The sequence below is a fragment of the Scyliorhinus canicula genome, chromosome 4, assembly GCF_902713615.1.
Source record: "Scyliorhinus canicula chromosome 4, sScyCan1.1, whole genome shotgun sequence".
Taxonomy (NCBI): domain Eukaryota; kingdom Metazoa; phylum Chordata; class Chondrichthyes; order Carcharhiniformes; family Scyliorhinidae; genus Scyliorhinus; species Scyliorhinus canicula.
Genome location: NC_052149.1, coordinates 148,143,449 through 148,215,537, shown reverse-complemented (window position 1 = coordinate 148,215,537; position 72,089 = coordinate 148,143,449). Strand labels below are relative to the sequence as shown.

At 46.8% G+C, this 72,089-nt stretch overlaps 1 long non-coding RNA gene across 1 annotated transcript; it reads left to right on the top strand.

Annotated features, from left to right (window-relative positions):
- The first annotated feature begins 16,625 nt into the window (after positions 1 to 16,625).
- LOC119964163 lies at positions 16,626 to 66,993 on the top strand. Its single transcript, XR_005460265.1, has 3 exons — positions 16,626 to 16,770; positions 17,655 to 17,719; positions 66,883 to 66,993. It is a non-coding gene; the product is annotated as an uncharacterized LOC119964163 (long non-coding RNA).
- The last annotated feature ends 5,096 nt before the right edge of the window (positions 66,994 to 72,089 follow it).

Sequence of the window (72,089 nt, the reverse complement as noted above, 5' to 3'; positions counted from 1 at the left end):
TGAAAAGCCCCTAGTGGTCGGAGATCGTGCATAACATTAAGTACAAACTTTCTTTATGCATATCATCACAGTCCCCAGTATCAGAAATGCCAGTCTTCAGTCAATTTGATTCGCTCCACATGATGAGAAGGACTGACTGAATGCATGGATGCTACAAAGGCTATAGGGCCCTGACAAGATTCTGGAAATAGTACTGAAGGCATCTGGCACCGGCACCCATCCCTGCTGGCAGGCACCCGTTCCTGCCGGCAGGGGTACCGGTGGCTGGTCTTACCCATGCCAGCGGTACACTCTATGTCCTTTGTCTGTCCCCCTCCTGCAGGGGCTACCTTGGGTGACCGCGTGATGCCTCGCTGGGGGGCGGCGCCTGGTTGTGGGATGCAAGGGCAGTTGGCTGTTGGTGTAGAGCGGGGTGGAGTGAGGAAATGGTGGAGCCGCGGTGACCATACGGTTGCTGGTACTCTGCGCAACCACGGGCCACAGTGGTTAGTCAGTGGGGTGGGAGCATGTTGGCTGCCTTGCAGGCAGCGGCAGGGTCTAGCAGAGATGAGGGCTTTGTAAGATGAACCTGAAAGTTGAAGTGGTGGCTAGAAAGTAGCTTCCATAGTCGGGGAAGGATGAAATATACCATCACAAATATTCTATCTGCCAAATGGTAGAAAGCTGGACAGCAATGGGGTAAGATCAGAGACATACATTGACTTGCTGGCTGAGGACTGGATCAAGGATGAACACTCTGGTCATGGAATCAAGGGGCATCAAAAAGAGGGAGCAGGTCACATTTAGATATACATAATATTATCAAGAAAAGTAATCTTGAACGGGAAATTATGTTTGACAAGTTCATTAGAATTCTTTGAGGTGTAATGAGCAGGATAGATAAAGGGGAAACAGTCGATTAAATATACTTGGGTATCCATAAAGCATTCAATAAGTGTTCAATAATGGGGTGACGCTGTGGCATAATGATTAGCACTGCTACCTCATAGTGCTAGGAACCTAGGTTTCATTCCCATATTGGGTGACTGTGTGGAGTTTGCACATTCTCCTTGTGTCTGCATGGCTTTCCTCCGGGTGCTCCAATTCACTCCACAGTCCGACTGCGCAAGTTAGGCGGATTGGCCATGCTAAGTTGCCCCCTAGTTTCCGTAGGTAGAATATTTGTGATGGTATATTCCATCCTTCTCCTGCTATGGAAGCTGCTTTCTAGCCACCACTTCAACTCTCAGGTTCATCTTGCGAAGCCCTCATCTCTGTGAGAGCTGCAGCTGCTTCAGCCTCAATGCTGAAAGGGCCAAATCCAGTTCTTTCACTGTCCACTCAATTTTGACCAGGCACCGTTCCATTTCATCTGCCATAACCTGATGCCTGTACTGTAGAATCCTGCTTACTGCGCCATGATATAACATGCGTCTTGATCACATGGACTGCACGACTGTCTTAAAGCAAAGTTTATTGATTCCACTGGCATCAGAATCGTATCAACCCTCAAGGGAAAGCACAACTCCGAGAAACAAAAATATTTACTGTTGATGCTCCAGATCTGTCTTATTCAGGGCCTCGGCTCCAAAACACAGCCACTCACCAGGCATATTCAGATGTACTACCAGCCAGTAGTCTTAAAAATAAATATATTCGAAAATGATGGTACATTTCACAAACTGCAACTGGAAGTGACAGTGCTGAGCCACCTAATCATGAATACATCAGGCCATTGGAGCTGAGTGGCAAAACGGCGGGCAGGGTCAACAAGGCCAAGGTGGTGCTGTACCGGCGACGGATTAAGTTTGGGGTACTCTACCCAGCAAAATTATGGGTGACGTTTGAATGCCACGACTATTACTTTGAGACTCCAGAAGCGGCCGAGGGCTTCATCAAGGAGCATAAACTGAGGGAAAACCGAGTGGACAATGCTGGGGAAGTGGGGTGCTGCCATTTTGTGATGGTTGGGAATACGATTGAAGTGGGGGTAGGGATTGGACTTTTTTTGTTTCCTTCGGTTTGGAGGGGATCCTTTTTTGGGTTTGCTGTTACTGTTGGGTTGGTAAGGGATGGCAGGGGTGAAAGGTTTATGCGGGGATGGATCTTCCCAGCCCCCCCCCCCCCCACTCCTGTTTTATGGGGTTGTTTGTGTTTAGCGTTTGGTGTTTTCTTTCGGGGGAGGTGACATGGAGTTCAGGATGAGTCTTTGTTTGGGTGGGGGAGGGGAAGGTCAGCAGGGAGCCTTCTTCCCTGAGCCAAGGAGTGGGGCTAAGGGGAGGGGAGGTCATTGGGAGAAGCCTTTGGGCAGGGACTGCCATGCTTGCAATGCTGGTGAATGGAAATGAAGTGGGGGTGAAGGCCAGGAGAGTTGGCCTTGGGGGAGTGGGGGATGGGGGAGGGGGTGGGGGGTAGTGGCGGGAGGTTGACGCGACATGGCCGGGGGTGAGGGATGACATGGTCAGAGGCGGAGTAGGGGGCCATCTGGGATGGGCTAGGTGCAGGGTGGAATTAGCAGGGCTGGAGTTAAGTGAGGAAGGTGACGGACGGAGAAGAGGTTGGAGGCGTAAGCTTTTGGTCAGGTTGGGGACGTGGAACGTCCGGGGACTTAATGGACCAATTAAAAGATCTCTGGTGTTGGCGCACCTCAGGAGCTTGAAAGCGGTGGTGGCCTTTCTGAGGAGACAAACCTCTACGTGAAGGACCAGGTTAGACTAAGGAAAGGGTGTGTCGGGCAGCTTTTCCACTCGGATTCAAAATCGAGGGGATGGCAATTTTAATGAGGGCGAAAATAGGATTTGTTAGTGCGAAGGAAGTGAGGGATCCGGGTGGGAGATATGTAATTATGACTGGGGTATTGGAAGGGATGCCGGAGGTGTTGGCAAAGGTTTATGCACCAAATTGGGACAATGTGGGTTTTATGAGGGCAGTAGTCCTGGACTTGGCCCCGCATTAGTTGATTATGGGAGGAGATTTTAATTGTGTCCAGGAGCCGAAGGTGGACAGGCCGAGCACCAGGTCGATGGGTAGAGTACGAATGGCAAAGGAGCTAGGTGGAAAGGATGGGTATGGTGGATCCATAGAGCTTTCAGAACCCATAGGGAAGGGATTATTCCTTTTTTTCACAAGTTTATAAGCTGTATTTAAGGATCGATTATTTTGTTGTGAGCCGGGAAATTTTGGTTGGGGCGGAGGGGGCAGATTACATGGGGATAGTAATTTTTGCCCATGCGCCCCACGGGCTCGAGATTTGGTTTAGACCGGGATGAGAGCAGAGGCCAGGGTGGAGGTATGATTGGGGGTTACTGGCAGATAGAGGCTTTTGTGACATGGTGAGTAAGCGGCGAATAAAGATTATGTAGAGTTGAACCAAAGTGGGGAGATGTCGGCGGCCATTTTTTGGGAACGGCTGAAGGCAGTAGTCTGAGGAAAATGATCTAGTTTAAGGCTCACGAGGATAGAGAAAGGAGGGAGGAATATGACCGCCTATTGAGCGAGATAATGGAGATGGACTGGGTGTATTCAAGAGTGTGGACTATGGAGGGATTGGCGAGGAGGAAAAATTTGCAGCGGCAGTTTGACAGGCTGGCAACGGAAAGGGTGGTAGGACAGCTACGTGGGGCAAGAGGGGTGCAGTATGAGTATGGGGAGAAGGCAAGTTGCATGCTAGCCACCAGCTGCGGAGGCAGGCCACGTCCAGGAAAATATTGAGGATATGGACTGGGGCCGGGGATATGGTGTCGGAACCGTGGAAGATGAATGAGACGTTCAGGGAGTATTACCATGGATTGTACAAGCCGGACCCAAAGGAAGAGGAGGGGGACATGAGACTGTTTTTGGATGAGCTGGAGTTTCCCAGTTGGAAGAAGTAAAGAGGCAGGCATTGGAGGAGCCCCTGGGGCTGAAGGAGGTGCTGGATAATATCAGGGGTATGAAGCCGGGGAAGGCTCCAAGGCCGGATGGGTATCTGTCGGAGTTTTATAAGGAATTCGCGATGTACCCGGCACCACATTTTTTGGGGGCATTTAATGAGGTGTTAGGAAAGGAGGAGCTGTCGCAGGCAGTGATTATGCTAATCCAAAAAATGGGAGGGACCCGGTGGAATGTGGGTCGTATAGGCCCACATCATTGTTCAACACGGACATGAAATTATTGGCTAAGTTGTTGGTGGGGAGGATGGAGGATTGTATCCCGGGAGTGGTTGCAGAGGATCAAACAGGATTTGTGAAAGGCAGGCAGCTTGTGAGCAATATAAGACAGCTGTTGAATGTAGTCAGGGATCTGGTACCGGAAGTCGTGGTGTCCATGGACGTGGAGAAGGCGTTCGATTGGGTGGAGTGGCGGTACTTGTTCAAGATTCTGCGAAGATTTGGGTTTGGGCCGAGATTTGTGGCATGGGTGGGCTTGCTATATGTGGCACCAAGAGTGAGTGCGAGGATGAATGATATGGGCTCACAAAGCTTTGAACTATGCAGGGTCACAGGGCAGGGGTGCCCGCTGTCACCATTGTTGTTTACGCTAGCCATAGAGCCTTTGGCGATGGCTCTTAGGGGGTCAGCGGAGTGGCGGGGGATTATGAGGGGACAGAGGGAGCATCGGGTGTCTCTCTATGCCAATGACCTATTCTAGGTTTCGGACCCGCTGGAGAATATGGGAAGGATCATGGGCCTGATGCGGAGGTTTGGGGAGGTCTCGGGATATACGTTGAATGTAGGGAAAAGCAAGGTTTTCCCGGTGAATGAGCTAGGACAGGGAACAAATTTAGGGGGACTGCCATTTAAGGTGGCTAAGGATTGGTTCAGGTATTTGGGGATTTAGATAGTGAGGGAATGGACGGGGCTTCATAAGTGGAATGTAACAGAGCTGGTGTTGGAGGCCAGGGCGGAACTAAGGAAGTCGGATACAATGCAGTTGACTTTGGCATGGAGGGTCCAAGTAGTAAAAATGAATATTCTGCCGAGGTTGTTGTTTATTTTTCAGACACTACCGATCTTTATATCAAAGGCCTTTTTTCAGAGATTGGACACGATTATTTCGGACTTATATGGGCGGGGAAAGTGCCAAGGTTAGGAGAACCCTGCTACGGAGGCAGAGGCAGCAGTGGGGGGTTGTCTTTGCCAAACCTGCTTCATTATTATTGAGTGGTGAATGTGGAACAGGTGCAGCGATGGTGGGAAGTGGAAGGGGTAGAGTGGGTGAGGATGGAGGACGACTCTTGTAAGGGTCTAGTTTGAGGGCTATGGTGATGGCAGAGTTTAAACGGTGCCAAGTAGGTATACAGGGAGCCCGATGGTGCAGTCCATGATGAAGATTTGGAACCAGTTGAGGAGACATTTTAGGGTGGAAGGGCTGTTGGTGTTAATGTCACTGTGTGAGAATCGTGGATTTGAGCCGGGGGTGGATGGATAGTGTATATAGGAGACAGAGGGGAGTGGGGCTGGCTAAGGTGAGGGATCTGTATTTGGAGAAAGGGTTCACCAGTCTGGAGGAGCTAAGGGAGAGGGTAGAGCTCCTAAGAGGGAGTGAGTTCAGGTATCTGCAGGTGAGGCACTTTGCGCGAAAGGTCTGGAGGAGGTTCCCAAGGTTGCCGGGATACATCCTGCTGGAACGACTCCTGCTTTCGATATGGAAGGGAGGGAAGAATTGGGGATACATAGAGGTGGCTGGGAGAGCAGGGAGGCGAGCGGGTGGTGAAGATTAAGGAAAAATGGGAAAGGGAGTTGGGAGGGGAGATTAACTGGGGGGTATGGAGTGAGGCACTGCATAGGGTAAACGGAACCACCTCGTGCGCAAGGATGAGACTGATACAGTTTAAGGTTGTACACAGTGTGCATATAACTCAGGCAAGAATAAGTGGGTTCTTCCAGGAGGTGGCAGATGAGTGTGAGAGGAGTGGGCAGGGGCCAGCAAATCACACACATGTTCTGGGGTTATGAAAAAATGGAGAGATTCTGGGTGGGCGTGTTCGCGATCTTAGCCAGTATAGTGAGGAAGGAGGTGGACCCTGACCCTTTGGTGATGATATTTGGGGTTTCAGAAAAACTGGGGCTCATGGAGAGGAGGAATATCGTGGCCTTCGCCTCTCTTATTGCCCCATGATTAATTTTACTGGAGTGGCGGTCGACATCGCTACCGGGGGTAGCGGCCTGGTTGGGTGACCTGTACGACTTTATGCGGTTGGGAAAGATAAAGTATGAGCTAATGGGCTCAGTAGATGGGCTTGAGAAAATGTGGGGGATGTTCGTGACCATGTTTGAGGAGTTGTTCATTGCTGGGGGGGGGGGGGGGGGGGGGGGGGTGGAGAAGAGGTAGGTGGAGCAGGGGGGAGGGTGACAAAAGGGAAAAAGTTGGACTAACCATACAGTTGCTTGGTGGGAAGTATGTTTTCCAGGGTGTGCATGTGCTGTACCCTTTTTTGATAAACGTTTGCAATAATATACATTTAAAAAAAAGAAAACGCATTATAAACTAAAGTTTTTAATGAACCAAGCTATTCAAGGTCTGAATCACAAAATTTCTGAGGTGTCACAAAGATACAAAGAGGCTTGAAAGAAAGGGTGAATGTTGAGGAGAATGTAAGAAGCAAAACTCTAAATATATGCAGACTCAGTGCACAGCCTTAGAAAAGTGCAAGGAGAAAATAACAACTCTGAAATCTATTGTTCGCAAATTGATGAGGGAGCTGGAAAACCTCAACCAGAAGTACAGTTATGCATAGCAGCAGGCAGAAAGGTTCCTTAAAGAAGTCGCTGCCCTGAAGGTCTCTTTGAGGAATCAATTTGCGGCCTTGGAAAAACATGACGAGTTAAAATGGATATTAAGTACTGCTTCAGAAAATAATTACACTTCAACTTCATCTTCACTCTTTGATTTCTCCTCTTGTCTTAAACTGTGACTTTGCAATCGGGTTACTACACAATCTGGAAAAATCCCAGGATATTCGTCCTTCAACCCTTCAGTTGTCTGATTTTCCACTGGCTTATCAACCACAGTAGGCATCATTCCCACCTGTGATCCAGCTATATCATTACCCAAGATAAACTGTATTCCTGGACAAGATAGTTGATCTATTACTCCTACTACCACTTCACTCTTCACTGGACTTTCCAACCTTACCTTATATAATGGAACGCTACTCCTCTCACCCTGAATTCCACATATCACCACCTTTTCTGGTAACATTCTTCCCAGACTACATAATTCCTCATCCATTACCATTGAAGATTGACTAGCCCCTGTATCTCTTAAAATTGTGACTTCTTTACCTGCTCCTCTTGATACACATGAGTAAACTTTACCCACACAAGTAAATTCTTTAAAGACATCTGGCACCTTCTTAATAATTACTTCTTGAACAGGCTGTACACTCGTTTGCACCTCCTTTGCTTCCCTTGGTCTTTCCTTTACCACTCTAACAAATCCCACTGTCTTATCCTGTTTTACCACATCAGCCTTCCCAGTGCTTTTCTTCAACCACCAACACTTTAACTTTATATGGCCTAGTTTATTACAGTGAAAACATTTGAAACTTTTCATTTCTTTTCCACCCTCCTGGATTTCTTTTTTAATCTGAGGTACACTCTCTTTATTGTCTTCCATCAAATCACCTTTACCTTTCCCACTTGAGTATTTCTCATGTCCCCAGTTTCTATCCCTCACAGGCTGAAACTGATGTCGGAAACCAATCTTTGATTTATGAACTAATTCATAATCATCTGCCATTTCTGCTGCTAATCTCGCAGTTTTAACCATCTGTTCTTCCACATGAGTTCTCACTACATCAGGAAATGAATTTTTAAACTCCTCCAAAAGTATAATTTCTCTGAGAGCCTCATACGTTTGGTCTATTTTCAAAGCCCTTATTCACCTATCAAAATTACTGTTTGAGCCTTTCAAACTCCATGTATGTTTGACCAAATTCTTTCCTTAAATTTCTAAACCTTTGTCTGTAAGCTTCAGGCACTAGCTCATATGGACTTAAGATGGATTTCTTCACCTCCTCATACGTTCCAGATACCTCCTCCGGTAGTGATGCAAACACTTCACTAGCTCTACCTCCCAGCTGTGTTTGAATCAGTAATACCCACATGTCCTGTGGCCATTTCATTTGTTTAGCTACCTTCTCAAATTAAATGAAAAAGGCTTCCACTTCCTTCTTGTCAAACCTTGGCAATGCTTGGACACATTTAAATAGATTCCCACCAAGCCTTCGACTACGACGCTCTTTCTCACTATCCTCATCACTATCATCCAACTGTACGTTTCCCTTTACGTCTGCCAATTTTAATTGACTGTCATGTTTCATGGCCATTTTCCGAAGGTCAAACTCCCTCTCTTTCTCTTTTTCCCTGATCTGTATATCCCTTTCTTTTTCTTTTCCTTCTCTCTTTCTTTTTCCTTGCTCTCTCTTTTGTATTCAAGCCGCTTTAATTCTTCTTCATGTTCCATTTGTTTAATTTGCAACTGAATTTTTGCCATTTCCAATGAGTCAGACTCTATCTCAGGCTACTTTAACTGCTTAACCACCATCATAATTACCTCATCTTTTCCCATTTTGTCAGGTAATGTTAACTGCAATGTTTTTGCCAAACCTAACAGTCTTCTTTTAGTCTCTGTCCGTAAGGTACTGCCTGTGACATTCTCCACCCCCAAAAACGTCTGAGCCTCTGAAAGAGCCATTGTCCACAGCACACTTAAACTCAAATACCACACCGGAAAAGCAACAATCCTTCACTGTCTTTAAGTTCGCAAAAGCCAATCCAATAGATAGACTTTTATCCCGGACGAGCCCCAATTGTTATGGGAGCGGCGTTTTCAGAACCTCAAAATGTATCATGCAGTTCAACCAACCTCCCCCTTTAATTTATTGTTAGCTTTTTAAGCACATGGCTTGTTCTCCAGGTGTGGTATTACAATTATGGACACGTGGGTTTTTAAACACAAAACAATGTTTATTCCATGAATTCAACTTAACCTTTTGAATAAACATTGGATCACTTAACACCCCTTACTTCAAAGATAACCCCGAAAATAATACAACACTAAATAATCCCTCAAAATGTTCCTTCAAACCTCCAAAAGACTTCACCTTTAACAACAGAAACACATCAAGTTAAAGACATTACTATTATGAGTTTAAATCACCCAAATGATTTAGAGATAGTCTTTCATGGCAGAGATCACAGGAGATCCAGCTCACTGCAAACACAGACACACCCAAGCTCTTTTTCTCAAAAACCGGCTTTCTCCTTTCAAATAGCTCACAGCAAACCAGCCAGGCACTTTTCAGCTGCTCTCTTGAACAGGCTCCCCCCACCCTCTGACATCACTTCAGTAATATGAGCTTCTCTATTTTTTAAAGGTACTCTCACATGACACCCATGACAACCAGAAATCAGCAGCTGGCAATCGAAACTTCCTCTCAACTTTAACTCCAGTTAATTGTCAACTGATGAGCAACAATGAAATGGCTTCTCTTGTAGTGTACGTTTCTATAGGCAGAGCAGACTCAGAATCCTTTGGTCCTTCCATTAGAAAGGTAAAAACAATCCAAACCTTCTATTCATTGATGAGAATGAGGCAGCACCATTGTTAGAATAGTAAGATTCAAACCTGTTACTAATTCATTGCATGTAAATGGATACACACAGCTGTCAGATCAGCTACAAAATAAACCTTTGAAACATAGCTGCTTAATAATCAGATTTGTTTGGACAAACCAACTGGAAAATAAATACTGTCAATCATTCAGATTGAGACAAAATCCATGCTAATTTTTCTCCTAATTATATCCACATCAGCCTAATTCAGAATTAATCCCATACCACAAGTATTAAGTGAAATAATACCTCCCCCATGTGAATTAGAAATGTTTCTGTAAACAACTCCTGTTCACACAGTTTTCATTAAGTGTTACTTTTATTGAACACGGGCAGAAACAAAGGATCAGGTGAACGTTGACAAACACTGGAGTATTTTGGCCTACCCTGGCCACCATAACGTAGGAAGACATTGGAGGGGCTGCGGAAAATAATGATGATAATAATTTCAAAGAAAGAGGGGCTTCAAATACGTGAATAGAGTAGACAAGCTGGGGTTCTCCTTGGAGAAGAGAAGCTGAGAGAAGGTTTGATAGAAATGTTCAAAATCATGAGGGGTCTGGACAAAGTCAATAGGGAGAAAGTATTCCAATCGACAGACTGCTTCAAAACCAGACGTCACTGGTTTCAGGTGTTAGGCAAAGGAATCAAAGGCAGCATGTGGAAAACCTTTTTTTCACGCAGCAAGTGGTTAGGATCTGGAATACAGTGCCTGGGAATTTGCTAGTGGCAGGGTCAGCTGAGGCTTTGAAAAGGGGATTCAATGGTTATCTGAAGGGGAAGGGCGAGGGGAGGGGAATTACTGAGATGTGCTTGCAGACAGCCAGAACGTGCATGATGGGCCAAATGGCTTCCTTCTGATGTTATGAAAGTTCTATGCTTCTGTGAAAAAAAAATCACTCTTATAAAATGAGGATAAAGTGCACACTGTTTGCTTGTAATTTATGGAAATGAGCCATTCATAACATGACTTGCATAAATGAAACCTCGTAACAGAGTTTGCTTTCACTACACCATTTCAGGAAGTAATTTAATTATGCAGAGCAGTCAACTTAATGGACCAAGGGCCAAAAGGGAATAAATTGATTAAATATCTTTTAATGGATCAAAAGACAGGAGGCAAGCTGGCTGTGATGTTCCCTGAACCAATGAGCTCACTGTTACAGCAATGTCAGTACACCGATATCGAGCACAAGTTATGCACCTTTCAGCAGGAAGCAAAATAAAATGACGGTATATTCGTCCGGAAGAATAGCAATTCTGGTGGTTTGAAGGAGCTGAACTAATTTTATTGAAATCAAACATGTATGGTAATGCCCCTTGCCTTCGTATTTATGACTAAACAGTTAAAAGGAACATGGGTCTGAATTTAATGTGCGACGTATGCGCTCGTTGTGTGGACTTGGAAGTGGCCGTGATTTCTGCTTGTGGCTTCGATCACAGCTGACTGGCCAATTGAGGATCAGCCAGCATGAAACGTACCTGGACATTAGCGTTGTGTTCGAAACCTCTTTCCAATCCTTGTTTTCACTTTTAATTACTGTCTTGCTAGCTGCTGCAACATTGCCGATTTTTGTTTGAACCTGCAGATTTTGGTCAAACTGAAAATACTCCTGGTCTAATATATGGACATGTCATTTTCATAGATGTGGCAAGTAGCCAATCAGTGCTTCTGAAATTCAAGGGCATCTCCTGTTCTTGCTTGCGATTGGTGGAGCCATTCAGAACCTTCTGGAAGAAAGGCTGGTCAGGAGCAGAGTCTCTATTTTACCTCACTTCTGTTCAGACCTCAAGAACAACCAGGAGCTGGTTTAAGCACTCTCTCCATATTAAGCCTGTAAAGGTTTAAATCTTGGATTGAAGTCTGGGGAGCTGAAACTGACCTTCCTCTCTGCAGTCCATTTAGCCTGTGGGAGTTCCCATGGAAGTGAATCTTGATCTGCAAAAATGATAGACAGCGGCGGGACTTCGGCCCATCGCTGGCCGGAGAATCGCAGCGGGGGGCCCGCCGACTGGCGGGGCATGATTCCCGCTCCCGCCGATTCCCGGGTGCCGGAGAATTCCGGCCACGGCGGGGGCGGGATTTACGAAGGCCCCGGGCGATTCCCCGACCCTGCGGGGGGTCGAAGAATTCCGCCCAATATAACCAGACTGATCTCAGAAGTCTCTCACCCTTTTGATTATTTCTTCCATTTATTTGATGATGTGACTGGATCTCATCCAAAGGCTTTCAATAATGATATGGCTGAACTCAGTAGTTCAAGAGAATATCAGGAACAAATCCAAGCTGTAGACTCTATAGCGCAACGTTTTAAACCTTCAATTTAGTGCACTACTATTGATTTATGTAAATTAATATCATACCACTGACTTAAACACTCATTTTTTTCTGTTCTCTTGTTAAATCAGCATTTTTTGTGTTTGAAGCATCAGGGGCTGGATTCTCCACTCCTGCCGTGCCACATTTCTGTTTCACCCCGCTGGCGGGATGCTGTTACGCTGGCTGGTCAATGGGGTTTCCCATTGTAGGGCAGCCCCATGCCGTCAGGAAAGCCCTGGGCTGCCGGCAAAGCGGAGCATCCCGCCGGCAGAGAATCCAGCCCCAGGTCTCTCATAACAGGCTCACAATCTTCAATAAATAATGGCCGGAATTCCCCGGCTGTTGGGATTCTATGTTCCTGTTGGAACCAATTCTACAGACACGTGCTTGTAGGATTAGAATAGCGGTTTTAATATACTTACAACAGAGGCAGCCTGTTAGCCGTTGAACTTTCGGTGAACTGGCCGGCTGACCCTGTGGCACTGATCTTTATACAGCAGCTCCCGGAGGAGGAGTCCTGGGCGGAGCCAAGGGAGAAGTCCCGTACAACTCTCGAGCATTCCCAGAGCTACTCCCCCTGGAGGTCAGGTAGTGAAACTGCACTTACAATATAGACACATACAGGTTATAATCCGGTGTGAATTCACCACAGTTCCCACCTCCAGCACCCCCACCAGTGGGTTTCCTGGCAGCGTGGTGTGGATTCAATGGGAAATCTCATTGACAAGTGGCAAGAGGCCAGTGAACCGCGTGCCGCCGGAAAATACACACTGGGGACCAGAGAGTCCCGCCTAATATCTCTGCAGTACTGGACTATTGAAAAAGTGAAAATTTAAAACCAAATTTGTTCTCATAGAACCATAGAATTTACAGTGCAGAAGGAGGCCATATGGCCCATCACGTCTGCACCGGCCCTTGGAAAGAGCACCCTACTTATTTTATTTATTTAAAAAACAATTTTAGAGTACCCAATTCATTTTTTCCAATTAAGGGGCAAATTTGCATGGTCAATGCACCCACCCTGCACATCTTTGGGTTGTGGGGGCGAAAACCACGCAGACATGGGTAGAATGTGCAAACTCCACATGGACAGTGACCCAGAGCCGGAATCGAACCTGGGACCTCGGCGCTGTAAGGCAGCAGTGCTAACCATTGGGCCACCATGCTGACCAAGAACACCCTACTTAAGCCCACCCTATCCCCGTAGCCAAGTAACCCTACCTAACCTTTTCGACACGAGGGGGACTTGCAATTTAGCATGGCCAATCCACCTAGCCTGCACATCTTTGGAGCACCCGGAGGAAACCCAAGCAGACACGGGGAGAATGTACAAACTCCACACGGACAGTGACCCAGAGCCGGGATCGAACCTGGGACCTCGGTGCCGTGAAGCAGCAATGCTAACCATTGTGCCACCGTGCTGACCAAGAGCACCCTACTTATGCCCATGCCACCACCCTATCCCCACAGCCAAGTAACACTACCTAACCTTTTGGACACTAGAGGGGGTGGGGGGGGGGCAATTTAGCATTGGCAATCCACCTAGCCTGCACATCTTTGGAGCACCCGGAGGAAACCCATGCAGACACGGGGAGAAAGTGCAAATGCCACACAGGCAGTCACCCATGGCCGGAATTGAACCTGGGACCCTCGAGCTAAGTGCTAACCCACTGTGTCACCATGCCGCCTTCTCGCCAAAGGGCAGCATTTCAAAGAATTGGAAGTGGTTGGCCTAATCTCAGGTCATCCCCGGAGCTGTTTACTCCTAATTGCCAAGCAGAAAGATGTGCAAGCAAACTAATAAATACTCACTAGTGTAGCCAGAAATTGGATGCCTTCCAGTGAGTGCAGCTCAGATCCAATAGCTGCTCAACGTTAACTGAAATCTAATTGAAAAAGTTGCAAATGCTTTCTATTTCCCTTGGGTAAATGAAAACCAACGTATAAGTACAATGCACGTATTTATTTTAATTTGGAAAAATAATTGGAATGCTTATCAAAGGAATAAGGAGCACATTGTTCCAAGCACAGTTATAATTATAAACAGCAGATTTAAATGATGGCTGAGAGCTTATAACTATTTTGGCATCAATGTAGGAATGTAGCATTGCCCTGAACATTGGAGGAGGGTACAGGGTACCGGGTCCTCATTATTGCCAATGCCATGGTAAGGATGGATAAGTATGGGAATTATCTTATCATCTGATTGAATTGTGTTTTATGTCTTCTAAAAGACAGAGTGCCAGGAACCCAGAAATGTAAGATAGCTTTTCCACTTCAAAATGATCACTTAGCAACTGTCCTTACTTGTACTGAAGTACTGGTGGTAGGATATGGAAACAGGCCTTCTTCATCGCAGTCGTCTGATTTCTCCGCCCGAATATTCATTACCAAGGTGTGCAGCTTGAGACAGGAGATTTCCTGACTGACTGGAATCAACTTAGTAGGAAGGCCCCAGTTGCTGGGTGTGGGCTAGACCTCAGGCCTGCCACCCACACAAGCAGATCAGAGTGGCTACAGGGGTGGCTGAGCTCTAAGGCTGAGAGCCAAGGCTGCGTGGGTTTCCTCTGGGTGCTCTGGTTTCCTCCCACAGTACAAAGATGTACTGGTTAGGTGGATTGGCCATGATAAGTTGCACCCCCCCCCCCCCCCCAGTTAAAAGGCCAGCCTCAGCTTCCTGAGACCACCCCAGTTGCATCATGGGTTGTTCGGCCTTCTAGATCTCACCCCTCACATCACATCATGACTCTCCCAACCACCTTCTCCCCAAGGCTTCTTATGCCCTCTATAACAGTAGCACAGTTGTAAGCTCTGTTGCTTCACAGCACCAGGGTCCCAGGTTCGATTCCCGGCTTGGGTCACGCTCTGTGAGGAGTCTGCACGTTCACCCGGTGTCTGCGTGGGTTTCCTCCGGGGGTTCCGGTTTCTTCCCACAAGTCCCGAAAGATGTGCTGTTAGGTAATTTGGACATTCTGAATTCCCTCTCTGAATACATGAACAGGTACCGGAATGTGACGATTAGGAGCCTTTCACAGTACATTTATTGTCGTGTTAATGTAAGCCTTCTTGTGACAATAAAAATAATAATAATTATTGTGTATTTTTGTTGCTGCAAATTTGTTGTTGCACATTCTCCGTGTGTCTACATGGGTTTCCTTTGGGTAGCCCGGTTTCCTCCCGGTTTCTCAAGGTGTGCAGGTTAGGTAGAATTATGGGGATAAGGCGGGAGAGGGGGAAGAGTGCTCTTTCAGAGGGCTAGTGCAGACTCAATGGGCAGAATGGCCTCCTTCTGTACTGGAGGGATTCAATAGATTACATGATGTAGAGGGACCATGCTTTAAGTTCGCAAAAACATAGTGAAGGGTTTATTAAGAGAACTCCGCAAAGGCCCATGAAATGCTCCGCTGACATCACTGCATATCCCGTGGCATTTCACAAAAAAATAGTCTTAGTCGAATATATAACACAATCGATGCCAACTTAATGCAAATTCATGTTCCCTCCCCACCCCCATAACCCTTCATACCCTCCATACCCTCAAAGCCATCTCGAGGTCCTTCAGTGCCCATATAAGCCAGTAAATACTATGTTCAAGACTAATGAACCCGAAAGAAACAATGACAATTTTAGAACGTCTCAGAAGAAATATATCCATTCGCAAATTTTTGGGAAAGAATAGCTCTTCCCAAAGCCTCTTAAAAGGTCAATTAAACAGACCATTAAAATATCAATAACAGGGGCTTCAAACATTTCACATCTCTTTATCTTGATAAACAGTGGGACTTTGACAAATGAGATTACAGAAAGAAAACTTTACTATAATCATTTAAAGATGTCAGTCAAACAAATTCAACTGTTCTCTGCAGCTGTTAAAACAGAACCCCTGCTGAGAAAATCCTTTCATTAACCTGGGCTCGTAGCCAATTAGGCCACCCCATTCTACTGAAAGCGTTCTTACACTTATCCTCATTATGAATGCTTAACTCTAGGGTTGTTCTGACTCTGTGAAAATCTGGCCCCACATTCCAAAACAAAGCTGGCTTTCACCCACAATAAACTGAGTGCTTTAAATATTTGACTTTATTTTAACTCTCTCCTGTCTTTCTTTTCATATTACAGGTAACTATCCAAAAGTACAACATTAGCATAAGATTTCCATCCTATATGGTATTAGGGAGATGAAAACAACTGAAACACTCTGAGAATTTCTAAACCCAGCAGAGCCATAACATTGGAAAGAACTATCTCAAAATGTTTAAAAGTGAAATGTTTAGTCTGAAATGCTAAATGTGGCAGGCTATTTTGTCAAAGGCTTCACACTGCCTGTTAACTTGCAAATGATTATCAGTTTAATAATTTCAGTCTGAGTTATACCCTATTGGTGCGAACCCCAAATTGCTTTGTATTAAAAACAGAGGGAACAATTTTGAGCACTTGCTCTCCGTTCATGAGAAAGTTGGAGCAGGTACAAAATCCAGAGAGAAGTGAAAAATGTGATTCTCTCCGGAGTGATTGGTGCCCCCCACTTGCCAGTGGAATAGTGTGAATTCCGCGGCGTGAGCCTGGGAACCTGATTTTAATACATTAGCATGTTATTAGCGAGCACTCTCTCCAAACCTTTCCCTTCATGGAATCTTGGCCCAGTAACAAATCACTGTTGTCTGGCCAGGCATGAGGAAGTCGAGGAGATTCCTCTGAGGACACAGACGGAAGTATAGCCCCCGGTGGGGTAGAGGGGCAATGCCCAGGCAGTGCCCTGGCATTTAGCTCTGGCACAGGTTGGCACTGTTGGTGCAAACCTGGCAGTATCAACCCATGCTAGGGGCAGTGGCAGGGCAGTGCAGGATCCTAGCGGGTGTCCCATATGATGGGGTACGTATATGAAAGGTGGACGGGGGGGGGGGGGGGGGAGGAGTGGGGGGGGGGGTGAGTAGACATGGGAGGAGAGAATCTGATGCTGATGACTATTGGGGGTGGGGGGGGGGATTTGCTGGTGATAACTGTTAGGGGGTTGGGGCAGGGGATCTGCTGGCGATGTCTGTCAGTGGGGAGAGCCCCGAGACCTCCGAAATGTAGCCTGGGTGCTGTTCGGTTGCAGCACTGGTCGAGCGCCATTTAAAGATGCGGCTTTGATCTGTTTGAAGCAGGTTCACAGCTCTGAGAGTACCCACCTCGCCAGGGTGACGGCGTTAACTATGCCCACTAACTTTTTTCTAAGAGGCTCAAGATTCCACAAAGTCAGGCGGATTTATTCCAGTTGTCATGCCAGGGCTGCCACAAATTTGCGCATGTGCGTAACGGACGGTGTATTTCCGCTCATGCATGGAACATGTGGCGTATTTACTTGCATGTGCGGGGTTCCCTTCTCTGCGTCGGCCCCCGGGCAATATGGCAGAGCCCTACAGGGGCCCGGCGCGGAGGAAAGGATCGCAGGGTCGGAGAATCCCGGCCATTAACTCCCCATGGACTCCCGGAGTCAGGTAATATTGCCTTAGCCAAGCTGCAAATACTCCGGTCAATTTCACCTCTGGCTCCTTAAAGCTTTCTGGTCTTGCAAAACAAGATTCTTTTTAAGAACATGACTACTGCAGTGAAACACATTCTAATCCAGGCTGTTAACCCTTAAATTGCCAAATGTTTATCATCCAATATATCTAAAATCGAACCTTTGTTGCACTATCTGACCATGAACACCTTGTTCTTTGTGGGAGTTTGCTATGTGCAAATTAACTGTCATGTTTCCTATATTATAACAGTGACAACAAACAACATCATCTGCTGCTTTGGGACATCCAGAGATCGCAAAAGGCGCTATATAAATGTAAGTTTTATTTTCTGTGACACCAATCACAAAATGACTGTACATTTTCTGTCGGTAAATAGAAACATGAGCAGGTGCCAGCCATTGTTTATGCTGGCTTTGTAACTAAGGAGGGGGTATTTTCCAGTAATACACTGCTCGGACCATAAATTCCCATCCAAGATCAATAGGTTGCTAAAATTATCTGTCAAATTTTATGTCCCACCCACAACGATTCCCATGGCGGGTGGGATCGGAAAATCTGGCCCTCTGTTATTAGCCAGTAATCTAGAGACCTGGACTAATTATTAGGAGATAGGAGTTCAAATGGTGACCATAAAACTAGCAGGTTCTTTAAAAAAAAACCATCTAATTCACTAATGTCCTTTTGGGATGGCATTCTGCCAACCTTACCTGGTCTGACTGACATGTGACTCCAAACCCACTGCAATGTTGTTGTCTCTTAAATTCTTTCTGAAATGGCCTCAAAAGTGCACTCAGCTATATTAAACATGATGGCTCACCACCACCTACTGAGGGGCAATTAGGGTGGACCAAGAGGTGTTGGCCTTACCTGATCCTGTGAATAGGTTTTTTAAAAACGTTGGCCAGAGTTCTCCAGCCGTTTGCTTGCGGCAGGTATTCTCTGAATCCGCAGGCAATGGACCCCCACCTGCTGGTTTCAGGGCAGCTTGGGGTGGTTTCAATGGGAAATCCCATTGACATCAGTTGAAGCAGAAAATCCCGCCACCAACAAATGGAGCGCCGCCTCCCACCACTGAGAAACGCATGGCTGCGAGGCCGGAGAATCCTACCCTTCATGTGCTACTGTCTTGCCTAGAGAACGCTAAATTTAACATTTTTGTCTGCCTTAAAATCTATTGACAATTTAAGTGTCCCAGGATATGTACAGATCTTTGCAGACGTATTTTTGAAACTTCAAATCAATCTCAGCCTTATTGAGAATCAGAAAGAATTGATTCACTGTTATGTCTCTTTGACACAATAATTGGTGTTTCTCCAGAAAACAAGCCCAACTTCTTAACTCAAGAATGACAAAAGATTAGGTGACGTGACTGGAACCAAAATAAGAGTAATTAGTTTATGATGTAGTGCTCTGCACTAAGGCACTTGCGTTTTGAGATACTTTTTCTTGCTGTTTTGTTTGAGGCTGAACTGGAAGAGAATTCTAAAGTACTGAATGACACCAGGTAGTTTGCCTCTGATTAGTTTGACACTTGTCGATATGTCCCACCTCAATCCTTGGATTATGAAGCTCACATTTAATACGCTCGTTTTGTTTATGAGGCAAAAGAGCAGAAATAATCAGAAGATTATGATATGAAGTCAGTTTCATCATTGTCGATTAGAATGGTTACAGTAGGATGAAGAATTGTCTCTTTAATCCCTGTACTCAATGACCTACACTGGCTTCCTGTCAAACATAGAAACATACAAGTTGGAACAAGAGTAGGTTATTCGGCCCTTCGAGCCTGCTCTGTTATTAAATATAATCATCACTGACCCTGTATCTCAACGCCATACTCCCCACTCCTCACTTGATACCTTTACTCTAGAAATCCATGTTTCTTTCTTAAATACTCCATTGCCTTCTGTGGTAGAGAATTCCACAGGTTCACCATTCTCTGAATGAAGGAAAATCTCCTCACCTCAGTCCTAAATGGCCTACTCGTATCCTGAGATTCTGATCCCTTGTTTTAGACCCTCCCTCCCAGAAGAAACATCATCCCAGCATCCAATGTGTCAAGCCCTCTCAGAATTTTATGTTTCAATGAGAACCCACCTCATTCTTCTATACTCCTGTGAATACACTAAGAAGTCTTACAACACCAGGTTAAAGTCCAACAGGTTTGTTTTGAATCACTAGCTTTCAGAGCATAGCTCCTTCCTCAGGTGAATCCTCAGATTCGAGGAAGGAGCTGTGCTCCGAGAGCTAGTGATTCAAAACAAACCTGTTGGACTTTAATCTGGTGTTGCAAAACTTCTTACTGCGCTCACCCCAGTCCAACGCCGGCATCTCCACATTCTGTGATACAGGTCTAGATGACCCAGTCTCTTCTCATATGACAATCCAGCCATCCCAGGAATCAGTCTGCCGAACATTCGCTGCACTCCCTCTATGGCAGGTATATCCTTTCTTAGGCAAGACCACCAAAACTGCACACAATACTCCAGCTGTGGTCTCACCAAGGCCCTGTACAGTTGAAGTAGGCATCCGTGCTCCTCTACTCAAGTCCTCTTGCATTGAACACCAGCGTTCCATTTGCCTTCCTAACTGCTTGCTGTAGCTACGTGCTTGCTTTTGCTGATGGGTATACAAGGAAACCAAAGTCTTTATTTTAAACTTCTCCTGCTTGTTTTCAAATCCCTCCGTGGCCTGGCCCTTCTCTATCTCTATAATCTTCTCCAACCCCAGAACCCTTTTGGGTTACTGTATCCCTCTCATTCAGCTTCCTGTGCATTCCTAAATTTTATTTCTGAACCATTGGTGGCTGCATCTTCAGTTGTCTAGACTCCAAGCTCTAGAATTCCCTCCCTTCACCTCTCTACCTCCCTCCCTCACTTTCCTCATTTAGGACACCCGTTAAAACTTCTTTGATCAAGCTTTTGGTCACCTGACCTAATATCGCCTCATGTGGCTCAGTGACACATTTTATTTTATTCTGCTTCTGCGAAGTACTTTGAAACATTTCATTATGTTAGAGGCACTAAATAAATATAAATTGCGGTTGTTGATGGTGGTGTTGTGATATGATAGCTTCTGGAGGCACTAGATTGAAATTGAAATGTTTGTGCTCACTTGGAAGTGAGAGCATTTTTAAAGATTGCTTATAAAAAGGTAATTGAGGATGGAAAAATTCAGTTATACAGCATAATAGGATTCTAAGACTTGAAGATGTCTGCCACATATATCACCTGCCTTACGAATGGATGAGGGTTGAACTGGCTCCCCATTATTCAGCCCCCTCAGTTTGTTGCACTGTATTTTCCCCACAATTGTCCAATCCAAATGTATTTACTTTTAATAATGAGCCAATCAAACCTGGTTTTCTTCAAACAAAGAGTAAGTCTATTACTTAATAAACTCGAGAAAAAAATGGAAAATGCGATGAGGCACACACGTACTCGGATCTTCGAAGAAAGAAATGAAAATAATATATGATTAATTTCTTTACTTGTCCTTGAAACATAAATTGTTGAACATTTTGGCTGTTTGAAGTTAGCTGGTTTCTTTTAAAATCTTGGAGTTGTACCGAAGTTCAGGTAACTGCACCATGCTCGATTCAATTTTAGCTTCAATGAGAGAAGGATAGAGATTGGTAGTGGAAGACTGTAAGAGAATCTGTATTGCTCCCTTCAGCAGTGTTTCCAGATTGCTTTGATTTTTCTCTCTTGTCTGGCTGGGCAAAACTAGTACTTAAACCTCCTGCCTGTAAATTCTAAGAAAGAATTCTACAAATATGTCTTGCAGACATTGTCGAAGAACAAGTAATCCCATTTTACATCTTTAATCTCAGTAACCTTTGACACATTTCAAGATAGTACAAAACTAACAGGAGATAGTGTTATTTTGTCCTCCACAGAATATTTTGAATGTCAGCTGGGTATCTGGGTGGTTAGCAGTTTCTATTGTTTTAACAGAATTAGTGTTGATTAAAGCACAGCACTTTAAATTTTAATGCCTTCTTTTCCAGAGCCCCTTTTTGAAGTAGACTTTGACCACCCACCCCTCCCCTTGTTGTAAAATTTCATGCAACATCCTAGGGGAGCTGTGCAGTGCAATCCATTTGGAACTTTCCAGGACAGCTGTCAACGCACAACACCAGGCTGATGGTAGCCATCTTTTGTCAATGTGTTTCCTTGTACTTTTTCAAAAAACAGTTTCTTTTTAAATAGTTCAGTATGTTTTTGGTTAGCTAGTGAAGTTATAGGAAGATTTTACTCAGTCACAATTTTCCATCATCCTGACACCTGCCAGAAATTTGCTTTTGCTAGGGGAAATCCTTAATGAGGAGGAATACAATATGATGGAGGAAGAGTAATTAATCTGAAATCTGCTGTTCAAGAGAGAAGTTCAAAGGTGACTAGATGAGGGAGGCTGTTCCCCAGATTTGGCTTGGCATTTAATGTTCCACCACACAGACATATGAACATGTGAATAGCCTCTCGAGCCTGTTCCGCCATTCAATAAGATTAAGGCTGATCTAATTGTAATCTAAACATCACATTCCCGTCGATCCTAATAACCTTTCTCTCCCTTGCTTATCATGAATCTATCTACCTCTGCCTTTTGAGGAAGGGAGTCCCAGAGATTCTTAACTCTCTGAAAGAAAACAATTCTCCTTATCTCGGTCTAAAATGGGCGACTCCTTATTTTGTACATTCTTAGCTGTACATTCACCCAGAAGCGGAAACATGACTCTTAGTTGTACATTCACCCAGAAGAGGAAATATCCTTTCTACAGCCACTCTGTCAATACCCCTCAGAATCGTACATGTTTCAATCAAGTCGCCTCTTACTCTTCTAAACTCCAGCAGATACAAGCCTATCCTGTCCAAACTTTCTTCTTCAGCCAACCAATACATTCCAGGTATTGGTCTAGTAAACATCATCTGAACTATTTACATCCTTCCTTAAATAAGGAGATAAATGCTGTGCCTAGTACTTCAGATGCTCACCAACGTATATAACTGAAGCATAACCTCTGTAATTTTGTATTAAATTCCTCGCGCAATAAACAACAACATTCTATCAGCTTTCCTAATGATTTCTGTGCTTGCACACTCACCTTTTGTGATTCATGCATTGGGCATCCAGATCCCTCTGCATCTCAAAGCTCTGCACTCTCTCACCATTTTGATAAGTTTTTTTTATTCTTCCTGCCAAATGGAGAATTTCACATTTTCTGACATTGTATTCTATTTGACAGGTCTTTGTCCATTCACTTAACCTATCTGTAACCTTTGTAGCCTATGAAGTCCTCTTCACAACTTACTTTCTTATCTATCTTTGTGCCAACAGTAAATTTAGGAACCATACCTTCAATCCCTACATCCAAGTCATTTAGAAAAGGCACTGATCCCTGTGGCACACCATCTATTCCATGTTGCCAACTATAACATTACCCATTTATGTCTACTCTCTGCTGGCTGTTACCTAGCCAATCTTCTATCCATGCCACCACGTTACTCCCTACAGCATGAGCTTTAATTATCTGCAAAAGCCTATTTTGGGGCACCTTATGAAATGCCTTCTGAAGTGCAGTACACCCACCGGTTCTCCTTTATCCACAGCGCATGTGACTTCTTCAAATAAATTTATTAACATAATAATTAATAAAATAATCTTAGGAAGTTGGAATTTGAAGAACAATGCTCAGGGGCAGGTTTATACACATAATATCTTGAAAATGCCTATGATGTGACTTAGATTTGAGTGAGATGCAAAGAACGAGCTCTGTAGATTTGTATGAATGCAGGTCAAGGATTAGGACTCAGCAATACTTTGTGGCAAGAAGTCATGGACCAACCACAATGCTCAATATAGTCAGATGCTGTTTCCATGACTGCCAAATTAGTTTTTGTATTCACTTCGGCAACATAATATCCATTCAGACATCTTTAGCATACTGCGGCGGCACTTCAATCTCTTTCTCATAGAATCAATCCATCTCTTTTCTTCACTTTGGGTAACATTTCACATCATTTATGCCTGATATTTCTCAGCTTTCCTCCATCCTTGCTCCTAATCCCTTCCCCAGACAATTCATCAGGGCTCACAAATGATTGAACTTGATTTTGAAGCTTTGAATACACTCAGAGAAATGTATGTCCCAAATCCATTCACTCAGTTAAAGATTTGCACACCCCTTTAATTAGGTTGGTTTTTAAAAGCATTTGTTCCATGCAATCACATTTTCTTTTTCGCTTACTTCTTTGTCTGGCTGCCTCCATGCTCTAATTAATTTACAAAGTTGTCTTGCTTCTATTTCTTTCTTAATTAAATTAATTTCTCCAGCTATCGACAGGGAGTTTGGCTTCTTCTGCTCAAACTGGGAGCAATGGAAAAAATTGCACCCCTGGGCACAGTTTTAAAAGATTTTTCAAAACAAAGGTTTGACAGAAATGGCTCTTCTTCCTTTGCCTTCATGTCTTCATTTTATTTAATCTATTCATAGAATCATATAATGTTTACACTACAGAAGGAGGCCATTTGGCTAGTCGTATATGTGCTTGGCCTGCTGAAGGGGACATTCACCTCTTGCCACTCCACTGTCATTTCCCCGTAGTCCTGTAATTTAATTCCTTTTCAGAAACCGATTCAACTCTTTTTTATATGCCTCGATTGACCCTCCCTCCATCACACTTGTGGGCAATGCATTCCAGATCCTGAACACTCCCTGCGTGAAGAGGCTTTTCCTCATGTCTTGATTGCTTTTTTAGCCAATTGTCTTAAATCTGCCTCCGCTGGTTATCTATCCCCCCACCAATGTGAACAGTTCCTCTCTATCTACTCTGTTCAGACCCCTCATGGTTTCGAGTAGCCCGGTAAAATCTCGTCTCAACCTTCTCGTCCTCAATGAGAACAGTCAATCTTTCTGGGTAAGTGAGGTTCTTCATTGCTGGAACCATATATATGTGGATACATTTTGCAGTCTCTCTATGCCTTCACATTCTTCCTAAAGCGTGGTGCTGAAAATTGGATGCACCACTTGAGTTGATGGCGAGCCAATGTTTTATACACAATTAACATAACTTCTTTGCTCTTGGACTTCATGCGGGCGGTTTTGAGCCCCCAGTAGCCATGCATAGGATCAGTGATGTGGGAGCAAAACCTGGAGAGAATCGGAAAACACAAATCTCCCCGGTGTGATTACAATTTCTGATTTTCAACCCTCCTCACCAGTAGAGTAACGTGGAACATGCCACGGGAGCCCAGGAACCTCATTTAATGCATTAGCATGTCATTAGCGAGCACTCACTCCAGGACTAAAACCCCCCCCCCCCCCCCCCCCCCCCCCCCCCCACCCCACCACCCTGCCCTCCCGCGGCCAGCACTTGTTGCCCATTCCTGAGGGCATTTCATAGTCAACAACATTGCTGTAGGCCTGGAGTGACCTGTAGGCCAGACCAGGTAAGGACGACAGATTTCCTTCCCTAAAGGATGTTAGTGAATCAGATGAGTTTTTACAACAATTGACAATAGTTTCATGGTCGTCATTAGGCTTTTAATTCCAGATTTATATTGAGTTCAAATTCCACCATCTGCCCTGTTGGGATTTGAACCCATATCTCCAGAGTAATCTCTGGATTACGAGTCCAGTGACTGTACCACTACGCCACTGCCTCCCCAATGAGGCAACTGGGCTTGTGCCCAAATCGTCTCTGAGGGGGTGCCCTTCTGTAGTGGGAGTTGGAAACTGGGTAGGAGGAGGTGAATATAGAGGGTCAGGATTAGGGACGACTGTGAAGTTCTTGGATGAGGTTCCTTGAGAAGTCAGGCTACTAGGGAAGAGTGAGGGACACAAGAATGAGGTGCATCTCTGCTTAATGAGGCGTGAAGACACTCTCATTAGGGGGAGGATGACTGCAGTGTGATTTGTACCCCACATCCAGGCAGCACAGTGAGAACAAAGGAGTTAATCTGCATGGAAGTTCAAATTCACTTGTCAGCAATGTTTGACTGTCAGGAATTAGTGTTGGGGTGAATGGCTGAGATTGATCAAAGGCTTGTCAACTCTGCAGCCCTTGTGGCCTGGGAGAATTAAAGTGCCCTCTAGGGATGTGCTTGTGCTAATTGCAGGCTTCACTCGAATTAGTTGTGCCTCGTCTGCCACAAGAGGCAGTCATTTGTCTGAAATGCTACCTCAACCTTCCTTGACTGCCCATTCACAGAGCTAGACATCAGTGTCACTGATTGGAGCCAAGTCCCTGTCCCATGCTCCAGATTTATGGACACCCGGTGTGGAGAGGGTGGCGAGGGAGGAGGGTATCCTCGTGAACCTGGTCAGACTTGCCGTAAAAGGTCCAGGCAGCAGGAAACGAGGGGGTCATCCAAATGCCTGCCCCTCTTCCGTGGCTTAATTCGTGGCCGGGTGTGCCTGTAGAGGGTGGAAAAGGACCTTGTGACACACGTTGGCAATCCATGAGGTGGCTGGATTAGAGATCACCTTGGAGGTGTGAGGAGTTTGTGAGGGTGTGCAGTAGGAGACTGGAGGTGACAGATGTATAAAAAGCCACGAAAAGCGGCTTTTTGCCGCACTGGTGCCCCGTCCTCTTCTGCAGTGAGCTGGTACTGACTAGGGCTGCTACTGACTCCCAGGTGGGGATGATCACCTTGCTGGATGGACGTCTGCACGTCTGTGGATGAAGGGCATCCTACCTTTGCTGCACCCCATACAGGAGTCTGGTTAGGGCTTCCTCTGAGAAACGCAGTGCTGGTTTTCAGACAACCATCCCCGCAACTGGATCTGAAGCAAGTGCTGGGGAGCTCTTTCTATGGAGGTGGCTCTTTTTAGTTCTGTTTCTTTGTATGCATACAACAAAATGCCTCCATCTTTATATGACGGCCTCCGAATAGTGCCTAGGCATCACTGAAGAGTTAAGTCACCACTGACATTGTTAGCCAGATGTATTGCCAGTAACGGTGACCATGAAGCTACCAGATTGTTGAAAGAATGCTATCTGGTTCACTGATGTGAACCATCGGTGCAGACTCGATGGGCTGAAGGGCCACTTCTGCACTCTTTTATTCTGTGATTCTGTGATATGTCCTTTAGGAATGAAAATCTGCCTCTTCTTAGCTGTACATGTGACCCCAGACCCACAGCAATGTGATTGATTCTCAACACTCTGAAAAGGCCAAACCAATGGAATATACTCTTCCATCCCCATTTGACTACCATAAGGAATGATTTCTAATCAGTCTCTCATCTTTTGGGGTTCTTCCAGAAAAGCTTTCAGAATAACAGGGACCACAGCATGAATTAATTATATGAAATGTTACTGAATTACACTAAATGCTGATGGTGATTTTTTACCTGTGGATAGGAATGATGGCCAAGGTGATGTTTGATCAAAGTGTTATTCAGAAAAGTGATGAATAATTTACAATTTCTTTGGCCTTGACCTATAAATGGTTAGTTGTGCCTACGCATCAGGGACTGGCACATTTTTAATAATGTCAGACTCACTGACACAGAAGTGTACACAGAATAATATTTAAAAGAAAGTGAATTACATGATTGCCATCAAATTTGTGTGCCAATTTAACATTATAAATATGAACAAAAAGAAAAATTTATGAGTGCCATCTCAACCTTGCCTTTCGATATCAAGGAGTGCTCTATAGGAATTTGTTTTCGGAAGGTATTTTTAGTATGCAATTAAGTTTGTAATTCTTATTATTCTATCGTCAATGTGACATGCTGTTAGGTCATTGCGGGCATGCGACAAGAGAGCCGTGCGATGTTCACAGAAGGTATTAAACAGATTTGCAGCATCATTACAGGAGGCTTGTCACTAAATAAAGAGGTTGCTGGAAAATTGCCTATCCAGTATAATGGTTCAATCCTCTTATTGACATGCAAAGTGCATAATGCATGGCAGACAATTAGTGTCTAAATGGGATGTGTTTGTGCATATGCATGTCCTGTAAATCAAGCAGAAGCCCAATCAGTTTAGCAGCCATTGGAAAACAGGTTGGCATCACTGTAAGACATCAATCTATAATAAATGAGTTTACCCTTTCAAAGACATTCTTGTCTGAATTGCCCACACTTGCCAATCTGTGCATGGTGGCACAGTGGTTAGCACTGCTGCCTCACAGCGCCAGGGACCCGGGTTTGATTTCGAACTCAGTTGACTGTGTGGAGTTTGCACATTCTTCCTATGTCTGCGTGGATTTCTTCCGGTTGCTCTGGTTTCCTCCCACAGTCCAAAGGTGTGCAGGTTAGGTAGGTCGGCCCATGATAAATTGCCCCTTAATGTCCAAAAGGTTAGGTGGGGTTACTGGGTCACGGAGATAGGGCAGGGACGTGGGCCTAGGTAGGCTGCTCTTTCGGAGGGACGGAGCAGACCCGACCGGCCTAATGGCCTCCTTCTACACTGTAGCGATTTTATGAATCTATTTTGGTGCATTGAAGGTCTGCTAATAAAGGAGGACAGTTACTGTTCTGGGAAGGTGGAGAGACATAAATCATATTCACCACCTCTGTGTCACATGCAATTAATAAGCTACTGATTTCACAACTGGTGATGTAATTCTTATCTCAGTAATGTGTTTCAATACAAAACACATTATTGAGATAGAAATTGAATTACTGTATTACATCTGCATCTTTACAGAACACTGCTTCCCATAGAACAGTTCAAGAGTGAGATGATCCCAATCAATCATAAAATGTCATGTGCAAATTTGTGTATCAAAATAGGAGAAAGATTGTATTATTTTATATTATTTTAAGGTGAAACTTTTTCCGTCAAGCACTGATGATATGTTATTTTGATCATATATTTATAACAGGTTCAGATGTACTTTCATGGACAAAAAAATGATGTTCTAATGTGTATCTAACTATTAAGTTAATTATTTGCATTACTGTTGTGTCTTTAATCTGGCTAATTGAACCAAAATGCTTTGCAAAGTCTTTAGAAGGAAAAATGGAAACTGAGCTGAAGTGTCTCTGAAGGTAGCTCTAGTTCCCAGCTACTTCTGAACTCTGCCTCAATGCTGCTGTTAAATTCAAAGACCCCCCTGTTCGAGCAGCCTCTTCCTTTTCTTCGAGCCAGCCTATTGGCTGGGGAGCATGGCTTCAAAAACAAGTTTTATCCAGTTGAGGATGAACAGTTCTGACCACCTTCTGGACCGTAGGCAGAAGCACAATGGGATACGAGCTTTTGGGAATCTGGGCTGGTTTTCTTGGCTTTAGGAGAACACATTGATCTTGGAATGGCGCGGGACCTCTGAGATTATCCCAGCAAGTATGTTTGAGAGGCTGGTTTGGCTAGCCTCATCCATCCATTTGGACCCTGGTTTAAGACGTATTCTGGATTTACTCTAGCTGTCGATCCCAGTAGCCTTTTGAGACCTGGTGGTGATCAGCACTGCCCTAACCTTAGTGGTGGGTTAAGAGAGCAGAAAAGGTGCTGTGTGGAGTGACACTTTGTTTAAGCAGCTTTTTCAAACTCTGTTGTTTTCCGTTGGTAGTCAGAGCCTCTTAGTTTAGTAGGGGGCAGACCTAAATGCCATTTGCATTTGCATTGATCCTTGGTGCCTCTTGTCATAGCACCAAAGTGGTACCAAGCTGGCGAAGCAAGTTTTCACCTGAAAAGTATGAAAATACAGCTTTCCCCTTGTCTCTCGACTGCCATCTAACCAACTCCTGTCTGGGGAACCCATGAGTGATGTTGTTGTATCTGGATCTTGTGTGGCAATAAGACTCTGCCAGCGACCTCTCACATTCCTGGATCCAACATGGGTAGCCAAACAAGACATCCCATTGTAAGCTTTTCCCATCATGAAAAAGCAGTAGTTGGTACTTCCGGTGGCGGCCATGGTGTGAGTTGTTGCACATTTGGCAGCTCCCGTTCGTGGCAGTTCTGTTAGTCCTTTTCCCTGATTTACGGGTGGATTGTTTGCAGGAAAATAGTGCAGGAGTGGTGGAGGAAGACTATACTCAACCGGTGAATGGATTTGTGGACCAGAAGTGGTTTTAGAAGAAAGGAGTTACTGGAGCAAGAAACTCTTCATGCGAAACAGGGAAAGATGGCAGAGTTCAAAGGGTTGGCCCTACCAGCCCAATGGTCGATGGAACAGCTGGTAAACTTTTTGAATGAAAAGTTCATCCAGCAGAGAAGAGACCCTCTGGAGGACCTGGAAAAGACGGTAAACCCGCTGAAAGTGGGGATTAACCAGGTGGAGCTGAGATTGGGCAATCCAGAAGGTGGAGGAGATGATGGGGTCGCATGAGGAGCAGCTAACTTCATTGGCATCCGAAATCGGTATGTTGAGGGAGACCCAGAAGTGGCTCAAGGAGAAAGTGGAGGATACGGATAACCGCTCCCAGAGATGGAGATGGAGGGTGTACCCTTACCAGGCTGATCACATGGAATGTGAGAGGACTGAATGGGCCGGTCAAGAGGTCCCGCATGTTCACGCATTTGAAGAACTTAAAGGCGGATGTAGCATTTTTGCGGGAAACAGACCAGAAGATGGGGGATCAGACCAGGCTAAGGAAAGGGTGGGTAGGTCAGGACTTCCACTCAGGATTAGATATGAAAATGCGTGTGGAGGCGATATTAATAAATAAGCAGGTAGCATTTAAGGTGGGGAATATAGTAGCAGATTTGGGGGGGATGAGGTGGACCTGGTGAATATTTATGGCCAAATTGGGATGATGTTGAATTCATGAGGTGGGTGCTGGGGAAGATCCCGGATCTGGACTTGCACCGGATGATAATGGAGGGGAATTTTAAAACGGTTATTGGGCCGAAATTGGATTGGTCACGTCCGTGGTTGGGGAGGGTATTGACAGTGGCGGAGGAATTGAAAGGGTTTATGGAGCGCATGGGAGGAGTTTGAAGGGCGCATGAAGGTTTGGAATGCCGAGGGCAAATTCATTTTCGTTCTTCGCCCAAGTGTACATGGTGTTCTCCCAGATTGACTGCTTCGTGATGGAAAAGACTTTGCTGGCAGGGGTGGTTGGCTCGGAGTACACGCCGATTGTGGTCGCAGACCAAACGCTGCATTGGCTGGACTTGCAAGTGGATCGCGGGGGGGGGGGGGGGGGGGGGGGGGGGCAGGGTGCAGGGCCGGCATTGGAGGTTAAATGTGGGATTATTAACAGATGAGGAAGTTTGTGAGCGGGTGAGGTCTACTATTCGGGTCTATGTGGAGCTGAATGATACGGGTGAGGTCTCGGCTGCCACACTATGGGAGGCACTGAAGGCAGTCGCCAAAGGGAGTTTATATCGATACGGGCTTATAGGGACAAGATGGAGTAGGCTGAGATGGCGAGGCTGGTGGATAAGATCTTGCAGGTTGATAGGAGCTATTCGGAGGTCTCAGAGGCTGGGCTGCTGAAAGAGCAGCAGAAACTCCAGATGGAGTTTGGACTGGTGTCTACAGGTAAGGCGATGGGGCAGCTGAGGAAGACCAGGCAGGTAGTCTATAAATATGGGGAAAAGGCGAGTAGATGTTGGCACACTAATTGAGGAAGCAGGAGGCAGTGAGGGAGATCGGAAAAGGGAAGGACAGGAGGGGAAATATTCACTGGTGGGGTGAATGGGGTAGTTGAGAACTCTTATGAGAGGCTACATTATTCGGACCGCCCCGGCCGGGGTGGAGGGAATGTGGCGTTTTTTAGACGGGTTTGAGTTCCCTGTGGCGGAGAAGGAGCTGGGAGTGCCCATTGGATTGGTGGAGGTGATGGACGGTTTGGGGGCGATGTAGGCGGGGAAGGCCCTGTGCCCAGATGGCTTCCCGGTAGAATTTTATAAAAGGTTTTCGGGGGACCTGGGGCCCCTGCTGGTCAGGGTATTAGATGAGGCAAAGGAGAAAGTGCGCCCCCCCCCCCCCCCCCCCCCCCCCACGCTGTTACTGGCCTTGATTTCCTTAGTTTTAAAGAAAGATGAGCACCTGGAGCAATGTTGGTCCCACTGTCCAATTTCATTGCTGTATGTAGATGCCAAGTTGCTGGCTAAAATCTTGGCCTCACGGATTGAGGACGGTGTGCCGGGGGTGATAGAGGAAGATCAGACGGCATTTGTAAAGGGGTGGCATCTGTTGGCCATTATTAGGTGTTTGTTAAACGTTCTAATGAAACTCTCCGAGGGATGAAATGTGGAGGTAGCTATGGATACGGAGAAGGCCTTTGATCGGGTAGAATGGAACTACTTGTGGGAGGTGCTGGGCTGTTTGGGTTTGGCAAGGGTTCGTGGATTAGGTCCAGTTGTTGTACTGGGCGCCGTTAGCAAGTGTACGGACGAACCGGGTGCGTTTGGAGTATTTCAAGTTGCACCGGGTGACGAAGCAGGGATGCCCACTCTCCCTGCTGCTTTTTGCCTTGGCGATAGAGTCATTGGCAATGGCGCTTAGTGATGTACCATCGATTGCACGCGAGGCGAGTGATTTACCAAAGTCTGGCTTTAATTAACTAGCACAGAGCTCTGCGATCGTCTACAGTGGAAAGGGACGATCGTCCGGCGTTTGAGCATTTATACCTCGTTAATAGAGGCGTGGTTAACTCAGCCTCTCGGCCAATCGGTCGAGAGGCACATGACCGACCAGGGCCAATGGTAAGCCGACGTTCTGGCCCAATGGCAGACGAGTATGCAGATCATATCATCACACTTAGAGCATCAAGGGATTGGCAGGGGATAGTACGGAGAGGGGGGGGGGGGGGGGGTGGGGGGCATAGAGTCTCGCTGTACGTGGACGATTTATTGCTTTATATATTGAACCCACTGGAAGGTATTGGGGGATCATGGGTATATTGGAGTAATTCGACTGGTTCTCTCAGTATAAGTTGAACATGGGGAAGAGTGAGTTCTTCCTGATCTAGGCGAGGAGGCAGGAGAGGAGGCTGTTGAGCTGCCGTTCAAGGTAGTGGGAGCATGTTTCAGGTATTAGGCATCCAGGTGGCGCGGGAATGGGAGCAGCTGCATCAATTGACTTTGGCACGACTGGTGGCGCAAAGGAAGAGGAATTTTAAGGGCTGGAACGTTCTCCCACTGTCATTGGCGAGGCGGGTACAGTCTGTGAAGGTGGCAGTTCTCAGGAGGATTTTATTTGTGTTCCAGAAACTCCCAAGTTTTATTCCAACGATTTTTTTTCAGGTTAATGCACTGAACTCGGTGTTTGTGTGGGCGGGTAAAGCCCCACGGGTGAAAAACGTGCTGTTAGAGCGGGGAGGTAGGGGGGAGGCATGCTGGCCTTGCCAAACGTAATGAACTATTACTGGACAGCAAATATAGCCATGGTAAGGAAGTGGGTAGTGGAGGAGGGGTGGTAATAGGAGCAGATGGAGGCAGCTTCTTGTATGGACTCGAGCTTAGGGGCACTGTTGATGGCACCTCTGCTGTTCTCGCCGGCCAGATATTCCACAAGTCCTATGGTGGTGGCGGCCCTGAGGGTGTGGGGACGGTGACGGCAGTACCTGAGGCTGGAGGGTGCCTTGGTTTGGGCACGATCTGCGGGAATCATAGATTCGCTCCGGTTGGGGAAGACACGGCGTTCCGAGGTTGGCATTGGGCGGGGATTGAGTAGTTTGGGGTCCTATTCATTAGGGGCAGCTTTTCGAGGTTTGAGGGGCTGGTTGAGGAATATGAGCTGCCCAGCGGGAATAAGTCCCTGTACGTGCAGGTGAGGGACTACATGAGGAAGCAGGTGCCGTCCTTTCCTGACCTGCCGTCCTCGGGATTGCAGGACAAGGCGGTGTCGAAAACAGCGGAGGGTGAGGGCAGAGTGTCAGGGATTTACAAAGAACTAATGGACTGGGAGGACACCCCGATAGGGGAAGTCAAGCGCAAGTGGGAGGAAGAGCTGGGGAGGGAGTTGCAGGCTGGGCTGTGGGAGGAGGCTTTGAGGAGAGTGAACGCATCCTCTTCATGTGCGAGTATTAGCCATATTCAATTCAAGGTAGTCTGCAGGGCACATATGACGGTGGCCAGAATGAGTAGGTTTTTTGAGGGGGTAGAGGATAGGTGTGGGCAGTGCAAGGGTGGGCCTTCGAACCATGTCCACATGTTTTGGGCCTGTCCGAAGCTGGAGGGATTCTGGCGGGAGTTTGCTGACGTTATATCTGAGGTATCGAGGGTGAAGGTAGTCCCGAGACCAGAAGTGGCGATCTTTGGAGTGTCGGAAAATCCAGGAGTCCAGGGAGGGAAAGAGGCCAATGTGCTGTCCTTTGCCTCCCTGGTAGCCCAGAGACGGATCTTGCTGGAATAGAGGGAATCGGAGCCGCTGAAACCAGGGTGTGGGTGAGCGACCTGGCGGAATTCCTCAGGTTGGAAAAGATGAAGTTCACCTTGAGAGGGACTGCAGAGAGGTTTGCCCGGAGATGGAAACTGTTTATTGAATACTTCAAGAATAGTTCAGAAGTAAGCAGGTGGGAGGGGGGGGGGGGGGGGGGGATAGTGTTGGGGAAAAAAAAGTGGGGAGGAGAGGTGGAGGGTAGCGGCAGGGAGGGTGGATGGTAAAGTGTTAGATATTTATTTGCTATGTGAATTCCTCTTTATTCTCTTTTTGGTGGTGCTTGCGTTTGATGTATATACTCAAAGGCTGTAATAAAAACATTTTTAAAAATGAAAAAGCAGTAGTTGTATTTTCATCTGCGCATACTCAAACTTTCCATTTTCTGAACTTTCTAACGCCCTGCAGCCGTTCCTTAATTTACTCATCCACGCTTGACTCATGTGGTAACTGTTTCCTGTCAACTGTGGAATATTAGCTGCTAATTGCAACTCATTAGCACTTGGTACTGCATTTATGGTAATTTGCACTGCTCTGCACAGCACATGATATTAAACCATTCTAATGGAAGCACTTACATTGCTAAAGACACAAAATTAAGGCACCTCTTAAGAGAGAGGTTTCATTTCAACATGTCAGATTGCTATCATCCTTTTCTTTGGAAAACTAAAAATGCTTCAGGTGAAACCCTTCCACTATAGCCGAGTCACAGATTCTACAGTTTAAAAGAAAAGTTTCGAAAAGTTGCAAAACTCCTGAGATTAATCAACCATATATTACAATTTGAGATTGTAAAGGAATGAATGAAAAAACTCTGGGCGTGATCAAACGACTACGCTTCTCCCCAAAAGCAGCGCGCTGTGACTCAACATGACCAATAGAAGCCGGGAGATCCCGCTCCCGGAAACTACTCGACTCACAATGCCTCGTGAGTTCAAACGCAATCCTGTGAGGCGTTCGATGTGAATCACGCCCGTTGTGGACGGGATCACTTTTTGGCAAATCTCATATTAGAGCGAGACACTAGTTCACTTTAATATGCAGTTTCGAGAGGCATTGGGATCTATCCCCTTTGCTTCGGAGACTTCAGGCAAGCACCGTTCAGGTCTAGTCACCACAAACAGGGGCCAGACAAAACAACATTGTGGAGGCCCCCAGGTGCATGATCTTTGGAGAGAGTGGTAGAATGGCACAGCTGGTGCCACCAGGCACCCTGGCACTGCCAGCCTGGTAGTGCCACCTGAGTACTGTTGCACAGACCGAAGTAATATTGCTTTGTGCCTGTACATAGTTTCCTTTTCCTACTGTGAATAAATTCTCTTGATCATTACTGGAAGTCTCCAGTGTACTGTCTTGAGCCACCGGATACGAGGGAGGCATTAGACAACCCATGGACCAATTAATGTCCTTAAGTGGCCAAGCAGTAGACTCTGAAAGGCTGCTTCCTCCTGGTGCTGGGATATTACTCGTGTCAAGGGAGGACAGCGCCATGTGTCCAACCCGCCAAGTAAAACCTGTGCAAGGGAAATTACATTTAATCAATTTGTTGGAGTTCTTTGAAGGAGTCATGTGTTGTGAATAAAGGGGAACCGGTAGATATGCTGTGTTTGATAAGTTGCCACCTCAAAGGTTGTTACGAAAAAGAGAAGCTTATGGTGCAGGGGGTAACATATTGGCATGGATTGAAGATTGGCTAGCTAATGGGAAAAAAGGCCAGAATTTTCCAACCATTCCCACCATTGGGATCCTCCGCTCTTGCCGATTGCAAATCCCCACCATGGGTTTCCCGGTGACAGACAGTGCATAAATCGGTAAGTCTTGTTGACAGCGGCGGGATCGCTGCCGCAAAGCACACAGCGGGAGCAATGGAAAATCCAGCCCAGAGAGTCGGCATAAATGGATCGTTTCCCAGTTGGCAGGATGTGCTGAGCGGTGTGTCACAGGGATCAGTGTTTGGACCTCAACTGTTTACAATTTATATAAATGACTTGGACGAAGGGACTGAAGGTTTGGTTGCTAAATTTGCTGATGAGACAAAATTAGATTGGAAAGTAAGTTGTGAAGAGAATGTAAGGAGGCTACAAAGGACATAGGTAGGTTAAATGAGTGGGCAAAAATCTAAACAAATGTAAAATAGTCCATTTTGGCAGGAAGAATAAACAATAAGCTTGTTCTCTAAATGGTGAGAGATTGCTGAACTCTGAGATGCGAGGGATCTGGGTGTCCTAGTGCATGAATCACAAAAGGCTAGTATGCAGGTACAGCAAGTAATGAGAAAAGCTAATGGAATGTGCGCACTTACTGTGAGAGGAATTGATTACAAGAATAGAGATGTTATGTACAGGATATTGGTGAGACCAGTTCTGGAATACTCCAGCCATTGGGATTCTCTGAACACACCGGCAGTGCACGCAGGGGGGTTTTCTCGCGACGTGGTTTCAATGGGAAATCTCATTGACATGCGGCAGGAGTAGAGAATCCCACTGCCAGAGAACAGTACGCCGCCTAAAAACACATGGCTGGGGGACCGGGGGATCCAGCCCCATGTCTAGAGTATTGTATATACTATTGGTTTCCTTATTTAATAAAAGACGTAAATGCAGTTGAAGCAGATCAGGTTTACTAGATTAATACCAAGAATGACAAATTGTCTGCTGAGGTATTGGAGAGGTTAGGTTTGAATCCACTAGAATTTAGAAGAATAAGAAGTGACTTGATAGAAACCTTTAAGACCTTGAGGTGTATTGACAGGATGGATGAGGAGAGGGTGTTTCCTCTTGTTGTAGAATCTACAACTAGGGGTCCCGGATTAAAAATAAGAGGTCGCTCCTTTAAGACAGAGATGAGGAGAATTTTTTTCTTTCAGAAAGTTGTGAGTCTCTGGAACTCTCTTCCTCAAAAGACAGTGGAAGCAGAGTCTTTGGGCTGGATTCGCTGCAGCCCCGTGGTGAAATCGCGGCCGGCACGGGGGCGGAGAATCCACTTTCACGCCGTAATCTGGCGATTCTCCGGGCACCGAAAATCGGCATGACCGCGGAGTGCACTGTGCCACCAGGGGGCAATTGCCAGAACCCCGCCCAGCAATCCTCCGCTCCTGACCGGCCGAGTTCCCGGAGGCGTGGAACTATCCACCCATTGCTGGTCAGGATGCTGGCCTGGCGGCTGAGGACTCAGTCCGCGGCCATCCTGGTCAGGAGGCCGGGTATTAAATCTGCTCAGTTTCAGGCTCGGGCGTGCAGCCGATTATCTCTGTGTGGCTCCGTGGTCTGAGTCCACCATGGAGCTCGGCGCAGTCGCTGGAGGCCGAAGCCGTGCACGTGTGCGGACTCCAAATCGGCAGTGCAGAGGCCCGTATCCGCAGCAAAAGCTGCGAGATTCACTCCGGGCCCCTGCTAGCCCCCTGCTGGGCATTGAATTTGTTCAACTTTCTGGAAGGAATTTCTGGATTAAAACTCCACCGTTTTTATACCGGCATGGGGACATTGTCTCATTTTGGGAGAATCCAGCCCTTTGAATATTTTTAAGGAAGAACTAGATAGATTTTTGATTAACAAGGGGGTGGGAAGGTTATCAGGGGGTATGCAGGAATGTAAGGCTGAGGTTACAATCAGATCATTCATGATCTGGCTGAATGGCAGAGCAGGCTCGCGAGGCTGAATGACCTACTGCTGCCTCTAATTTGTATGTTCTTATGACCATTGACTGTTTAAGGGGTGCCTCACTTTGTGACCCCTGTACTCATTGGAAGCACCTCTCCCTCCCAGGTATTTCCTGCAATGATTCACCCTCCCCCTGCCCTGTCAATAATAATAATAATCTTTATTATTGTCACAAGTAGTCTTACATTAACACTACAATGAAGTTACTGTGAAAATCCCCTAGTCGCTACATTCCGGTGCCTGTCCGGGTACACAGAGGGAGAATTCAGAATGTCCAAATTACCTAACAAGCATGTATTTCAGGACTTGGGGGAGGAAACTGGAGCACCCGGAGGAAACCCATTCAGACACAGGGATAATGTGCAGATACCGCACAGACAGTGACCCAAGCCGGGAATCCAACCTAGGTCCCTGGTGCTATGAAGCAGCAGTGCTAACTACTGTGCTACCATGCCCCGATCCTCCACCCATCTCACTGAAGCATTCCAGCCTGACTCTGGTAAGGTCCCGAGTTCATCTTAGTTTGGGACCCACCACAGCATGCCTTCCTTTGGGACTGCCTGACTGGCTGGAGTCCCAGAAGTGACCGCCACACTCACAATGCCGCAGCTAGTGTAAGAGAGTTGCTGGCAGCCTGATTGTCAACTAGCTCTTGGAGACAGTTTCCTCCCCAATGGTGCATTACCAGCTACAGCCATTAGCTTGGTGCTACTGAATAATGAAGAACTGCTGGCCAGGGCTCTGAATTCTGATTATCACTTAATTTGTCAGGATTCTTGAAAGTAGGGGATATGGTGCTATCGCTGGCTCTCTAGCTGGTTGCTGAAACTCTCCATCACCTACATTAAATTCTACCCATCTGAGGTGGTGGCCTGACAAAACGGACTAGTGGCCACTTAGTTTGGAAAAGTTTGGACCCTGACTGAGTATCACTCTGTAGGTAGCAATGAAACCTAATGGAGGTCACAAAAGTGCAGTTGCTTACAGTAACAATAATAATCACTTATTGTCACAAGTAGGCTTCAATGAAGTTACTGTGAAAAGCCCCAAGTCACCACATTCCGCTGCCTGTTCAGGGAGGCTGCTGCCTTGTTCTGCATTACAAGCCATCGATTTCACCCACTGAGCTAAACCAGCCCCAGTCGAAGCAACCGGTGTTACATTGCATCAAACCCTTGTCTAGATTACCTCCCACACACAGAAAGCAATACACCAGATTCCGGAAGTTAAAAGGACACTGCACCCCATTACAGCAGCCGGGCCCTGGGGGTTATTTCCTGACATGAGCTCCTGTGTCACCTCTTTCCACTGTCATAGGACAATGCAAGGGCCAGCTTGCTGGGGGCTGAGCTTACACAATAACAATGCCTTAGAGGACTGAAATGCAGACTTCAAGGACTGAGATTGCCAAAACAAAGACTCAATTTTCCTGACTTATGAATTTGGAACTCCAGAGATTTCATTTCAGCTGCTCTTGATATATGAGCATCGCTAGCACGGCCAATATTTACAACCCATCCCTAAATGCTCCTGAGTGGGTTTCTGGGACATTTCAGAGGACAATTAAAAATCTACCAGATTGCTGTGGGCCTGGGGTCACATGTAGGCCAGGCCGGGTAAAGATGGCAGATTTCCTTCCCTGAATCACAGAAATAAATCAGAGGGGCATTAGCAACAATCTGGGAGTTTCATTATCATTATTCATGTATCTAGCATGATTCTAGATATATTTATTAATTGCTGTTATGGCAGGATTTGAATTCATGGCTCCTGATCATTGGCTTCAGGATTATTAGTCCAGGAATATTACCGCTGTAGTATAGTGTTCAATTGATCAATTATTAGGAGTTTGAATGTGTGTGTCTGTTAATTGTTCTGCCCTGTGCTAAGTCAAGTCTTGGTGTCGTCATGAGAAACAGAAACTAAAGAAGAAATATCTTTAGAGGAGACACCACGGGCGCAATTCTCCGCACTCACGACGGTGCGGAGAATAGCGGGGGTCGTAAATTTTTACGGCCACGCTAGTCTGACGCCCTCCCGCTATTCTCCCCCCCCTCACGCCCGACTCCCGACACAAATCGCTGGCCGATGGGCCGAAGTCCAAGCCCTTTACGGCCGTTTTTACGAACGGCAAACACACCTGGTCTGGCCGTTCGTAAAAACGGCCGTAAAGTTCGGATCTTGGCAACCATGGCACCGATTGGCACGGCAGTACCACGGCCGTGCCAAGGGTGCTATGGGCCCGCAATGGGGGGGCACTGATCGCGGGCAGCGGGTCCGATTCCCGCGCACTCTTTGTCCTTCCGCCGCCCCGCTGTATCAATTCGCGGGGCGGCTGAGGGGCATCCCGGCCCGCGCATGCGCGGGTTTCGCGCAAATGCGCGATGACGTCACCCGCGCATGCGCGGGTTGGAGTCTTCCAATCCGCGCATGCGCGGCTGACGTCATATGACGCGTCAGCCGCCGCAAACTCTGGCAAGTGGGCTTAACAAAATTCGTTAAGCCCGCGATGCCGGAGTTCACAGCCGCGGCATGCTAGCCCCGACCGGGGACCAGAATCGGTTCCCGGTCGGGGGGGGGGGGGGAGGCTTGCGTCAAACCCGCCCGTTTTTGACGCCAGCCTTACGATTTCTCCCTGTTTGGGAGAATCGCGCCCCACCTTTTACATCTGAATAAGGGGTTTATTCAATGTTTTATATATCTGAGGCACAAAACATAACAGCCACTAGGCTATCGGTCTCCTGAGTTCCATAACCCTGCTCAGAAATAATTTTTCTAATGGCGCAATTAGCGTTATTAGCAGTTTTGTTGTGTGGTGTTATTGAATGCGAGGCATGTTACTGCACTTCTGTTTAGCGGACAGTGATAAAGTCTGAAGTTGAAACTGATCAAAAAGCTAAACTAAAAATTCACTCAGTCGGAGGTCAACCTAATTCAAATTCAGAATGAGTTTTGAAGATCATTCCTCTGGGAAAGTGAAAACAATCATACTTTAGTAAAAAGAAATCACCTACTCTGCCCTTGAATATTGTATATCTCTGGCATTAAGACAGCTTTGACGGTGGCAGAGAGCTCTGATAGGCAAGAGACTTAATAGGTCCCCCAGCAAAATAATAGTAACCTTTATCAGAATGAGCAAATTAATCTAACCCTCCTTTCGCCGCCAAGCAAGGCCCAGATATATTATGACTTTGAGCAATTGCACTAAATTGATGACAAACAATCGCAACATTTATTCCCATCGAAGTCATAATCAGGAATGCTGAGGAACTGTAAAACCTGGCTGATTGGCCTTAACAATTGCAGCATGTTTAAAGCTGACATTAATCTTTTGGAAAGCTTGAGAATGAAGAATGAGGAAATGTCTTTTCTGCTGCCAAGAACATGATGATTTCCGCAGAATGAAGAATGAAATCCACCGTTAAAGCAAGAACAGAAAACCCTCATGTTTATTTCGCATCTTCAATGTAATAAAAAGTCCCAAGGCATCTCATAGGGGCATTATAAAGCACAATTTAACACAGAACCACTCAAGGTGATATTCGGCCCAGATGGGCAAAACCTTGGTCGAGAGGTAACTTTAAAGGAATGTCTTAAAGGAGGAGAGAGTTATAGGGAGATGGGGAGTTTTCGGGATGGTGCCAAGCTGTTCCAGTTCAACTACAACAACTTCATCTACCCAGGCAATGCGAAAATTGCCCAATTATGTTCTGTACACAAAAAGTAGGACAGATTCAACCCAACCAATTATACCCCCCCCGATCAGTTGACTTTCAATCATCAACAAAGGAAGTGTCATCAACAGTGCTATCAAGCGACACTTGCTTAGCAATAACCTACACACTGATGCTGTTTGAGTTTGGGCTCTGCCAGAGTCACTCAGCTTCTGACTTCATTGCAGCCTTGGTTCAAACATGGACAAAAGGACTGAACTATAGATGTGAGGTGAAAATGACTGTTCTTGACACTAAGGAAGCATTTGACTGAGTTTGGCATCAATGAAACCCAGAAAAACTGGAGTCAATGGGAATCAGGGGGAAGAACCATCGTTGGTTGGAGTCATACCCAGCACAAAGTAAGTTGGTTGTGGCTCATAGAATCATAGAATCCCCACAGTGAAGAAGGGAGCCATTTGATCCATCGAGTCTTCACCAATCCTCCAAAAGAGTATCCCACCCAGGACCACACCCTCCCCACCCCACCCCACCCCCAGTCCCATTCCCGTAGCCTTGCATAAACTTTTGGACATAAAGAGGCAATCTACCATGGCCAATCCACCTGACATGCACATCGTTGGACTGTGGGAGGAAACTGGAGGACCAGGAGGAAACCCATGCACTCACGGGGAGAATGTGAAAACTCAGCACAGAGATTAATCATCTTAGTTCCAGGACGTCACAACAGGAGTTCCTCAGGGTAGTGACTTAGGACCAACCATCTTCAGCTGTTTCAATGACCTTTCTCTGGGGATGTTCGCTGATGATTGCAAAATGTTCAGCACCATTCACGGCTCCTCAGATACTGAAACAGTCCATGTCTAAGTGCAGCAAGAACTTGATAATATCCAGGTTTAGGCTGACAAGTGGCAAGTAACACGGTAATCACATCTGCAACAAGTGAAAAGTTAATCATCTCCCATGAGATTTAAAAAGAGCGGGAGCTGAGAGTCAGGGCAGAGATTTAAAAAGAGCGGGAGCTGAGAGTCAGGGCAGAGATTTAAAAAGAGCGGGAGCTGAGAGTCACAGCGGAGATTTAAAAAGAGAGGGAGCGGAGAGTCAGAGCAGAGATTTTAAAAGAACGGGAACAGAGAGTCAGAGCAAAGATTTTAAAAGAGCGGGAACGGAGAGTCAGAGCAAAGATTTTAAAAGAGCAGGAGCTGAGAAGGACCCTCTGGGCAGTTGGCTGAGTTTGAAAAACAATTCGAAATGACCTATTCTAAGTTGTTTTCAGGTTAAAGGTAAAAAGATAAATATTTTACAGATTAGAAAGACTAAAAAACTAGCTGGAACTTTAAAAAAAATCTATTTAAATAAAATAAGGATGGAGGGCCAGGTGACGTGCTGTCTCTGCATGGCGTGGGAGCCGGTGGACTCCATTGTGGTTCCCAGTGACCACATATGTAGTAAGTATTGGTTGCTTGAGGAACTCTAGCTCAGAGTTGATGAACTGGATTCTGAGCTTCAGACATTGCAGCACATCAGGGAGGAGGAGAGATACCTGGATCCTGTGTTTCAGGAGGCAGTCACACCCATTGGACTAACTAACTGACTGGGAAAATCAGGTTGGTAGTGGATCCCAAGAAAAGGAAATTGTGGAATGTCAGCGAAATGTTTATGGAGCAGCTTGTGGTAGAACCCACTAGGGAGCAAGCAATTCTGGACTTGGTGATGTGGAATGAAGCAGACTTTATTAGGGAATTTAAAGTGAAGTAATCCTTAGGGGGCAGTGACCACAATATGACAGAATTCACCCTGCAGTTTGAGAGGGAGAAGCTGGAATCAGATGTAATAGTATTACAATTAAATAATGGTAACCACGAAGGCATGAAGGAGGAATTGGTCAGAGTTGATTGGAAGGGCTACTGAGCAGGGAAGACAGTTGAACAGTAATGCTAAGTGTTTTTGATGTTTATTCAGGAGAAATTCATCCCAAGGGGGATGAAACATGCTAAGGAAATCATGAATGACAATGGAAGTCAAGGATGGCATCAAAGCAAAGAAAAAAACATACAATGTTGCGAGGAATTATGGGAAGACAAAGGCATGGGAAGACTTTAAAAGCGAGCAGAGGACAACTAAAAATGCAATAAGGGGGTGAAGTGGAAATATGTGTAAGCTAGCTGATAATATAAAAGAAGATTGCAAAATTTTTTTGATGTAAGAGAGATAAGGGGCTGGATTCTCCGAGACATCGCGCCGAAATCGCGAAATGTAATTGGCCCAAGAATCGGCTCCACGGCAAAATCGGGTTTGATGCCGGTTTCGCGCTGATTTTGGATTCTCCAGACTCTCCAACACGACGAAATCACAGCGCCTGCCACGCAGCCCAGAGAATCGTCTCAAGTGTCCCGATGACCGATTCTCTGGGGCCTCAGTGATTCTGCAGCCTTGATGGGCCGATTTCCCGACAGCGTGGTTCTAACAACCTATAACAATTTGTGAAACTAGCGTGCTGGCTGAGGCGGCTGCGGGTGGAGGTAAGGGTTGGCGTGGGGGGACCACAGGCCCCCGAAACGGACACCGGCCGTGCTCTCTGCGTGGGGGTCCCTGCCAGGGGAAGGGGGAGAACAGGTTGAGCAGTTGGGGAGCCCCCGCCCTGACAGGGCGATGCCCACGCAACAAGCACCATTACGATGGCCATCTTGATGACCAGTCACCCCGGGCGCTGGTTGAACACAGGATTAACGGCCGTATGGGTGGGTGCCGCCCCCCTCCCCAGCCACCCCACTCACCCGGCGACACCCACTGGGGGAACACCCAAACACCCAGGTCAACCCGGCGGCAGCCCCTAGTGAGGGCAGTGCAGCAGGGAAGGGCACCAGGAGTGGGGGAACCGAAGGGTCGGGGTGGGGGACATGCATGGCTGGGGCACGCGGAGCCAACCGGGGCGACCATGTAGCCCATGGCACCTGGTTGTGCACAGGGCGATGTGCCATGGTAACATTTTCTCCCCCTTTAGATTATCATGTTTGCGATTCAACCAGCGATGTCGGCCGCCGTGGTGAGGGCCTCTCCTCCGGCCCGCCGATGATGTTGAGTGCCCTCTGCTTGGGCATGGTGAGGGGACGCAAGTCTTGCGGTTCCCCTCCAGTCTTCTCCCGCTCCCAGCAGTTATGAGCGGTCTTGTCCTTGGGGGGGAGGGGGGGGGGGGGCGCAAAGACAAACAGCAACAGTGTGAGACGGTCGCACGCATGCAGCCCAGGGGCTGGGTCTACGATGGCATTGGTGCACAGGGCATCCGGCCATTGCAGCTGGCATGGGTGAGTGCAGCCATGTGGGTCAGGGTAGGGGTGGGAGGGGACCCTCCCCCTGGGGGAGGGGTCAGATGTGTGTGGGTGTGTTGGTGCCAGGGGCATAGTGCTGGGTATTCACTCTGGCTGACCTGAGGAGGTCGTGCAGCTTTTTTCTGCACTGGTCAGCTGACTGGGCCACTACAGCGACGACGCTGATGACCTCGGCCACCTCCACCCAAGCACGGCGAACGATGGCACCTGCTGTCCTGCGTCCCGACCCGGGGTACGACACCATCCTCCTCTCCTCTACGGCGTGCAGTAGGGTGTCTAGTTCCCTGCCCCTAAATCGCTCTCCGCCCCGCCATCTTGACTTCAACTCTGTGTGTGTGGGGGGGGGAGAATATTTAACTCCAGCCGCAGAATTGCGTCAATGACGGAACTGCCGAATCGGCGGCAGTCCGTCGGGCGTTGCCAGTTGCGCCCGTGCTGGCCCATTGTGGGCTGTTGAATAACTCCACCTGGGGGCCTGATGACGCCGTCATGAAACTCCACGGTTTTCACAACAGCGTCAACACTTGCCCTCGTTTTGGGAGAATCCAGTCGAAGAATGGACATTGGACCACTGAAAAATGAGGTTAGAGAAGTAATAATAAGTAACAAAGAAATGGGAGAGGAACTGTGTAGGTACTTTGTATCAGTCTTCACAGTGAAGGACACCAGTGTCGTACCAGAACTTCAAGAATCAGGGGGTGGATCGAGTGGAGTGGCCATCACTAAGGAGAAGATGCTTAAGGGAAATTGAAAGGTCTGAAGGCGGATAAATCACCCGGACCAGATGGACTACACTTCAGGGTTCTGAAAGACTGAGCTGAGGAGATTGTGGAGGCATTGGTGGTGATCTTTCAGGAATCACTGGAGGCAGCGAGGGTTCCAGAGGATTGAAAACTGGCTAATGTAACACCCCTGTTTAAGAAGGAGGGAGCAGAAGACAGGAAATTATAGGCCGGTTAACCTGACTTTTGTTGTTGGTAAGATTTTAGAGACCATTATTAAGGATGAGATTGCAAAGTATTTAGAGGTACATGGATTCGTCAAGAGGAAATCATGTCTGACAAATCTGTTAGGATTCTTTGAGGGAGTTAGACAAAGGAGAACCAGTGGATGTGATCTATTTGGATTTCCAGAAGGCCTTTGACAAGGTGCCGTACAGGAGGCTGCAAAATACGATAAGATACCATGGTGTTAACTGCAAGGTACTGCCATGAATAGAGGATTGGCTGACTGCCAGAAGGCAGAGAGTGGGTATCAAGCGATCTTTTTCAGGATGGCAATGTGTGACTAGTGGTGTTCCGCAGGGATCAGTGTTGGGACCACAACTATTCACAACATACATTAACGATCTGGAAGAAGGAACTGAGGGCATTGTTATTAAGTTTTCAGATGATACAAGATATGTAAAGGGACAGGTTTTGTTGAGGAAGCAGAGAAGCTGCAGAAGGACCTAAGCAGGCTAGGAGATGGGCAAAGAAGTGGAAGATGGAAGACAATGTAGAAAAATATGAGGTTATGCACTTTGGTCGGAAGATTAGAGGCACAGACTATTTTTTAAATGGGAAAAGGTTTCGGAAATCAGAGGCACAAAGGGACTTTGAAGTTCTAGATCAGGATTCTCTTAAGGTTAATATGCAGGTTCAATTGGCAGTTACAAAGGCAAATGCAATGTTAGCATTCATGTCGAGAGGGCTAGAATACAAGAGCAGGGATGTACCTTTGAAGCTGTATAAGCCTCTGGTCAGACCCCATTTGGAATATTGTGACCAGTTTTGGGCCTCATATCGAAGGAAGGATGTGCTGGCCTTGGAAAGGGTTCAGAGAAGGTTCACAAGAATGAAGTCCGGAATGAAGGACTTGTCATAAGAGGAGCGGTTGGGGACTCTGGGTCTGTACTCGATGGTGTTTAGAAGGATAAAGGGGGATCTGAGTGAAACTTACAGAATTCTAAAAGGCCTACATAGAGTGAACATGGAGAGGATGTTTCCATTAGTAGGAGAAACTAGAACCCAAGTGAACAGCCTCAGACTGAAGGGACGATCCTTTAAAACTGAGATGTGGAGGAATTATTTCAGCCAGAGAATGGTGCATCTGTGGAACTCATTGCCGTAGAAAGCTGTGGAGACCAAGCCACTAAGTGTCTTTAAGACAGAGATGGATAGGTTCTTGATTAATAAGGGGATCAGGGGTTATGGGGAAAAGGCAGGATAATGGGGTTGAGAAACATATCAGCCATGATTGAATGGCCGTGTAGACTCGATGGGCGAATTCTGCTCCTATGTCTGATGGTCTTATGATCTTATGACATTCAATAGCATTACCAACGTTGAATCCCACACTATCAGCATCCTGGGGGTTGCCATTGATCGCAAACTGAACTGGACTAGCCATATAAATTCTATAGCTACAAGAACAGGTCAGAGGTTAGGAATTCTGTGGCAAATAAATCACCTCTTGACTCCCCCAAAGTTTGTCCACCATTTACAGATCACAAGGCAAGAGTGTGATGGGATATTTTCCTCTTCCCTGGATGCGTGCAGCTCCAACAACACCCAAGAAGCTTGAAACCACCCAGGACAAAGCAATCCCCTTGATTGGTACCCCTATCACAAACATTAATTCCCTCCACCACTGACACAGTCGCAGCAGTGTGTACCATCAACAAGATGCACTGCAGGAACTCAACGTGGTTCCTTTGCACAGCACCTTCCAAACCTGTGGCAACTACCATCTTGATGGACAAGGGTCACAGATGCATGAGAACACCACCACCTGCAAGTTCTGCTCCAAATCACTCACCATCCTGGCTTGGGAATATATCGCCATTCCTTCACTGTCGCTGGGCCAAAATCCTGGAACTTCCTCCCTAACAGTACTGTGGGTGTACCTACACCACATGGACAACAACAGTTCATGAAGGTAGCTCAGCACTACCTTCTCAAGGGCAATGAGGGATGGGCAATAAATACTGGCCAAGGCAACGATGCCCACATCCCATGTGCTTTGTATTCCAACAGTTGCACTGTTGATGCATTGAGCTGGTAAAATAACTAAAACTTGGAGAGGTTTAGCATACTGATCGTACATGGGAAAGCACACAAAGTCAAATGGCAGGCATGGAACAATTGAAGCTCTAGGGTTGCTAACTCGGGTTGGACATATTCCAGGAGACGGCGGCGGAAGTGACATCACAGAGTCCTGTGTGTGACATTATACTCTTGTTTTATCTGCTCTTGCCTGACATTTATACATGGACTCTGCACCAAACACTGACAAGCAGTCGCCTTGGGTTCCGCTCTCCAGGTGGCGTTGGCACTGGCCTGCCTCCTCCTGATGGCTCCCGGCATTGTAACATTCTCTGCTCCTCTGCTTTCAATGTTACAGCAAATATAAGCTCAGCCTGGTGGAGCGTGTTGTCTGCACAGCACCTTCAGTTAAAGTCAAAATGTGGGGGGCATTATAAAGGCAACCAACAGCACATCACTGGTGCCAGCCCCTGATAGTCAGGCACCAGCCCAGCTGGTACTCCCAGTCAGTCATCCACTTCATGTCAGGAACACCACGCAAATAATTAAATGGACCAATCCAGATTATGATGCACGACCAGTTCATCTGGGCACATGTGCATGTGTTCCTCGTTAAGCACCAGTGGAACCATGACCTCTGAGGTGCTGCATATATCATGGAAGCTTGATAGATGTCACGATCGTATCACACAGAAAATCATAGACACAAATGTTATTCTGACATTTTTGATACCAGAAGAAAATTGCAACAATGCTCTGTGGAAAATATACAAATAACAGCTGAGCCCTTTTGTTCCGGTAGCACTGTTGCGACTCTAATCTATTTTAAAATGCTGAAATCATTATTCATCTTGCATTCCCTTTGAGACAATAATGAAGCTTTGTTCAAAATAGCCCCAGTTGACTACCACACTCATTACTGAAAAAAAATCGTTGCAATTACATTCAATTTTAAATGGACAAGGAACACAGGAAGGCAGGCTACTCATATAATATTTTGAAAATTGATATCCCAGAGGCACCATGCTGATCTACTGCTCTGCCTAGTTTTCCCTTTCAAGAAACAACTGATCGAATCCCACCTCATGATATCTTCTCTAGGACAGCTGCAAGGGTTTGAAGGAAAATTGGTCTGTATTTTACCACAGGTGTTGGGACCCCCGACGGGTACAAGTAGTGAGCTCCAAGCCTGCACTTGCCAGCAGCTGGACTAGCTCGACTACTTTATGCAGGCGATGTTCTGGTTGGCTGCCTGTGGGCCTACCATGCAATTGAGTATGGCCGACTAGCTCCTGATGCTGCCCACCCAAACAGAGAGCTGGCAGCACTGAAGCCTCGACTTTGCTGCCAGGAGTGAGGGTTACTGCTGAGGCAGGGAGGAAACCTCAGGAGCTGGGCCAGATATGTAGGAAAAATGTTAAAGTTAAGGGTGCTGAGGGTCAGAAAATCCTTTGAGGAGATTGTTGGAGCCATATAGTTAACCTCTGACTCCAATGCCAGCTTCCTCGCCCTCCCCACACCCCCTCCCCCTACTCCCCAACTCCACCTCTCCAGGCCACTGCTGGAAAGCCTCCTGGGTCTAGCTGGCGATGTCCCAACTCCACAGGGCACCTCCTGCCTTTGGCAAAATGCTGGCGGCCCCATAAAATGGCACCTAATTGGACTTTTAATTATGCTAATCGGCTGCCTAATTCAAGGAGGCAGGCAACCACTCCACATCCTGTTAGTAAAATACCCCAACAGTGGGACCAATTCTGTGTGTCTACCCAACATGCCTCCCCAAGGCTTAATCAGTACCACACCTTCTGTCCGCTAATAACATTTTGTCCATCAAGTCTGAAATCTTGAACTTACTTCAGATTACGCCCCTGAACGCAGTGCAACATTTCTAAAATATATCTAATTTGCATATTCACTCCAACAGGGCTGAATCTGTTTCTGTACATCTCACTCAAGGAGCAAGAAACTTAATGGTTGTCCAGCTTGAGTATATACATACTTTAATTCCTTTGGCTGTGGTCACCAGTCCTGCAAATGTAAGATTTATTTTAATGCTCATGAACCAGATAAAAAAATTTACAGTATCTTGTTATGCACCTTGAGAGAACTCACATTCCTTCGTAGTCTTTTTTTCCATTTGTCCCTGTTGTATCAACTTCCCCTAGGTGGTACATAGCTGGAGGCAGTGGACTGAAGGGGAACCTTTTGGCAAGTTTCAGGAAGGATCACTTAACGTGGAAGAGAAAGAGCAGTTGCTCAGAGATGTAGCAATGGTAGTAACGGCATCAACAAGAAGCGTTCAAGTGAAGAGGGCTGGCCTCCACAGCAATGTTCAATTTATCAGGTGCTCATTTCATTCAAGGCTTCTCCCTTTTCTCAATGACATTATAAGGAGGAACCCTCGTTAAAAGAAAAATAGCTGGTAACAAGCCTTTCAAAGAATGTGGGCAGAGTAGCCTGTTGTTGCAGGAGTGAGGAGTAAGGCTAAAGCCATTTTGTGGCCGGGACCTCATTAATTCACCAGCTGCTGGTGTCAACTGGAAACCTGCTTCTGCACGGTGGTTCCCATACTGGGTGAGGCTGAGGCAAATCTGGAAATCCTGGAGGCGATCCTGGAAGGGTCTGAAATTGGCTGAGCATTTTGGGGTCTCATTAGCAGCACACCTTGTAAAGGGAGATGGTCAACCCCTTCAAACATCAGCCAGGCAGCCACCAATGCAACTAATAGTAAGCCATCAGAGTATGAACCCCCACATCCCATGTTTTAACAGGCATGTATGAACCTCATATCATGTGGTGGGCAGCCATTTGAAAAATCGGAGTTCAGGAGACTGCTAACAACATTTTTCAGGGGTCGTGGCAGAGGCTCCACAAGTTGCTCATATTCGAAGGAACATAATTGTAGTAATCCACGAGAGGCAGGAGTTCCGTCACCTAACCAATATTTATTTACAATAACGATATTACAGGAGCAGCTACAAACAGTGCTGCTAGCAGTCCAGTCAACTTAAGACTGCTCACAAAGCCTACACAGGTGATTATATGGGCCCCCTCAATGAGCTATCATTGAGGAAGCTCATACTCCAATTGGCCAACCAATAAAGCCAATTGGAGTTCATTGCAATAATCAAAGGACTTTAATAGCTGGAGACAATTGGGTAGCTGATGAGGGCCCGGAGGAGAGGGGGAGGCGCGCAGGCCGGGTGCAGGGGCCCGGGGGCAGGGGGGAGAGATTGGCACGGCGTACTGGAGGGGCCAGCAAGGGCCCGGAGGGGGGGGATCCCCGGTCGCTGCACGGTACAGCAGCGACCGATTTGGCCTGGCAGACGGAGGAGAAGTGGCCCTTCTTCCCGCAGCTCTTACAGAGGGCGGAGCGGGCTGGGCAGCGCGGGCGAGGGTGTTTCGCGAACCCACAAAAATAGCAGCGGGGCCCCATGGACTTGTCGGGGCGTCCCGCGGCGCAGGCCTGAGGGAGGTCGGGAGCGGCGGATGGCGGTGGGGAAGCATGCCAGGAGGCCCAGGGTGGTGCAGCGCGGCTGGGGACATAGGCGCGGGCGTTTAAATCGGCGACCTCCAGGGAGGTGGAGAGAGTCCGTGCCTCAGTTAAGCTGAGGTCGTCTTTCTCCAGCATCCGCTGGCGGATAGCGGGGGACTGCATCCCAGCCTCGTAAGCATCTCTGATCAGCAGTTCCATGTGCTCCGTGGCTGAAACTTGGAGGCAGAAGCAATTCCTCCCCAAGACAGCGAGGGCCTGGTAAAATTGGTCTAATGACTCACCGGGGAGCTGTTGTCTGGTGGCCAGCAGATGTCGGGCGAATACTCTGTTGACTGGTTTAAGGAATTGTCCATTCAGCTTTAGCATGGTGGCATCGTAATCTTTCTCCTCCTTGATTATCGCGTAGGCTGCTATACCCACGCTGGAGTGGAGGATGTGAAGCTTCTGTGCCATGGTGGGGGGGCTGTTTGCAGACGCCAGGTATCCTTCGAGACATGCCAGCCAATGTTGAAAAATTTCTGAAGCGTTCTGAGTTTGCGGGCTGATGCGGAGGCATTCGAGCTTGATCCGGAACTCCATCTTCAAAAATCTAGCTTATTAAATTGATGAACCATCAATCGAACGTGAGACGAGTTGCTATACAAAAGTTAGGCTTAATAAGCTAGAAGTTAGCCCTGCGGTCGACTACAGTAAATGGACGACCGCCGGGCGTTCTGACTATTTATATCTCGGTATGGAGGCGTGGTTAACTCAGCCTCTCGACCAATCGGAGAGCCATCAAATGACTGGTCTCAACCAATCGGTTGAGAGGCACATGACCGACCAGGGCCAATGGTAAGCTGGTGTTCTGCACCAATGGCAGACAGCTATGCAAATCATACCACCACAGTAGCTTTTTCTGAATCCAATTACTCGTCATCGTTCAATGTGTGTTGTATGGTTTTATGGCCTGGAGGCTTTTATGGTTGAACATAAACAATTTATTGACAACTTACAAAATCAGGAGCAGGCTGTTCAAAATATATTCATTTAGAATAAACACCAGTCGAACTTGTAATAAATCATAAAACGGCAATTTGCTATAGGCAGATATACAATTACATGTGTTTTAGTTATGGTTGAGAACTCTATCAACATATTAGCTGTCAACTAAACCTGGATTTTCCTCCTTTTATACGATATTCCAGTACCCATTAAATTTTGTATGATGGACGGATGAAGTTGCAATGGTCAAACTGATCTACAAACTACACCCACCCTTTGCCATTTGTAAAGAAAAACATGTTTTTTATTGTGACACCTAACTTAGTTTCAAGAATTCAGTTTCTACATGTCATGTGTGCTGAGTGAATAGACCCTGTCGTATTCTCTTGCTCAGAAAGTAAGTACTGCTCAGTGTTCCATGTCAGGCGAGCAATCATTTAGAATGGAGGTATCATTATGAATCTTTGAAACAAGAGTCGGTCTCTATATTTATTATTTAATTTGAATATCTTTTTAATCAAGTTGCCAACAGCTTCACAATGAGGGTGAAAGTTGCCGACCGTCACAGCGTGACTCCAACTCTTTCCAAATCTCTGACATGTGCAGCCACCATTCGACCCTCAAGTGTCTGTCTAATTAGATGGACACAGGCACAGAGCTAATTTTACTGCAAGAAAATTAGTCCCATACATTTCTCAACAAAGAAATATCATCACTGTGTATCGTGAAGAGGAACTGACTTGGTAGCAACATTAGCAGATGCATAGAACTTGGGTGTGAGCACTTGGTCATCTAAGGGTCCGAGAAAAGGAAAAAGAAATAGACAGCTTTCCTTCACACCGTATAGAGATATAATCACCTTCTCCCATATAATTTAGGCTTAAATTCTCACTCACTTTCTATGCTAAACATAGATTAGAAAATGAGTACTGCATATTCACAAGCTTAAATGTAAAATATAGGTCAGACTGCTGAGAATAAATATATACTGTCCAATGACACTTATAAAGGTTTGAAACAAGTCTCCTTGAAAAGGCCCTCGGAATGAAAATGGGGAGGCACTGAAACAAAAACAAAAACCTCGGGAGCACCGTCATTTTAACGGACTGTACTCTACCCGCCAACGACAGCGGCAGCATGTCCCACCGTTTAAATTCTTCCTCCATCTGCTCCACCAACCTAGTAAAATTGAGCTTGTGCAGAGTCCCCCAGCTCCTAGCCACCTGAACCCCCAGGTACCTAAAACTCCTCACTGCCCTCTTTAGCGGGAGCCTACCAATCCCCTCCTCCTGATCTCCCGGGTGCACAACAAACAGCTCACTCTTGCCCGGGTTCAATTTATAGCCCGAGAAACTCCCAAACTCAGTAAGAATCTCCATCACCTCCGGCATTCCCCCCATCGGGTCTGCTACATACAACAGCAAGTCGTCCGCATACAGCGACACTCGGTGCTCCTCCCCACCTCGCACCAAACCCCTCCACCTCCCCGACTCCCTGAGAGCCATGGCCAGAGGCTCAATTGCCAATGCAAAAAGCAAGGGGAACAGGGGGCACCCCTGCCTCGTCCCACGGTGGAGCCTGAAGTACTCGGACCTCCTCCCATTTGTCGCTACACTCGCCATCGGGGCCTCGTGCAGCAACCTCACCCATTTAATAAACCCCACCCCAAACCCGAACCTCTCTAACACCTCCCACAAGTACCCTAACTTGAAGGTCCTAACCAACAGGGGGCCCAGCAGGTCCGCGTATTTCTTATAAAATTCAACCGGGAACCCATCCGGTCCCGGCGCCTTCCCCAAGGCTAACGGATATTGTTAACTGCTTCCTTTTCTCAAGTATTATGTTGGGCGGCATAGTGGCATAATGGTTAGCACTGCTGCCTCACGGCACCAGGGACACGGGTTCAATTCCACCCTTGGTTGACTGTCTGTGTGGAGTTTGCACATTCTCCCCATGTCACAAAACACAGAGCATACAGTGCAGAAGGAGGCCATTTAGCTCATTGAGTCTGCACCGACCCACTTAAGCCCTCACTTCCACCCCATCCTCGTAACCCCGTAATCCAATAACCCCCCTAACCTTTTTGGTTACTAAGGGCAATTTATCATTGCCAGTCCACCTAACCTGTACGTCTTTGGACTGTGGGAGAAAACCGGAGCACCTGGAGGAAACCCACGCAGACACAGGGAGAATGTGCAGACTCCGCACAGACAGTGACCCATCGGGGAATCGAACCTGGGACACTAGCGCTGTGAAGCCACAATGCTATCCACTTATGCTACCGTGCTGCCCCCATCTGTGTGGGATTCCTCCGGGTGATCCGGTTTCCTCCCACAGTCCACAGATGTGCAGGTTGGGTGGATTGGCCATGCTAAATTGTCCCTTTGTGTCCAAAAATATGTGTATGTTACTGTGGTGAATGTAACTTAGTAATTCACTGTATTTACCAATACCATTGTAAGCGCAGTAGCGTTATCCGACCACTAGGGGGAGTAGCTCTGGGAATGCTCAGGAGTATGTACCGGGCTCAACCCTTGGCTCCGCCCACGACTCCTCCCCCTAGACTGCTGTATAAATAACCATGTCCAGAGCCAGCCTGCAGTTCATCGAGAGTTCAACGGGTAACAGGGTGGCTCTGTAGTAAGTAGATTAAAACCACTGTTCATATCTTAAAGCACGTGCCTCGTGAATTGATGGTTCCGTCACTTTAATCTACTTACTACATAGCCAGCCTGTTACCTGTTGATTTGGACCTCTGCCATCGAATTTCGCAGATGCTTCAGGCGTGATTGATCCAGGGTGACTGCGCCGAGTTGCGGGCCGCGTGACGAGCGCCCGGGGAGGTGGTACTCTTCCGATGAGTTGTCCGAGCGTGGAGATGCAGGTCGGGCCTGTGGATCGCACGTGGCGGGCGGCGAGGAAGATGGCGTCCAAGATGGCAGCCCCCATGAGTCGCACGTGGCCGGCCGCGTGGTGGAGGTTTGTCAAGATGGCGGCCCCCATGGATCGCACGTGGTGGAAGGGGGTGGGGTCGGGGCATAGGCCGCAGCGTTTCAGGCCCGCGGGCCTGCGGGAGCGATTACTTTGTGCCGCTGGGGAGTTGGAAGCTGGGGCCCTTTTTGCGAGGCACAGTCTTTCCGCCCGCAGCTGCTGCCGGTCACGTTGCGGGCCGGGCAGTGCTGCCGCGGGTGCTGATTCTGGCCACAGAAATGGCAGGCTGGAGTAGCATAGTGGCTGGCTGGAGAAGCATAGTGGCTGGCTGGGGCAGCATGGTGGCTGGGCGGCCGCGTAGCACAGGCCTGGGGGAGTCGCTGGTCGGGGGCCCTTGATTGGGTCGCGGGGTCCGTGGGGAATGAGGTGAACGAGGTGAGGCTGCAGAAGGAGACCTCCATCGTGGTAGCAATTTCCATAGCTGTTTCTAAGTCTTGGGGGCCCTTTTCCAGCAGTCGTTGGCGCACATAATTAGACCCGAGGCCCGCTACAAAAACATCGCGTACAACAAGTTCTCTATGTTCAGTCGCGGTAACCGCTTGATAGTTACAGTCATTCGATAGATTATTGAGCTCTCTTAAAAATTCGACGAGTGATTCTGTAGGCCGCTGGCGGCGAGTCGTGAACACATGGCGTGCGTAAACTTCGTTAATGGGCCTTACATACATCTTATCGAGTATCGCTAGCGCTGCAGTATATGAACCGGCCGAGTTTAGTTGCGTCGAGATTCTGTAGCTCACCCTCGCGTGCAGTAGACTTAACCTCTATAGACCAGACAGGGCCCACCTGGTCAAGGCTTCTAGGCCCTTTGAACGCCTCGCGATTGATTTCAAAGGGCCACTCCCCTCAACTAACAAGAACGTTTACTTTCTAAACGTCGTAGATGAGTTCTCCCGTTTCCCATTTGCTATCCTGTGCCCCGACATGACCTCCCACACAGTCATTAGGGCCCTGCATAGTATCTTCACCCAGTTTGGTTTCCCCAGCTACGTACACAGCGACCGGGGTTCGTCCTTCATGAGCGACAAGCTGCGTTAGTATCTGCTCGACAAGGGCATTGCCTTGAGCAGGACTACCAGCTACAACCCCAGGGGGAACGGGCAGGTGGAGAGGGAGAACGTGACGGTCTGGAAGACCGTCCTACTGACCCTCCGGTTTAGAAAGCTCCAAGTCTCCCAGTGGCAGGAAGTCCTCTCAGACGCGCTCCACGCTATTAGGTCCCTCTTATGCACAGCGACCAATCAGACCCCTCACGAGAGGCTCTTCATTTTTTCCAGGGGCACTACCACGGGGGTCTCACTTCCGGCATGGCTGAGGACACCGGGCCCGGTACTTCTGAGGAAACACGTTAGGGCACACAAAACCGACCCCCTTGTTGAGAAGGTGCGCCTGCTCCACTCCAACCCCCAGTACGCCTTTGTCGAGTTCCGTGACGGCTGCCAGGACACAGTATCCCTCTGGGATTTGGCACCCGCCGGATCCAGCGCCCCCTCTACCCCCACAGAAGGACCCCTCACCCTGCACCCCATGCTGCCGCCCCCTCGCGCTCCCGAGCCCACGAGCTCGCTTCACCAGTTCCGTGCACCCGCGCCGGCCAGCCCCCAGCGCCCCCAGTCCCCGGTCGAACCAGAAGAGTATGAAGCTCGGACACAACCCTCCCTGGAGTCCGCCATTGTACCCCAGCACACAGCACCCATCCAGCCACCGCAAGAGGCCGCAACTCTACTCTATCCAACTCCTTCATGATGGAGAGCATTTCTATCAAATCTACTCTCGGCCTTCTTCCCTCCAGGAAGAACAATCCCAACCTCTCCAATCTACCCTGATTACTGAAGTTTCGCATCCCTGGAACCATTCTTGTAAGCCCTTTCTGTACAACCTCCAATGCTTCCACATCCTTCCTATGGTGTGACAACCAGAACTATACACAATATTCCAGCGAAAGATCTATTACGTTCTTCCACAGCAACATTCCCTCTAATTTTCTCATGTTCTAAGTGGTCTTTTCATTCAAGTGCGGAGCCCTTTACATTTATTTGTGCAGCCACCTAGATGCGGTAACTTAAAGGGATTGATTGACACTCGGCTTGCTTGGGTGACCTTTGGGTGACTGCAGCACCGAGAGGGACTGTTGTCCCTCAGGCCTTATGAGAGTACCAGCCATTTCAATCTTTCCTGACTGATCGGTATATTGCCTCAGTCTGGTATCATTCTCATAAATCACTTTCATAACTCCTTTTATTTACATGGAAGTCAATACTGTACACAGCACTCCTCGTGTATCTAACCAGGATCTTTACCAGTTTAACATCTCAGTGCTTTAATTGTGTCCTGTGTTCACTCTATATTCAAACTACCGTAATCCAACTGGTGATTCCCCTACCCCCAACCTACCGTTTTAAAAGGCCTCCATTTATTTTGACTAGTCAGCACCCTATCTTCTTTCTAAAGCATTGAGCTGTTTCGTCCAAAATCTCTGGTGATATCCTGCAATAATCTTTACCCATCAATTTCTGTGATCCACCTCGATTGAGTCGCCATTGTTCTGTGACTACTTGCCTTTATATTGCCAGCATATTACCTTCCATTAGTTTCCTCATTCCTACACTGCTGGTATGCCGTCCTGCTCCATGCTTGACCTTTTCATGTTCCTCACTCACATGCTGTCTTTTGACAGCACTAATTTCCAAATGTGTACCCAACAGCCCCTCCTTCACCTATCAAAATAATCTGCCTGTTAAACTGTTATATTGTAAAAATTGGAAAATGCCATTGAAAGTATTTCTTTAAAAAATGAGGAGACCCATGGGGAAATACCTGATTGATCTCCCCATGGGGCTCATCGAGTACGAGCTCCCCCGCTGAGGGGTGGAGGCCCAATTGCGGGCTTGTTAATTCCCCAAGATAAAAGCTGGCCCAGGAAGGAGCCGGCATCTCAGGATGGTCCTGGCTGAGACTTGGACTGTTGTTTAGTTGCTGGATATCCCAGCTTTTAGTAGGAAATAAACTACTTTTGACTCTCCTAAAAATATCTACCTTACTACGTTGTGAATAAATTCCATGCTGTGGTGCTTCTTCAATCTCCAATGGTATTCTAACCTAATCTAATTGTTATTTCTTTAAAGAAACACACGCCTGGTACCATGTGGTTTTCTTTAAGTTGCTTATTTAGGACGGTTGGTGTAGTGTTCCACAAAGAACACAGTATAGCTTTTACTTAAACAAAGCTATGATTTTTATTCACACTACTAAATTGGGTTTCGACACTTAACCCTTCCGAATACATAATTGAGCAATAACATCTAAATACACTCATCTACTGCTAATCTCACTACTGGTATAAACTATAATCTAACCTTCTCACACTAACTGTTCTTATGACCTTCACTAGCTATCTCCTGCATACACTCCTCGCCTAAAATCCAGCATCACTGCCTTATATAGTTGTATCTGTAGCTCCTCTAGTGGCTACTCTCAACACTACATTAACCTTTGTAATGTTCATAGTTAGGATAATACCACATCCCTCTTCTTTGTCGAAGAAAATTATTCTAACAGTGGTTGTGATATTTTCTTTAACCCTGACCTTACAGGCGTAATTCTAATAGCTAGTGACTATCACTATCTTCTTCTAATAGCTAGTAACTATCACTATCTTCTTCTAATAGCTAGTAACTATCACTATCTTCTTCTCATACAATACAGTATTTTGTAATGCCAATTACATCACTTAAATGAGTATAGGTTCATCATACAATCACAAGTTCAGTCTCTGGAGGTTGTCTTCTACTTGTAGAACGTCTTAATGGAATGTTCAAGGTGTGGGATTGCTCTGCCACATTTTCTATTTGTATCTGCACTAAGTACGGATCTAGAAAGTCAATGTCCTTGAATATGCTGTCACGTGATACAAATTTCTCATGTTGAGACTGAACCTTGTGCTTGACATGCAGCAAGGCGCATCTGTTTCTCATGAAACAGCGATCCCTGTTCTGTTTGTACTAGGTCATAGGTGCTACTTGTTTCAGAACCTTCACAACATTTCGCCAGCCCCCTTCTGGATTCTGAATTCTCACAAAGTCACCTTCTTGAAGTTCAGCCAGACGTTTGGTACGTCTATTGTAGACCTCTTATTGCTTCTTTTTTGTGGTTGTGATTCTTTCACGTCTCTTATTATTATCAATTTCTGTATTGATGATCTCTGGTAAAGTGGTTCTTAGTCTTCTCCGCATCAACATTTGAGCAGATGAGAGACCTGTCGATAACGGGGTTGCTAACAACACTAATGACACGTCTTGACCATCTTCACCTGCTTTGCGAAATAATTTCTTAATTATCCCTACTCGTTTCTTTGCTTTCCCATTAGACTGAGGATAACATGGGCTAGATGTCACATGGTTGCAATTATATTGCTCTGCAAACTGTGTCCACTCTCAACTCGAGAAACACGGACCACTGTCAGAGACAATATTAAGACGTATCCCATGGCGTGCAAAATTTGATTTTGTTGCCTTTATCACAGCTCTGGCAGTCGAATCTTTCAACAACATCACCTCTGGAAAGTTGGAGTAATAGTCTATGGCTATCAAGTAGCCATGACCCTGGAAATAGAATAAATCCATGCCCACTCTGTCCCATGGACTTGTCACAATCTCCATCTGTTGTATGGTTTCTTTGCTCTGTGCAGGCTGATGCATCTGACAAATTGGACATGCTTGAACCTACTGATTGATACCTCTGTTTATTCCCGGCCAATACACCGACTGCCTGGCTCACCTACAATATTTTTCGATGCCATGATGACCCTCATGAATCTGCTTCAGAATCCGTAAACGTAAATTAGCAGGTATCACTATCCTGTGTCCTTTGAGCAGGACACCATCAATTGTAGTCAGGTTATTTCTTATATCTCGAAAGGGTAATTTTCATCCAGCAGGCCATCCTTCTCTGAGGTATTGTTTCACATTCTGGAGCATCAAGTCCTTTTCAGTTTCGGCTTTTATGGACTATAGTTTGCGATCAGATCCTGGTAGTATCTCAGAAATTAAACAAGGTTGCGATTCCACTCTTCAGGCTAACTCGGGTTCCGATGTTTCAGCATCAACGATTGCCCTGTTTTCTGATATGTCAGCATCAGTGGTGGCTTTGGAGAGGTCATTCACATTACCTCAGTCTTCCCTGGACTCTTCATCATGGTCATCTGAAATACTGGTTGAGTGAATCCTTTCAGCTAGCTGCAATCTATCACAAGCATCAACACCAGTCAATGACAATTTCTCACCCTCTATCACCTCAAAGTTGATGAGTATCTCAATTTTCCCATTCTTCACGATGAGACAGCTTGACTCTTTTGTGGCTATCGTGTTAATGTTGTAATCTGTGAGCCAACAGGTAGACTGCTTTATCAGAGGCTTTATGATTGCTTGCTTTACAAAGGATTTACATAGAACATACAGTGCTGAAGGAGGCCATTCGGCCCATCGAGTCTGCACCGACCTCACTTCCACCCTATCCCCGTAACCCAATAACACCTCCCAGCCTTTTTGGTCACTAAGGGCAATTTATCATGGCCAATTCACCTAACCTGCACGTCTTTGGGAGGAAACCGGAGCACTCGGAGGAAACCCACGCAGACATGGGGAGAAGGTGCAGACTCCACACAGACAGTGTGATATGCCATCAATTAAAACGGAAAACACAGAGCGAATTAAACTATGGCTTTAATTGACTTACAACAGAGCTGGCAGCGTGCCCCAGAATGAGGCAGTGTGAGAGGTCGGCAGCTTATATACACAGGCCCTAGGGGGAGGAGCCACAGGCAGAGCCAAAACCATACAACATGTAATATAGTGGCAATACTGTACAACACGTAATACTGTGGCAGCACAATACAAAACAGTGGTTTCACCACATTCACCCCCTGTTTAAAAAAAAACGTCCAGCGGGGGTGAAGTGAACAAGTTGCGTCAGAGATTGAGCCTGACGGGGGCTTTGAGTGTCCGCCGTGACCACCTCAGTTCCGGCTGTGATGTGGCTATTGTAGTCGGCTGAAGCGTTGAGGCCTGCGTGTGTGGGAGTCAGACAGCTTCTGTGTTCTCTGATCGGTGGGCAGCAATGGGGGAAGGGGGTATAGGGTCGGGTTGAGTAGTAGTAGAGAGGGGAGGAATAGAGTCGGGAGCGCCAGTGACAGTCGCGAAGGAACCTGCGGGTGCCAAATCCCGAAGGGAGACTGTGTCCTCCCGTCTGTCATGGTGAGCCATGTAGGCATACTGGGGATTTGCATGGAGGAAAAGGACCTTCTCGTCTAGAGGATCTGACTTATGAGTCTTCACATGTCGTTGGAGGAGGACGGGCCCTGGAATCGTTAGCCAGGTCGGGAGCGAGACCCCTGAGGTGGACCTTCTGGGGAAGGCAAACATCCTCTCTTGGGGGATCACATTAGTAGCGGTGCAGAGAAGCGACCTGATGGTTTGGAGTGCATTGGGAAGGACCTCCTGCCAGAGGGAGACTGGAAGACCTCTAGACTGTAGGGCAAGAAGGACGGCCTTCCAGACCGTCATGTTCTCCTTCTCCACCTGTCTGTTCCCCCGGGGATTGTAGCTGGTAGTCCTGTTTGAAGCGATGCCTTTGCTAAGCAGGAACTGATGCAGCTCATCACTCTGAAGGAGGAACCCCAATCACTATGCATGTAAGTGGGGAAACCGAACAAGGTGAAGACACTGCTCAGGGCCTTGATGACTGTGGCAGAGGTCAGGTCTGGGCATGGGATGGCAAAAGGGAAACGCGAGTACTCGTCAAGAATGTTGAGGAAGTACACGTTACGGTCAGTGGCGGGGAGGGGCCCTTTGAAATTAATGTTGAGGCGTTCAAAGGGATGTGAGGCCTTTACCAGGCATGCTCTGTCTGGCCGATAGAAGTGTGGTTTGCACTCCACGCAGACCTGGCAGACCCTGGTCATGGTCCTGACCTCCTTGATGGAGTAAGGCAGGTTACGGGCCTTGATATAATGGAAAAGCCGGATGACCCCTGGGTGACAGAGGTCATTGTGGTGGGCCGCAGTCAGTCTACTTGTGCGTTGGCACAAGTACCGCAGGAAAGGGCATCTGGGGCTCATTAAGCTTCCCAGGATGATACTGGATATCATAGTTGTAGGTGGAGAGTTCAATCCTCAACCTCAATATCTTATCGTTCTTGATCTTGCCCCGGTGTGTGTCACTGAACGCGAAGGCAACCGACTGTTGGTCAGTGAGGAGAGTGAATCGCCTGCCGGCCAGGTAATGCCTCCAATATCGCACAGCTTCCACAATGGCTTGGGCTTCCTTTTCGACGGAGGAGTGCCGAATTTCGGAGGCATGGAGCATACGGGAGAAGAAAGCCACTGGCCTGTCTGTCTGGTTGAGGGTAGCGGCCAGGGCAAAGTCAGACGCATCGCACTCTACCTGGAACTGGTGGATTCGTCCACAGGGTGCATCGTGGCCTTGGCAATATCAGCCTTGATGCGGTTGAAGGCCAAGCGAGCTTCAGCCATCAGGGGAAAAACGGTGGATTTGATGAATGGGCTGGCTTTGTGCGCATAATTGGGGACCACTGGGTATAGTACGAAAAGAACCCCAGGCACCTCTTCAGGGCCTTGGGGCAGTGGGGGAGGGGGAGTTGCAGGAGGGGGCGCATACGGTAGGGGTCGGGCCCTAGGACTCCGTTTTCCACGACGTAGCCAAGGATGGCTAGTCGGGTTGTGCGGACAACACATTTCTCCTTATTGTGTGTCAGATTAAAGAGCTGGGCAGTGTGCAGGAATTTCTTGAGGTTAGCATCATGGTCCTGCTGATTATGGCCGCAGATGTTGACATTATCTAGATACGGGAACGTGACACACAGCCCATAGTGGTCAACCATTCGGTCCATCGCTTGCTGGAAGACCGAGACCCCATTGGTGATGCCGAAGGGAACCTGGAGAAAGTGGTAGAGGCGGCCAGCTGCCTCGAATGAAGTGTATTGGCGGTTCTCCAGGCGGATAGGGAGCTGGTGGTGTGCAGACTTCAGGTCCATGGTGGAGAAGACCCGGTACTGTGCAATCTGATTGACCATGTCAGATATGCGGGGAAGGGGGTACGCATCAAGCTGCGTGTACCGGTTGATGGTCTGACTAGAGTCAATGACCATCCAATGCTTCTCCCCAGTCCTGACGACCACCACTTGAGCTCTCCAGGGGCTGTTACTGGCCTTTATGATCCCTTCCCGCAGGAGCCGCTGAACCTCCGACCTAATGAAGGTCATGTCCCGAGCACTGTATCATCCGCTCTTAGTGGCAACGGGCTTATAGTCTGGGGTGAGGTTGTCGAAGAACGAGGGAGAGGTAACCTTAAGGGTCGAGAGGCTACAGACGGTGATTGGGGGCAGGGGTCCATTGAACTTCAGGATACTCTGGAGGTGGCACTGGAAGTCGAGACCCAGAAGAACGTCCGCGCAGAGGTGTGGGACAACATAGAGCCTATAATTTTTGAAATCTACACCCCGTACCATGAGAGTCACGACACAGTACCCACGGATTTGCACGGTATGCGACCCAGAGGCCAGGCAGATTCTCTGGGCTGTGGGTAAAACGGGAAGGGAGAAGTGCCGTACTGTGTCCAGGTGTATGAAGCTGTCTGTGCTCCCAGAGTCAAAAAGGCAGGCCGTCTCGAGGCCGTTGATCTGGACCGCCATCATAGATTTTGCGAAGTGACGAGGCCGAGACTGGTCTAGGGTGATGGAGGCAGCCACGGGACGAAGGGCTGGCTTTGGACAGTGGGCGGGCTGGTCCAGAGCAGCAGAGGCCAGCTAACGGACGGGAGAGCCAGGATTCCGGGAGGCTGCGGTGGACTTCGAAAATGGCGTTGAAGGTGCGGCTGTGGACTTCAAAAATGAAAATGAAATGAAATGAAAATCGCTTATTGTCACGAGTAGGCTTCAATGAAGTTACTGTGAAAAGCCCCTAGTCGCCACATTCCGGCGCCTGTCCGGGGAGGCTGGTACGGGAATCGAACCGTGCTGCTGGCCTGCTTGGTCTGCTTTAAAAGCCAGCGATTTAGCCTTGTGAGCTAAACCAGCCCCTTCTCGACTAGAGGATCTGACTTATGAGTCCTCACATGTCGTCGGAGGAGGACGGGCCCTGGAATCGTTAGCCAGGTCGGGAGCGAGACCCCTGAGGTGGACCTTCTGGGGAAAGCAAACATCCTCTCTTGGGGGATCACATTAGTAGCGGTGCAGAGAAGCGACCGGATGGTTTGGAGTGCATTGGGAAGGACCTCCTGCCAGAGGGAGACTGAGAGACCTGAAATGGCGTAGAAGATGGCGACCCCCGCGGGTCTCACGTGGCGGGTGGCGTCGAAGATGACATCCCCGCGGGTCGCACGTGGCAGGTAGCGTCGAAGATGGCGGTGTCCCCAATGTCCACGAGGGTGTCGCTTAGTCGGAGGCATAGGCACCCACCTCCAGCGATTCAGCAAGCCGCACCATTTCCCAGTGGTCGTGTGTCTCCCTCTCTAGCAGGTGCTGGCGAAAGCAGTGGGAGTCAATGTCGGCAACAAAGGTGCCCCGGATGAGAATTTCGGTGTGCTTAGTAGCCGACACCGCCTCGCAGTTTCAGACTGCGCCGAGCACCCGCAAAGCGCACAGAAATTCTGCCAGCGGCTCTCTAGGGCGCTGACGCCGCGTGGCAAGAAGGTGGCTGGCAAACAGTCCGTTAAACCATTTCACATACCGTCCTTTCAAGACATTAATGGTTTCATCAAATGAGGCCGCGTCCCGGAAGATGAGAAAAATTCATGGGCTCACCCGGGAGATGAGGACTCGCAGCTTCTGCTCCTCGGTGAAGGCGACGGCGGCAGAATTGAGGATAGATTCTAGACAGCGTAGCCAGTGTGCGAAGATGATATCAGCGTCGGCTGATTGGGGGTCTTTCTGCAGGGGGTCCAGTTTGAGGCCCAGATCCATGTTAAACAGCTCTTTCATTTATTGTAAGTCAATTAAATTGATATGCCATCAATTAAGACGGAAAACACAGAACGAATTAAACTGTGGCTTTAATTGATTTCAAATAGAGCTGGCAGCATGCCCCAGAATGAGACAGTGTGAGAGGTCGGCAGCTTATATACACAGGCCCTAGGGGGAGGAGCCACAGGCAGAGCCAAAATCGTACAACATGTAATATAGTGGCAAAACTGTACAACACGTAATACTGTGGCAGCACAATACAACACAGTGGTTTCACCACACAATGACCCAGCGGGGAATTGAACCTGGGACCCTGGCACAGTGAAGCCACAGTGCTATCCACTTGTGCTACCGTGCAGCCCTAAATTTAAAACTGGGGACATGATAATATTTTCGTGCGCCCATTGTATCAATCTTAAATGGAATCAATTCTCCATTTATTTCTAATTAGACAGTCCACTCCTTTATTATCTTTGAGAGTGCCTTCACTGGTCTTTCTTCTCGATTTGGTAAATCAATCCTAGTGATAGCTTCTCTCATTTTTTAAGATAAATTTAGAATACCCAATTAATTTTTTCCAATTAAGGGGGCAATTTAGCGTGTTCAATCCTGCACACCATTGGGTTGTGGGGGCGAAACCCATGCAAACACGGGGTGAATGTGCAAACTCCACACAGACAGTGACCCAGAACCGGGATCAAACCTGGGACCTCTGCGCCATGAGACTGCAGTGCTACCATTACGCCACCGTGCTGCCTGTAATAGCTTCTATCATGAAGGTATCCGAAAGTGAATTTAGTGAGTAATCCTCTCTATACGCTATGAGCTAGAGAGCTGTGATTAAGGAATCCACTGACTCCACTTAACTGCAGCCTTTTCTGAAAGATGTAGTGCTCATCGGTCTCATTCACCTGTTTCTTACAGTGTGTATCGAATGTATTGAAGTGGTAAGGCTTCTTGAGACTTTCCATCTTCTGATCAGTCTTTACCATAGATTTTTTCTGAGTTGTACCTTCTGGATTGCTTCTTCAATCTCCAATGCTATTTTAACCTAGTCTAATTGCTGTTTCTTTAAAGGAATAGACTTCTGGTACCATGTGGTGTTTGTTTCGGATATTTGGTGTAGTGTTCCACGAAGACCACAGGACAGCTTTTACTTAAACAAAGCTATGATTTTTATTTACACTACTAAACTGGGTTTCAACACTTAGTCCTCAAGAATACATAATTGAACAATAACATCTAACTACACTTATCTACTGCTAATCTCACTGCTGGTATAAATTATAATCTAACCTTCTCACATTAACTGCTCTTATGACCTTCACTAGCTATCTCCTGCAAACACACCTTACATAATGTCTAGCATCACATAATCTCTCGACATAACATTAACCCTTGAAATGCTGATAGTTATGATAATACCATACACGTTACCCTTGTATTATCTGACTGCCTGTCGCAGACTAGGCCGAATTTCCAGCAGTTATACATCGAATGACAATGCTAGTCAGTTGTCATCAGACACTGCATAGTTTCACGTTCCATTCATTGGAAAAAATTAGGCAGGGAATCTCCTCGATGCTGCCCATGGTTTCCGACGATAGCACCAGCAGAATCCTTGCTCACATTGCCAAATGCCTGGCAAACTGACAACAGGTAGACATAGTAGCCTCAGGAATATAGAAGGACACAAAGCATATTGCATGCTTCAGCCTCCATGGTACAGCCAGTGTACGCGAGTAAAATACACACTTGTATTTACACAATTGATTCCTCAGGAAAATGTATAATTAAATTGTTTATGGGATCCTAAGCTTGCTAGCCTAGCTCTAATATTTTGACAGATCAGTTAAGTGTTCATCAAAATTATGTCCTGTAGTGAATTTTCTGACAGTAATCATCAGATATTTTGTTGAAATAATCTTATTTCTCTTGAAAGATGTTTGAAATGAGAGAGAAGGAGAGAACGTTGCAATTCATGTTAATCCCACAGTGACAGGCTTGACAATAGGATGATAGAATCATCTCCATAATAGTTTTTTTATACCTTCAGGGCACGCCAGACATCTTCTTTAATAGAGTTTCTGATAAGAGCTCCAAAGGTGAGCACAAGATGTCGGGACGAACATCTCATCCACCAAGGAAAAAAATAATTGTTGGAGGAAGCACATGTGTCAACTCAAGCTGAAAATAAAATCCGCAGCCATCACCAATCTTGCCTCGTCTATGGATTCTCCTTACAATCTGTCTTGCAGTTCATTTCCATTCCTTTCAATAATTTAATTAACCTGTCGAGCAATGTTCAACTGCTTTCACATGCTTATGTCCCATTTGAATTTCTTCTACTATATGGTACAATCCTAGCTGATGTTACTGGTGGACAATTCAGATCCCAGGGTGGAACTCGGTTTGATAGCTTCTAACTATTATATTTTGTTTATATACATGGATGGCATCTACTGAACAGAGTCACGGGAGTCAGCTGATGAACTTTTAACAAAAGAATAAAACATTTATTAAACAAGAAAAGATTGACTATAATATTCTACTCTTTACCGGAACTATGCCTTTACAGATATTCACAGATTTGTAAGGATAACGCAAGTTACACAATTGATCTTATCCTCTAATGTTCTCAGTAAGTGCATAGCCCATGTGAACCAATAGGAAAAATGTGGTCAAACACCCCATGCTCTGAAATCAAGTGGCGAATGCCATCCAAATCATGTCTACGGAGTTCTTATTAATTCCCCGCAGGCACTTGCTACATTGTCAGCCAACTGGTATCACTGGAACTTATTATTTCTCATAAGGGCTCCAAGTTTCTGCTCTCGAAGGACATGTCTTGGAGTCTTCTCCAAAATGATGCTTTCTCTCGAATGCCTTCACCAAGAATCCACTTCCAGGGTTTTGACCTCTCCTTCTAGTATTCCTCTGCCTTGGGTCACCACATACATTCAAGCTTCCTCACAATCTTCCAACAACACAGCCTCCAAAAGAATAGCACTGATTCACAGGCCATTTTACGGAGTCACTAACCATCTGGTCACCTTGGGTCTCTGGCTACTTCCAAGCCCAGGTTGTCCCAGGTCCAGATCTTGAAGATCTAACTTTTAACTTGCAGCCTCTCTGTTCCTCATCATCAGCTTTAATGAACAGGATCTGCTTTTGAACCCTCTTCCATGACTTCACAGTTTTCCTGAAACTTTGTTCTGTACCATTCCGTAGTTTCAGGATTTTTCTGTTCTTTAGCTTGAGATCTGCTCTCTGTCATTTCTCACCATGTGCCCATTCCATGGGCTAGTGTGTCCTTCCTAGTTACCTTATTCCAACTGAACTCAACTGTTTTTACAGCTTCAGTGTGAGCCCTAGGCTGCAAGCCAATAGCCCTGAAGTTTTTTATACCCTCTGCATGCTTTAGAGTCACAAAACAAAGTTAAAATGGAGGTAATATTTAAAGTGAAACCTAACGAAAATTCTTAATCCATTCTTAACACAAATACAGAAACACAAATTAAGCTTATCTAAAGTTATATCTTATTCCTTAAACTCACAAAAAACAAATAAACAAATGTATAATTCTTAAACCATGAGAATGATTCAATGACCCTCATAGCAACGGGTGCTTCTTGCACCGAGCGCCGGGCCGATGGCGAATTACCCATCTCCCTTTGCCTGGCACAATCTGGATCTCACCATCACTGGGTTCATTTAAATACCCGGATGCCGAATTCACCCAGTGCCTGGCACTCAATGGCCGTGCCTAGAAGACCTTGTCAGGGCATTATTTAGGTTTGCTCAAATGCGGACCAGTCATTATGGCACCTGTGAGGGAGGGGTTCTCTCAGGCCATGGTGGTATCCTAGCATTCACCCTGGTACCTGTGTACCTTGGCACTGGCAGCTTGGCACCCTGGAATGGCAACCCTGTCACTGTCCGGGTGCCCATGTGGCACTGCCAGGGTGACAGGTTGGCACTGCTAGGGTTCAGGCCCAGGGGACCTTGCCACTTGAAGGGAGGTGAGAGGAGGTTCCCATGGCCTCCCCAAATTGGGGGATTATGGGGAAAGAAAGCAGTGGGGGGGTGCTGAAAGGGGAAAAGGTAGATCGGGGTAACCGAGCAAAATATTGCCCCGATCCCCGTTCCTGCTGGCAAGATCAGCTCACCAGCAGGAAATCACTTCCAAGTGCAGCCTCGGTGGAGAGAAACTTCCTGACGCCAAAACAAAATGCCTTGAATAGCGAGGTATTTCTCACCACTGCAGCTGCCAAGAAATGCCCCGCTAAATGCGCCCGACAATAAGTAAAACTAAATTCCAGAGGCTGAAATTGCTTTATGCAAGTTGTGTAAAATAGGCTCATAGTGAATCAGAAATAGTGTGAATTTGCCTAATCTTCTTGAGTTTGTATCACGATATTTCTAACTTTTTGTCTGGCTTAATAAAGTTCTTTTGTTTCATACATATTTAATTTTTTGGCAAAATTAGTTCAGTAGATGCCTGTGAATTTGTTCAGCAACTTATTTTAATTCATTCATGGGCTCTGGGCATTGCTGGCATACCCATTTCTAATTAACCTGAACCAAGTGGCTTGCTAGGCTATTTCTGAGAGCAGTTAAGAGTCAACCTCATTTTTGTGGGTCTGGAGTCACATGTAGCCCAGACCAGGTAAGGATGGCAGATTTCCTTCTCTAAAGGATATTAGCGAACCAGATGGGTTTTTATGCAACCACACATGGCTAACATGATCATCATTAGACTTTTATTTGCAGATCTGAATTGAATTGAAATTCCACCACCTGCTGTGGGTCCCCAGAACATTACTCTGGGCCTCTAAATTACTAATCCAATGGAAATACCACTATACCATCGTCTCCCCATGGTTTTTTAAACCTCCATGATTTCTTAACAAATAAGTTAGGATCTGTCAAGCCAGGTTTCATTCTGCGATTTCATTTGTCCAGTATTAACAGTTGGTGCCACAACAGTTATTATTTGATGTACTCACCGGTTAATTATTTCATCTGAGTTGCTCCAGGTCATATTCCAGTGAAATTGCAGGTTGAGGGTCTTGAGGTGGCTTATGTTGGAGCGCAGATTATGCCAGCTGACAGGGTTGGGTTCAGACAGGCCACAATGTAGCAGCCAAGGCATTATCGTCAGGTTCACAGTTGGGGCCGGACTTTAAAACTCAGTAGAGTGTGTTTGGGCAGGAGACTATGGACTGAATAGAGAGACCAAGAAATAAGTATGGCAAGAGAAGGGCTTGACACCGCTTGAGCTGCAGCGTCAGTGTGGGGCACAATCTCAGAGGAGGGGAAGCTCCTGACCCCATTTGCAGTTGCTGCAATGGAGGTTGCAACCGACAGTTTGGGAACTTCCAATTTAGACCTTTGATGGTAGCTGTTTGTGCTCCAGTGCGAAATCAGCAGTTAGATGCTGCCCATGGTGTGTTCCACAGATGTGCTGATGGAAGTGACTGCCAATTCCATATTGGAAAGAATATAAACATCCCAACAGGAAGCAGTAGGTCATTCAGCCCCTCGAACCTGCTCCACCATTTGTTAAGATCGTGGCTGATCTGATAGTAATCTCAAATCTGCATTCTGTGTACCCCAGGTCCCTTGCTTACTGTAGCCACCAGGCGTGGCCACGTCCCGATTACAAAATGGACACTTTGCAAAGAATGAAGGGAAAATGAACAATGCTGAGAAAACAAGCAGGTGCAAGGTTTCTCTGTTGATTGGAGCTGTAGCTCCCAGACAAGACCGATACTGCAAAGCCATTACCATACTAATGAGCCATCTCCGGGGACAAAAGTGTAACATTTAGGTAAACGATACTAAAGCAGACATCCCAACACCAGATAAGACTAGAACAAAGCAGGCCAACGGCCACCTAGGACACGCCCAGCAGTCAGGGCACCCACTCCTTTATCAATACCGATGATCACGATACAGTCCAATTAATTGGAACCAAGTTCAAGGACCGCCCAAAAGCGCGCAAAGCCCCCTTTGGATATAAGAAGATGCCCCTAAGGGAGAATCGTTCTTCTTGGCCTTGGCTCTCAGCGAGGAGAGACCTGCCTAGCAGCTGCACCAGAACAAGTAAGTTTAAAGTCAACGCGCGCTACGAGACATACGCTCCTAGCTACTATTCTATGCCACCTCGACCCCAGCAGCCTCAGAACCGGACAATGGCCATTGTTCCTCTGACTGAGTGGGTGCCCGAAGCTAAGTATAGGCTTTAGTAGTAGTAATAGTTTAGTGAGTAGAGTTTTGTGCATGAGTATATTTGACTGTGTGTGTAAATAAATGAGCATTGATTTCAAACTTACTAACTGGTGTATCGAGTCTTTGATCAGCATTCGGTTTTGAACCTTGTGGCGGTATCGAAAGATATCTGGCGACACTTGAGCTAACGTAATTAGAATTAAGGAAGGCGACCATATTAACCGCCATAAACAGAGCCAATTAAAGAGAGAACACAACGAGCAACATTACCAAAAAGCCTATCCATCTCTGCCTTAAAATGTATTCAAAGTCTCTGTTTCCACTGCCTTTTCAGGAAGAGAATTTTACAGACTCACAACCCTCTAAGAAAAGAAACGTCACCTCATCTCCATTATAAATGAACAATCCCTTATTTTTAAAAAGAGCCCTAGTTCGAGATTCTCTCACAAGAGGAAACATTCTCTCCACATCCAGCCTGTCAAGATCCCTCAGGATGTTATACGTTTTAAATAAGTCACCTCTGGCTCTTCTAAATTCTCATGGTTACAAGTCTTGCCTGTATAACATTTCCTCATAAAACAAACTCCCTAATTTCAGATTTAGTCTGGTAAACCGTCTCTGAACAGCTTCCATTGCATTTACATCATTTCTGAAATAAAGTGACAAATACTATACGTAGTATTCTAGATGTGGTCTCACTAGTACTCTGTGTAACTGAAGCATAACCTCCCTACTTTTATATTCAATTCACCTCGCAACATATTATAACATTCTATTTGATTTCCTAATTACTTGTTATCCCTGCAGGTTCGTCTTTTCTGATTCATGCATGAACATACACAGATCCCTTTGCATCATTTATTTTCTGCTCTGCATTCTCTCCCGGCTTCTCTTTTATTCTTCCTGCCAAAATGGGCAATTTCACATTTTCCTACATTATACTCCACTTGGTAAGTCTTTGACAACTCACTGAAACAATCTGTATATTTGTGTAGCCTCCTTTTTTCCTCTTCACAATTTACTTTCCTA